This window comes from Neoarius graeffei, chromosome 17 (assembly GCF_027579695.1).
Source record: "Neoarius graeffei isolate fNeoGra1 chromosome 17, fNeoGra1.pri, whole genome shotgun sequence".
In the NCBI taxonomy this organism is placed as follows: Eukaryota; Metazoa; Chordata; class Actinopteri; order Siluriformes; family Ariidae; genus Neoarius; species Neoarius graeffei.
Genome location: NC_083585.1, coordinates 12,093,893 through 12,165,981, shown reverse-complemented (window position 1 = coordinate 12,165,981; position 72,089 = coordinate 12,093,893). Strand labels below are relative to the sequence as shown.

The following is a 72,089-nucleotide window of genomic DNA, read 5'->3' as shown; positions in this document are numbered from 1 at the left end:
CTGTATGTTGCATTCATGGTCCAAGAATGTTCAAACTGCAAAGATTTGGATGTGTTTTGTGAGAAATTCATGGGCACATTTTACTGATTACTCGTATGAAACCTCTGATCTGTTGAGCATTGGCTATAAGCCCATATTGAAAGAGGGTGCAGTACCAACAATTAAAGGTCCCATGGCATGAAATTTTCACTTTCTGAGGTTTTTTAACATTAAAATGAGTTCCTCTGACCTTCTTAAGTCACCCCAGTGGCTAGAAATTTCATAATGTGTAAACCAAACTATGCCCAACATTTGAGAATGGCGCGTCAAAACGGCGCGTTGATAAGCTCTTCCCTTTACTACGTCAGCAAGGGAGATGATCCCCACGCCCCCCCCCTCTGGATTCCCACCCACTGTATGGATTGCCCTGCCCAGTTGTAGTGAGGAGACCATAGAGGACACAACAACATGGCATCACCTAAGGGAGTGAAACATGGAAATTGCGCTGTACATGGATGTGACAACACAGAAAACAGTCTGTTTTTACTGCTGACGGGAGAGCCCCTGAAGACGCAGTGGCTTAATTTTATTTACTTCAATAATACGCCGTCGAGTCTACCTAAGACGGTGTATGTTTGTCAGAAGCATTTTCCTGAGGAATGTTTCCACAACTTGGGACAGTACAGGGCAGGTTTTGCACATCAACTGTCACTGAAGCCTGGGTCCGTACCAAGCATCCCTGCCGCATAGCAACAAACACCGAACAAGTAAGTGTATAACTGGTCGTTTTGCCGTGTTTTAAAATCGGTGCATTAGCCTAGCAATGGCTACATTAGCTGTGCAGCTAACCGCTTCCTGCAGTTAGCCAGGTAATCTGCACTACAAAACTAAAGAGCATGCAGCATGCTCTGTTAAACTGAGTTTAGTCTGGAAATTGACTGTAACTTATGAGCTTATGTTTGACTATTGCTCCGCAATGCATGTCTTCTGTTGGATAAGCGATATGTTGCTGTAGTTGCTGCTTCTATCCTCTTTGGTTATGGAGTGCGTGTTCAAGCCTAGGGTATTATATGTTCATAAACTACCACTCCGAACACTCTCACTCTCTGTTCTCTGTGTCACTTTGAGTTTACGAAAGGAGTCCGAGGGAGAACGGGGTTTTGTCTTAGCAGCGTGGCTACAGGCGCTGATAGCAGCAAGTATGTGTGTGCGCAGCTTGGTCAAGCCCCTCCCCCTCCCCCCATGGCCCGCCCCCACCCTCTACCCTTCCCCACCTCCTGCTTCTCATTAGCAAAACGACGCACTGGGAAAAGCGCTGAAATGGGGCTTTCTCCCAGGAGGCTATATTTACGTGCCGAGGGTTCATTTCGAGAAAGGCTGTGGATATAACATCCAGAAGCCTTCACGAGCCCATTTAAAGCATCAACAAACCACCATGCCATGGGACCTTTAAAGCAAAAGAAAACTACAAGAAAAGGAAAGGAAGTTCAGTTGCACCAGTTCTCCTGGAGTGTGAGCCGAGCAGTAATGGCGGAATACTCAGTATGGAGAAAATGGAGAATGAGTGGACCAGTCGTCAGATTTCTCTGCTGGATATGCTTGCCTCAGAAGCAATATCTTGCCCTTATGTGGAAGAAGCGAATGAACGAAGAACTGAAAGTCAGATTGTTTCAAAACAATTGGCCACAAGATCGGCCTTCAAGAAGCGAGAACACAGATGGGTAAGATGCGACTCTTGTTTGGTTACATCACAACAACAACAACACTACTCATTGTTTACCTGCATTTAGATTAATACATGTAACTTGTATTGTGTATTTAAGTTACCGGTATAAGATGATTTAATTTGCTTCAGAATGTGATTGTCGCAGTTCATCTGATTTATTTAATTAGCCTTTTACATTTTTATCAGTGAAAATGCATGCATGTCCATGTATGTTGCATAAGTTATAACACCTATTCTGTTTTAATGTGAGTCACATGAGACTGTCAGTTCAATTCCACCCAATTCTCTAGACTGCTTTGTTCTCTGGCTTTATTTCGCAAGGTGGGAGCCTCCATGACCGACGTGTTACTATCGGATTCACTTTCCAATGGTTCAAACTGATACGGTGCTATGTGTATAGCAGTAGCATGTACACACACTCCAATTTCAAGACGATCACAGTCAGATGTATTACTATCTGAAGAATCCGAAGAATCTCAAATAAATCCGAATGAAGAGCCCATTGCAACCACTTTCGCCTGCCGAGTCTGGCCTTTGGTCTATAGCTGTCAAAGGCCTCGGCCTTAAAACCGGTTACCGCTGAGACGTCACTCACTCAGGGGTGGCTGGCTCAGTGGGGCAGCTTGAATGCCAACTTTGCAGCCCCTTTTAACTCTCAAAAAATATATATTTTTAATTCCCATTTATGCAGCATACAAAAGTCAAGGATGGAGATACTATCCACTCAGAAATGTACTTAAAAATAAAGGTTCTGCATATCTCCTTTAAGGCTCCATAGAAAGTACAGATGTTGTTGTGCCTTTTTTAACAGAATGGAGGAGTTGAGGGACCAGGTGAGCTCATCGGAGATGTGGACACCAAGGAACATGAAGCTTGACACACACTATGAAAGTTCTATTCATGAAGATGGGAGTGTGTGCATGATGTCTTACCTGCCTGAAGTCCATGATCATCTCTTTGGTCTTTTGTGGGTTAAACACCAGGTTGTTATTGTCACCCCATGAGACCAGATGCTAGACTTCATCCCTAGAGGCTGATGCATCATTACCTCGTGTCCACTGCGAACTTGGTTATGCTGTTACAGCCATGGACAGGAACGCAGTCATGGGTGAATAAAGAGAACAGAAGAGAGCTCAGCACGCAGCCTTGTGGCATGCTGGTGTTCAGGGTTATAGTGGTGGAGGAGAGATTGTCTAACTTAACAGACTGGGGTCTGTTAGTCAGAAAGTCCAGAGTACAGTTGTAAAGGGAAGTGGTAATACCAAGCTGACTAAGATTGGAGGTCAGCTTGGACAGGAACGCAGTCATGGGTTTAACAGTGTTAAATGCTGCACTGAAATCAATGAACAGCATTCTGATGTATGAGTTGAGGCAGTCCAGGTTGGTCAGAGCAGAGTGGAGTGCTATGGAGATGGCATCCTCTGTTGACTTGTTGCGGCAGTAAGCAAACTGATGTGGGTCCATTGTGGCAGGTAAATAGGATTTCAAATGTGACAGAACCAGTCTCTCGAAGCACCTGGAAATGATGGGGGTGAGTGCAACAGTACAGAAGTCATTGAGGGCTGTGGCAGTGGAGTGTTTTTGGCACTGGCACAATGGAGGCAGTCTTGAAGGTGGTGGGGACAACTGCATGGGACAGGTTGAAAAATGTCCATAAAGACTCTGGCCAACTGCTTTGGATAAGCTCTAAGCACACATCAAGGTATTCCATAAGGACCGACTGCCTTCCATACAATCACCCTGCTCAGAGTACAGCAAACCACTGAGGTGGAGAAAATGAGAGGCTGCTCATCAGATGGTGGTTCTGCCTTGATGGTGACCTCTTTATTTCTCCAATCAAAGCAAGCACAGAAATATTTGAGCTCATCAGGGAGGGAGGCCGAGCTGGTTGGTGGTACAGTACTGGGTGGTTTGATGTCGGTGATGGTCCATAACCCTTGCCATATGTGCCAGGGATCAGAGGAATTTAAGTGTTCCTCAACTCTCTGTAGTTATATTTAGCCTGGGAGATTCCTCTTCTACTTGTCCAGAATGTACGCCGCCTTTCAGCCATAGTCAGCTGGGATAGGCTCTAGCTTGCCCGCAACCCTGCACAGGATAAGCAGTTATGGATGATGGATGGATTCCCTTTCTCAGGTTGGCCTTGACTGAGCAATAAGCTTCTTGGTCTCCAGACCTGAAGGCTGCATCTCTTGCTTTAAGCAGGAGGCAAACTTCTCTGTTCATTCATGGCATCTGATTAGGAAAGGTTTTTATTTCTTTGTATGTTACTCTGTCCACACACCTGTTAATCTGGTCTAGAACAGAGTTGGTGTAGGTGTCAGTGTTGATCAGAAAGTTTGTGGTGGCTTGGGCAGCAAACACATTCCAGTCTGTGTGCTGGAATTGATGCTGGAGAGTGGAATTAGCACCCTCAAATCAGACTTTGATAGTCCTTGTTGTGGGTTTCACATGTTTGATGGCTGGGGTGTACTTGGGGAACAGGAACAAAGAGAGATGATCAAACTGTCCGAGGTGTTGAAAGGCTGTGACTTTTTAAGCATCAGCCACATTGGTATAAACCTGATCCAAAGTTTTTTGTCTCCTTGTGGTGTAGGAGACATGCGAGTGAAACTTTTAAAGTACAGATCTCAAAGTGCAATGATTAAAATCCCCAGGAACAATAAAGGCACCATCCGGGTGCATTGTTTGCAACTTGCTAATAGCAGCACAAAGTTCTTTCATGGCCACTTTAGCATTAACATCTGGAGGGACAGAAACGCAGGCAGCAAAAATGCATGTAAACCCACATGGTAGGTAGAACGGTCTGCACTTAACAATCAAGGACTCCAGATCAGCAGAGTAATGTGTATCAGCAATGATGGAGTACGTACACCATGCTTTGTTTACATAAATGCATACACTGCCACCTTTGCCACCTCTGTCAGCCCTGAAAATGGTGCACCCCTCCAAATCCACCATGCTGTTTGGAATATTGTTGCTTAGCTATGTTTCTGTGAAAAACATCAGACTACAGTCCATGAGCCTTCACTGTGTTGGGTTGAGATTTTTAGTTTGTCCAGCTTGTTTGCCAGTTAGCGAGGAAGATGCTAGGTAGCGCTGGCCAGTATGGGTTTAGCCTTGGCACGCAAACCTCTGCGCTTACCCCAACTTTGTTTCCGGTCTCGACGCTGATACTTCTGGTCAGTATGAATGGCTCATTTGGTTTCAGTGTCCTCCTCAGCTCCAGTGGTAGCTGATTGAAGTAAAAAAGATGATCCAAAATGATGTCTGTAGAGCGATGATCATCAAGTAGTGTTTGTTGTATATGAAACTCACACAAATGAATGGAGTGAAAATGTAGGAAATGCACAGGAAAATAAAAAGTTGAAGATGCATGCAAAGTTCTTGCAATTTTTTCAGATTGACTGACCTTCACATCTAAAAGTAATGATGGACTATCACTTTTCTTCACTTAGTTGAGCAGTTGTATGTGTGTGTATATATATATATATATATATATATATATATATATATATATATATATATATATATATATTGTGTGTGTGTGTGTATATATACACACACACACACACATACACACACACACTATATATATATATTAAAAAAAAATCTCCTTCTCACCTCCGGCGGGGGGGTAGTATCCATGTCATCCTCAAGCTCGGGTCCTCTACCAGAGGCCTGGGAGTTTGAGGGTTCTGTGCAGTATCTTCGATGTTCCTAGGACTGCGCTCTTCTGGACTGAGGCTTCAGATGTTGTTCCTGGGATTTGCTGGAGCCACTCTCCCAGTTTGGGGGTTACTGCCCCAAGTGCCCCCACTACCACGGGGACCACGCAACCCTTGACCTTCCACATCCGTTCCAGCTGCTCTTTCAACCTTTGATACTTCTCAAGTTTCTCATGTTCCTTCTTCCTGATGTTGGCGTCAGCTGGGATCGCCACATCTATCACCACCACCCTCTTCTGCTCTTTGTCCACCACCACTATGTCCGGTTGGTTAGCCAGGATCTGTTTGTCAGTCTGGAAGCTGAAGTCCCACAGAACCTTGGCCCTGTTGTTCTCAGCCACCTTCTGTGGTATGGCCCATTGGGACTTGGGTACTTCTATTCCATACTGATTGCAGATGTTCCTGTATACTATCCCAGCCACTTGGTTGTGCCTCTCCATGTACGCTGATCCAGCTAGCATCTTACACCCTGCTACTATGTGCTGGACTGTTTCAGGGGCTTCTTTGCACAGTCTGCATCTTGGGTCTGATCTACTCTGGTAGATCCGGGCCTCTATGGCTCTTGTGCTTATGGCCTGTTCTTGTGCTGCCATGATTAGTGCCTCTGTGCTGTCTGTCAGTCCTGCATTATCCAGCCACTGGTAGAATTTCTTGATATCAGCCACTTCCTCTATCTGACGGTGGTACATGCCATGTAGGGGTTTGTCCCTCCAGGTTGTCTGTTCCTCCTCCTCCTCTGCACTCTCATCAGGGTTCTGCTGCCTGAGACATTCACTTAGCAGTTCATCCTTTGGGGCCATCTTTCTGATGTATTCTCGGATTTTCGATGTTTCATCCTGGACCGTGGTCTTGATGCTCACTAGCCCTCGGCCTCCCTCTTTCCACTTAGTGTATAGTCTCAGGGTGCTGGACTTGGGGTGGAACCCTCCATGCATGGTGAGGAGCTTTCTAGTCTTGATATCTGTGGCTTCTATCTCCTCCTTTGGCCAGTTTATGATACCAGCGGGGTATCTGATGACTGGTAGTGCGTACTTGTTGATGGCTCGGACCTTGTTCTTACCATTCAGCTGACTTTTCAGGACCTGCCTTACTCTCTGGAGGTATTTGGCTGTGGTTGACTTCCTTGTGGCCTCTTCATGGTTTCCATTAGCCTGTGGGATGCCAAGGTACTTGTAGCTGTCTTGGATATCCCCTCAGTCCGGATCATCTTGCCTCTCTTTGAGACCATCCGGCCACACTTGTCCAATCCGAATGTTGACTTGGGCAATGGGTTTTGAGTTGGCCTCTAGGGTTGTCTTCCACATTTCCATTGAGTTCTGGATGAAGGTCCTTTGAGTCGTAGGCTTTCTTGTAGTCAATCCAGGCAGTGCACAGGTTGGTCTGTCTCTTCTTACAGTCTCGGGCGACTGTTCTATCTTGGCTCCTCTGGTGTTACTGCCAATTCCTTTCTGTGCCTCGCTCATGTATTGAGCCACATTCTGGGTGAGTCCCATCCCTCAGCAGCTGGTTCATCTGTGCTGCTAGGCGTTCATGGAGTGCAGTTAGCGTCTTCAGCCAGTACGTATGGATCATATCGGGGCCTGGTGCTGTCCAGCTCTTCATCTTTGACACTCTTTGGCACTGTTTGGCAGTTTCGAGTGCCTCTGGTATGGAGAGTGACTTCCTGGGTGCCCCTTTATTGTTCCCATGTTCCCTTTCTGTAGTTCAGCTAGCTGGCTAACTTCTCTCCTTGCATGATGATGGTATTTCATCTGGGATTGCTTGTATAGTAGCATTCCAGCAAATCTGTATTTTCTGTCCTCGTCCATCGATGTCTTGTTCCAGTAGCCCATTTCTCATCAGTTTGCCCAGTTTGCAGACCTTGTTGACCCTTGTTGGCCCAGGCGACATCTGAGCCTCTATCAGTTATGTCTTCACTCATTCCTGAGGTAGGCTGATATATCATGAGGGGTCTTGCCTAAGGACCCTTACTGGATGATGTTTTGCCCCAACCGGGATTCGAACCCTGATCTCCCGCATCGTAGTCAGTGAGCATAACCACTGTACTATCCAGCTGTATATATACATACTGTACATATACACACACTACCGTTCAAAAGTTTGGGGTCACCCAGACAATTTTGTGTTTTCCATGAAAAGTCACACTTTTATTTACCACCATAAGTTGTAAAATGAAAATAGAAAATATAGTCAAGATATTTTTCTGGCCATTTTGAGCATTTAATCAACCCCACAAATGTGATGCTCCAGAAACTCAATCTGCTCAAAGGAAGGTCAGTTTTATAGCTTCTCTAAAGAGCTAAACTGTTTTCAGCTGTGCTAACATGATTGTACAAGGGTTTTCTAATCATCCATTAGCCTTCTGAGGCAATGAGCAAACACATTGTACCATTAGAACACTGGAGTGATAGTTGCTGGAAATGGGCCTCTATACACCTATGTAGATATTGCACCAAAAACCAGACATTTGCAGCTAGAATAGTCATTTACCACATTATAGAGTGGTAAATGTATAGAGTGTATTTCTGATTAGTTTAAAGTGATCTTCATTGAAAAGAACAGTGCTTTTCTTTCAAAAATAAGGAAATTTCAAAGTGACCCCAAACTTTTGAACGGTAGTGTGTGTGTGATATATACACACACACACACACACACAAATATATATATATATATATATATATATATATATATATATATATATATATATATATATATATGTGTGTGTGTGTGTGCTGAAGAAAAGCATCCCCATACCATGATGCTGCCACCACCATGTTTCACAGTGGGGATGGTGTGTGCAGGGTGATGAGCAGTGTTAGTTTCCCGCCACACATAGTGCTTTGCATTTAGGCCAAAAAGTTCAACTTTGGTCTAATCTGACCAAAGCACATTCTTCCACATGTTTGCTGTGTCCCTTACATGGCTTCTGGCAAACTGTAAACGGGACTTCTTATGCCTGTCTTTCAATAATGGCTTTCTTCTTGCCACTCTTCCAAAAAGGCCAGATTTGTGGAGTGTACGACTTATAGTTGTCCTGTGCACAGATTCTCCCACCTGAGCTGTGGATTTCTGCAGCTCCTCCAGAGTGATCATGGGCCTCTTGGCTGCTTCTCTGACCAGTGCTCTCCTTGCTCGCTCTGTCAGTTTAGGTGGACGGCCATGTCTTGGTAGGTTTACAGTTGTGCCATACTTTTTCCATTTTTGAATGATAGATTGAACAGTGCTTCTTGAGATGTTCAGAGCTTGGGATATTTTTTTTTATAACCTAACCCTGCTTTAAACTTCTCCAGAACTTTATCCTTGACCTGTCTGGTGAGTTCTTTGGTCTTCATGATGCTGTTTGTTCTTCAGTGTTCTCTAACAAACCACTGAGGCCTTCACAGAACAAGTGCATTTATGCTGAGAGTAAATTACACACAGTAGGACTCTATTAACTGTTAAATGTAAATGCACTCTAAATGTAACTCTATTAAATGTATAGATGTGTGTGTGTGTGTGTGTGTATACAGGTCCGTCTCAGAAACTGGTCTCTCATTTGGGACATTATGGTCAAAAAATAAATTTTCTAATTTTACTTTTTTTGCATTTACTTAACACTCAATGTTTCTTTTGTCATGTTTAATAAGAATAAAGATAACCTCTTGCTTTATCTGGCCTCCACTGTGGAAAATTTTAACCATGTTCTGAAGTTCACTTGCATAACATGGAAACATGTATGCATTTAAAAACCCTCTTTAATAAACAAGGAATATCTTTTTCTGTACATATGTTTGTTTCTTTAAATGCAATTATTGGACAGAAAAACAAAAATGTGTTTTTGTTTTTCTGTCCAAACACCCCTTATTTTGTTATCATTATTTTTTAAATTTTACTCCTTAGTTTCGAATGTTTCAGTTTTCATTCATTTTATTAAACTTTACTTTATTGTGCCTGCAGAATGTCATGTAGATACACCCCTTATTTTGTACTAAATTATCAATTAGCATAATAGTAATACACAGACAAAAGTTTGAAACTGTCACACAATATCCCATTGATTGATTCAATTGTTTGCTTTTTTCATCACTAACGTAACATGGAAACATTTTTTTTCTTTACTAGTTTCTTTTTACAGTGAAGATATCATGACTTATATCACATCTGAACAAGTTGCAGATTTACACACTGCATTAAAATGTAATCATTCTCACAACTTAAAGTTAAATTATATTTTGATTACAATTCAAATATTTTTGTAAAATTGATTTACATATAAAGTACATCATGAAGAATTAAAGCCCCTCCTTCACAGATGAGTGAAAATGTTGATTAAATTTCCTCTTTTTGATTGCTTGAGTTAAAAATGCCAAGTTATGATGACTGAATTGATTATTCACTTAAATATGAATAATATGATACATTTTGGGTATTTGATATGGCGAAATAGGACTGTTTGCAAAATGACAGTGAAAATGACCCTTTCAATATTGCATACTGTCAAAATGATCCATTTTCTCATCCTGATCAATTACATACAAAGAACTACTGAGATATAGAATAAAGATGTGATTTTTCCTTGATATGAAATTTCAATCAATTTCGCCTATACTCTGTGAAAGAGGGAATTTAAATACAAGAAAGCACAGACAGCCGACCACTTCCATGTTACGAACATAAGATAAAATCATTAATTCCACAGTTGCTCACAATTAATATCAATTCTTCTCAGGTAACTGTGTGATTATCATTTCTGTGAGGAACTGAAACAGTTAGCGACATATTTCCAAAAAATTATTCTCATTCACTCTTTATGGTTACAAGTTCACTCTCGTAATAAGGAAGCACGATCTCAGACAGCTGACCACTTCGTTACGAACGTGAGAGAAAATCATTAATTCCGTTATTTCTCACAAATCACATCAACTTCTCAGCTCTGTCCGTTATTATTGCTTCTGAAAGGAAATGAAACGGTCAGCCACCTTAATAAAATAATTCTTGTTCCCCTTTTATGGTTTAAAAGCTCACTATTGTAATAATTGTAACGATTATGTGTGGCCGTTTCTGTATTATGAAAGTGTGAAAAATTTTTAATTCTCTAATTCCTCATAAATAATATCAGTTCTTCACAGCTAGGCCTGACGGTCATCAAATATTAATGTCAAATAAAATTATTCAATATGAAATGCCTAGAACTAAGCTGATAATGTGGCCCATTATGACAAAATGTTCAAATCCATCATTGTGGCAAAGTGACTGGCTGCAGATTCTATCAAAAGTTCAATCTAAATGGACCATGGTTGCAAAATATTGGCCAAAAATACACAAACACTATAAAATATGAAAGTAAGATGAAAAAGAAACATTCTATTGCCTTATACTGCAAGACTAAAACCGTCAAAACTCACCTTTTCAGTGATAATGTCCGAACAGATCACTTGAAAGACTGCAAATGGAAGCACGATCAACTTCTAACTGCTGGAGTGGAAAATTCCATTCTATACATGCAAATTGTTAATGTGTGTCCTTCCCCGCACACAAAACACGCTCCAGTAAAAAATAGACCACAACTCATTTTATAGCTCAGAAATTTATACAAGACCAGCTACCATTGTAACATATTCTGTAAGAAACATATTCTTTCAGCTACTTTCAGCTTTCATTTTAAAAAACAAAATCGCAGATTTATAACTAAATTTTTATATGGCGTAGTGGTTTAAGTTACTACTTTTGGTGAGGTAGTAACCTTCACCCTAAGGCTTTCCGTTTAGATCAAAACACACTATCATATTGGTTTTGGGTATGCAGAAAATGGAGTTGCAGTGGTGATCAAATATTTTGCATGATGTTTTATTATGGTTATGATTATTCTGTGAGCGCACCAATCCTTAGGTGTATAAAGTTACAACTTAAAAATACAATTAGTGATAACTGTAGACTTTTCAGTGGAATACAACCTTTTTAAGGGAACGTGATGCAGTCAACCATTTATCATGTCCCAGATCAAGCTGCCATTTTCCACAAATTTGCAGAATTTTTGCCAAATTCTGAATAAAGTATTCATATCAAAGATTTAGTTTTATCTGTATTATTTCTTTCATCATTTTATTTCCAATTAAAACCAACATCACCATTCAAAACCATATAGTTTATTGACTGTGAGGTATATTTAGTGGGGTACCCCTACAGTACCCAGTTTCTGAGACAGACCCTGTGGCAGTGGGGGCGTGGTCAAGCGGCGGTCTTTGACAGGAGGGCGGAGTCAGGGAAGGTAAGTGGCAGAATCACTATACCTGATGTTAGTTAACCTGTGTTTGTGTCTTTCCCAGTGACCACGCCCTATATAAGGAGAGAGAGAGAGAGCAGAGGAAGAGAGCTCTCTCCCGAACCAGACGACTGGTGTGTGTGTGTGTGTGTGTGTGCGTGCACGCGTAGATAGGAGGAGAGTGTGTCTAAAGTCTGAAAAGACCATAAATAAAGAGTTTGTTTGTGGAACTTAATTCTGGCCTGCCGTCTTTCTGTGCTCCACCCCTACGAACTGCTACAGACCCATATATATATATATATATATATATATATATATATATATATATATATATATATTGTATGCATGTATGTATGTATGTGTGTGTGTGTATATATGTGTGTGTCTATATATATAATCTATAGATAATAGGATAGATAGATATATGTGTGTGTGTGTATAATTTATATTTATGTATGTGTATGTGTGAGAGAGAGGATATTACAAAGTTGCGCGAAGTCATGAAGTTTATCTTCGAGTGGTCAATATGCTCATGAGTGAGTGAAGCAAACAAGTGAAAATATTTTCAGCACAAGAAGATAAACTTCTTATCTCCTTGTAAAGATTAGAAAAAATCCACCTTTTGTTGAAGTAGCTTCATCTCACACTGGGGAAAAATTTGAATAATCCAACCTTTAATTAAAGTAAATTTATTCAAAGAAAAACAAATCCCTCATCAAGCAATAGTTATTTTCAGCAAAAACACATGTCCCACTATTATTGGTACCCCTGAATTCAACACTTTATACAACCTCCCATTGCCAGTAAAACAGTACAAATGCCTTGTTCTGTATTCTCTCAACACATAATGTTGGAGAATACAGAGCAAGGCATTCCATTCCTCTTAACAGAATCTCTCCAGATCATCCAGTCTTAGGTGCCCTTTCTTGTACACTGTCCTCTTCAGCTCACCCCACAGGTTTTCAATGGGGTTCAGGCACTTGTGTTGATTTGGACATTATGCTTCAGATCATTTTCCTGCTGGAAGATCCAATGACACAGATTTTGTTTGCTTTCAGAGGCAGCCAGAGTTTGATTTAGAATGTCCTGGTGTTTCATGGAGTCCATGATGCCATTCACCCTAACAAGATTTCCAGGACCTTTGGAAGAAAAACAGCCCCCCCCCCCAAAAAAAAAAAAAAAAAATCACAAAGTACACCATATTTTACAATTGGGATAGGGTTATTTTCATACCAAATCCACCTTGAGTTTTTATTGCCAAAAAGCACATTTGTTTCATATTTGTACCCCAGTTAATCTGGAAGTAATAGATTACAGCTTGAAAGTTCCTCCTCACTCCAATCAACTCAAAAATCCATCCATCCATTATCTGTAACCGCTTATCCTGTTCTACAGGGTTGCAGGCAAGCTGGAGCCTATTCCAGCTGACTATGGGCGAGAGGTGGGGTACACCCTGGACAGGTCATCGCAGTCAATTCAGAATGTACAATTCAAATGGGAAGCATCAGTTACTCTAATTTCGAGGGGTGTCAATTATAGTGGCACATGCGTTTTGTTCAACCGTTTCTTGATGAGAGATTTGTTTTTCTCCAGATATATTTATTAAAGTTTGGGGTTTTCCTCATTTTTTCAGCGCATCATCAAAAGGTGGATTTCTTTCTAACCCTTTTTACTAATCTTAACAAGGGGTGTCAATAATTGTTTCTTGGGAACTGTATAATGTAGTTTTGGGATTTTGGCAGTCTTATGCCATCTTCAGGTCTCTCCACAGAAGTTCTATGGAGTTTAAGTTGGGGCTTTCATTTTCTTCAAGGACTTTTCCATATTTGGTTCCTTTCCTTCAGTTCTGACCAGTCCCTGCAAAATCTTGTCCAGATCTATGTCTCAACACAATTTGATCACAGAGGACTATGGAGTTCATACAAAGATTTTGGTTGATTGTGGGAACTTGTATATACAGATGTGTGCCTCTCTAAATCATGTCCAATCAAATGAATTTACTCTTGACTCCAGGCAATTTCTCGCGATATCGTGAGATCTTTACAGTAAGTAAGATGCACCTGAGCTGAATTTGGGGAGTGCCTTAGCCAAGGGTCTGAATACTTGTTAAGAAATTAATTATACTAATTAATAAATTAGATTTTTAATACAGTTTCCAAAAAAAGTCAAATTTTATTAATGGGATAACAATCAGGTGTGAGTGGGCACCCTGTTTTATTTAAAGAACAGGGTTCTATCAAAGTCTGATCTTCACAACATGTTTGTGGAAGTGTATCATGGCATGAACAAAGGAGATTTCTGAGGACCTCAGAAAAAGAGTTGTTGATGCTCATCAGGCTGGAAAAGGTTACAAAACCATCTCTAAAGAGTTTGGACTCCACCAATCCACAGTCAGACAGATTATGTACAAATTGAGGAAATTCAAGACCCTTGTTATCCTCCCCAGGAGTGGTCGACCAACAAAGATCACTCCAAGAGCAAGGAGTCTAATAGTCAGCGAGGTCACAAAGGACCCCAGCGTATAATATTTTTGTCTCATTTGTTTAACTGGGTTCTCTTTATCTACTTTTAGGACTTGTGTGAAAATCTGATTGTTTTAAGTCATATTTATGCAGAAATATAGAAAATTCTAAAGGGTTCACAAACTTTCAAGCACCACTGTATGTCTTGATTAATGGCCAAAAGGTACATTTAGTCCATTTTCTATTAAAATAGAATATTTTCTGAACCCATTGTAATATAGTAATATTACCAATATATAGTAATAATATTCCCCATCTTATCTGTCCCTCTGAGTTACATGTTGATCCTGGGATTGAGATGCTGGCCTCTTCTGCCCCTCGGACCTGCTTGATCCATCCTGGTGCCCTGTGTCTGGTCGGAGTTTTATCGCCCCACTCCTGTGAAGGACGGCCCCATGAGGACAGTTGAGGGTTATACCTGTTAAAACTGTTAATATTATAGTCAGGCTGTCTGTTGTTGCCCAAATGAGGATGGGTTCCCTTTTGAGTCTGGTTCCTCTCGAGGTTTCTTCCTCATGTCGTCTGAGGGAGTTTTTCCTTGCCACCGTCGCCACAGGCTTGCTCATTGGGGATAGATTAGGGATAAAATTAGCTCATGTTTTAAGTCGTTCAAATTCTGTAAAGCTGCTTTGCGACAATGTTTATTGTTAAAAGCGCTGTACAAATAAACTTGATTTGATTTGATTTAATTCCACTTAACTGTGTGACCGATGTTTATTTTTCATTATCTCTCACACCCATTGTTATACCAGATTTATTCATGTAGGCCTTTATTAATTATGGATGAAAATGGACCATATAACATTTTACAGGTCTGTTACAATGAACACCTATTTAGTTCAAAGTTACTTGCTGATTACATGTAGTGAAACAGTAAAATTTATATTACTAATTTTGCATATTAAGCTTCATTGTTGAAACATTTTGCAGAGCCTGAGACTGCACCTTTTCAGACAGAATGCACCTGAGACCAACTCACTGGGTAACTGGGCAAAGAATGAGATACAGTGATTTGGGTCTGTGCAGGTTCCCACCTGGTTGACCAGATCAGCTATAATCACTGTGTATAACTGAAAACCCATGGTTAGCCCAATGAGCTGGCATAAAAGGCAGGCAACAAATTATCTCCCAACTGGGACAAAAGTTTTAATATGAATGCAAATGGATGTATGTCATATATTTACTGAAAACATTCTACACATTTACCATTTGTTTTACACCCTGAAATTAATGGCTTCATATTTATAATGAATAAGTCCCGCTGGAAACCCAACATTTATGATAAAAGTCTCCCTGTGTTAACCTGGTAAACTGTAGATGTATTAAATACGTTAGTTCTGTCTCTGTTTTCTTATCTAATCTACATAATGCGTGTGCATGTTGCTTAAATGGCACTACTGTGTGTATTTGGCCAAAATGTGTGTGCTCTTTGAGAGACCAGGTTCTCATAACCTGTTTCTGTTTGTTCAGTGAGGTTGGAATCCTTTTGCTATCTCCTCCATGACACTCATGAACTTCTCATCTTCCAGTTGGGAACTGTGTGTCCAAGCCAGTGGCAGATGGGTTGATACCATTCTCCGATCTACAATGTGACAAAAAAAATTTTGTTAATGAAAAATGAGAGGGGTGAACTTTATTACGCTAAAAGAAAAAGTGAGATATTTGTTTTAAAAAATTACCCCAATCTTCATTTTTTTCATACTTCTCCCCTTTCTGTCCACATTCAGCCTTAAGAAACACATTTTCTTTTATAAAATAGGAACGAGTTGTATTTTACTGTGAAATACATCTTCATAAGGAATCAGTACTGGCTAAAGTGGTTAATGACCTAGCTTGCCTTGGATTGTGAATGTTTGTTTTGGCACTGTTGGATTTAAATGCTGTATTCAAGGCAATGTAACTGCAGTCTGCATCCATACAATACAACACAAATTTGCCAGAGAAATAGGACATTTCTGACAAAAGTTTTTCGATGTGTGACAGACTAACTCAGGAATTAGACGCATTTGTTCCTCAATAAAATTGTATTTAACTGACCATTAACAGTTACTTTTGTGTTAACGTAGATTCTTCAGGTTATTGAACAATGAACTACAGCATATTTTTATCCCCTTACAGCCTCTTTGCTACCTTAATCATGCATTTTAATTGTATGCTGATAACTGACTGTACCTTAGTTTTTTAGCCAGATTCAGTAGCATAGCTGCACAAAAGGGATAAATTACAAACTTAAGTTTTGCACTCAATTCTCCATCAATAAACAGTTGACAATTTCACCAAAATAGACTATGATGAATTTACTGGTTAGACAATTGCACTTTTTGACCATAAAGGATACAGTCATAGAAGCAAGTTATTTATGATCATGTTGTCACCCAAATGAGGATGGGTTCCCTTTTGAGTCTGGTTCCCCTCAAGGTTTCTTCCTCATGTTGTCTCAGGGAGTTTTTCCTTGCCACCATCACCTCAGGCTTGCTCGATAGGGATAAGTTTATAAATTCATATGTTTAAAATTTATATCCAGAATTTATATAGATGAACAACAACAACAACTTTATTCATCACACATACACTTGTGAAATTCCTCTCTGCATTTAACCCATCTGAAGCAGTGAACACACATGCATGTGCACACACGTTAGCAATGAGCACACACATACCCAGAGCAGTGGGCAGCCATGCTAACAGCACCCGGGGAGCAGTTGGGGGTTAGGTACCTCAGCCTAAGGTTACCCCATGTTAACCTAACCGCATGTCTTTGAACTCTGGGAGAAACCGGAGCACCAAGAGAAAACTCACACAGACACAGGGAGAACATGCAAACTCCACACAGAAAGGCCCCTGTCAGCCACTGAGCTTGAACCTAGAACCTTCTTGCTGTGAGGCAACAGTGCTAACTTCTACATCACCGTGCCGCCAGTAAAGCTACTTTGCGACAATGTCTATTGTTAAAAGCCCTATACAAATAAAATTGACTTGACATAAAAGCTTGGAAGAAAGTTATATGAAGGTTCATGGTAGTCTTGGTAGTCTTGATTTCATCTCTTGCAGAGATACAATAAACAATTGTTGCAGGATTATCCTGTTCCACATTCTAAGAGCTGCTTCTGGAGGACACTGGAGTGTCCTCTAGAAATGACAAAAGTAAACTTGAGCAAAAGATTCAAGCAGCTTCAACACACAGGCTCAGCAAGATGCTGTCTTTCTCACTGGCACTCCAGTTGCAGCTCCCTGCGAAATATACAGTGTATAAATCACCCAACATTCATTCATTAGCACTTTGCAACTCCACCATCCATTCACAGTAGCCTGTGATCACACCCCTGCTTCCAGCTGTTGAAGGCGATTTCTGCCTGTCAGACTCCAGTGGTATCAATCATTTTTAATAAAAGCCTGACAGTTTTTGGTGTAACAGCATATAGTGTACCCAGCCTGTAGATATTTAATATGCTGTAATTTAAGCTTCCCATGTCATACAAGTTGATTAGTAGGTATAAAGCAGTATCTATAAATACTAGTATTTGTGAGTCCTTCATCATGGGTATGTTTTCATGACAATGCTGCCTACATTGCTCAGTGACACTAAAATCTCAATATTGTTTGAACCAAGCATTAAAAAAAATTGACCAATTCTGTTACCTAGACCTACATTTATCTTTTTTCTTATAACATGTTTCTCATTATGAGGGGGTCTTTTTCATTATAATGAGATCTTTCTGCATGGAGGTTATCATTATTAAAAGGGCTTCTCATTAAAATGACATGTTCTCATTATAAAAAGATGCTATCGGGATTTTTTTTCTTGATTGGCAGCACAGTATTTTAATTAAAATTTCATTGATTCAGACATGCTCTTCTACCCACCACTGGTATTAACAGGTGGTAATTTGAGTTACTAGCATGGTGCTTCTCCTCTGACCTCTTTTGTTAAAGTTTAGTCCATCAACGTGCAGCTCACTAGATGTTTTGTGTTTTTGTACCATTATCTGTAAAATCTAGAGATTATTTTGTGCGCCATGAGGCAAATTGAAGTGTACCATGGAATTTTGAGGAATTGTGTGTTTTTCATACAGGATCATGAAATATTTTTAAAAACACCAATGACATTGTTTCTTAATTAAAAATGTTTGTAGGTAGTCACTTATTTACAAGTTAAATTTTTTTTTTAATCTAACACAATTTATAATCGCACTATCCGCTATCACTCAAATGAGGATGTAAGTCTTGTTCCTCTCAAGGTTGAGCCTCGTATCAGCTCAGGGAGATTTTCCTTGTCACCATCATCTCTGGCTTACTCATTAGGGATAAATTTATAAATTCATCCACCCACCCATCATCTGTAACCGCTGTGCAAGATCGTGGGCAAGCTGGAGCCTATCCCAGCTGACTATGGGCGAGAGGCAGGGTACGCCCTGGGCAAGTCACCAGATCATCACAGGGCTGACATATAGAGAGACACAACAATTCACATTCACACTTACAGTTAATTTAGAGCCACCAAGTAACCTAATCTGCATGTCTTTGGACTGTGCAGACACGGGGGGGCAGGCATGCAAACTCCACACAGAAAGGTCCCTGTCAGCCACTGGGCTTGAACCCAGAATCTTCTTGCTGTGAGGCAACAATACTAACCACTACAGCATCATGCCACCTAAATTCATACATGTGAAATTAAACTCCACAATTGATATAGTTATGTAAACCTGCTTTGTGACAATGCCCATTGTTAAAAATGCTATACAAATAAAATTTAATTGAAGTTAATTGACTCTTTCAAAGCTTCAACAATTCGTATCTTCAGTTTCCAAACAATTACTGAGAGTTGTTAAAAGAAAAGGTGATGTAACACAGTGGTAAACATGCTCCTGTCGCAACTTTTTTGGAATGTGTTGCAGGCATCAAATTCAGAATGTGTGTATATTTACAAAAACCTATTGTAAAAAAAATGTGCAAAATATACATTACCATCAAAATGTTTGATACTACAATGTAGTCAAGTCAGTTTATTTGTATAGTGCTTTTAACAGACATTGTCAGCAGTTTAACAGAAAAATAAAGACTTTAAACATGTGAACTAATTTTATCCTGAATATATGTTTTTTCCCTAATGAGCAAGCTGAGGCAATGGTGGCAAGGAAAATTTCCCTCAGACGGCATGAGGAAGAAACCTTGAGAGGAACCAGACTCAAAAGGGAACCCACCCTCATTTGGGTGATAGCAGATAGTGTGATTATAAATAACAATTATTGCTTCTATAACTGTGTCCTATATAGTCCCAAAGTACAACTGTGTAAGCAGAAAATTCACTATAGTCCCGGCATGAAGTCTATTTTGTTAAAGCCACCATCTGTCCATTGATGGAGACCTGAGCGCAAAACCATTCATGACAACCATAGTCCCAAATTCACCATGATAATTGCAATCCAAAACCATTGTAGCAAAACTGTAAGTGCCCAGAGCGACCTCCTAAGTGTATCTTTCAACTGTCCATATGGGGCCATCCTCCACAGGAGTGATGTGATGAGACATCAGCCAGAAATAGGGCAAACTCTGAGTCCAAAAAAGCTGGGACACTGTTTTATGTCCAAACAAAAACAGAATGCAATAATTTGCAAATTCTTTAGTGTCTATGAAGATTCTCAGTCATCCAGGTCATGGTAAACTGTGGGTGGTAAAAGAGAGCAACTGGACTTGCTTGAAGATTCTTGACATTTCACCTCTCATCCGAAAGGCTTCTTCAGTTCTGTCTGACTGGTAGGGAGCATCAGGTATTTATCCTCTCATGGATGAAAAGCTCATCTAAGGTGTCATTGAGTCATCCTGTTGGTGTGGGTCAACTGGGGGCTGGTTATGAATGGCCTCAATTCTTTAGTTTATTTGCACATACTTTATATAAAAGAAAAATCGCCTCAATGAGGCTGTAGCTCATACTGGACACTGTTGTGTGCGAGTTTGAAATCTGATCAGTCCTGGGGGAGGAGTAGCGATTTTTGTGAAATTGCATCTAACCCCTGTATAGCCGCATCCATGGCAGGTGGCACCACCTGATGAACAATTCTTGTTGGAAAATGTCTTTAGTGTCTTCTGGGTGAGTTTCAGTGAAAACATCCTAGCAGTTTACGAACAGTAGTGTTTGGTGTGATGAGTCACTCAAAGTTTTCAAATGCCCATAAAATGTTAAATAATATGACAGATGGCACCACTGTCTTAACAACATTTATACATACCAACCTGGAGAATATTCCATATACAAGTTTGATCAAAATCTGATCACTCCTGTAGGAGCAGTAGTGATTTTCATGAAATTGCCTCATCCATGGTAGGTGGCACTACCTGGTGAATAAGTCTTGTTGGAAGATGTCTTTAGAGTCTTCTGAGTGAATTTCAGTGAAAACGTCCCAGCAGTTTACGAAGAGTAGCATTTAATGTGACAAGTCACCCAAAAAATTTCAGACACCCATAAAATCGTAAATATGACAGGTGGTGCCACCATCTTGACAACTTTTATGCATGCCCACCTGGGGAACATTGCATGGGAGTTTGATCGAAATCTGATCAATCCTGTAGGAGGAGTAGCGATTTTTGTAAATTGTGGATGAACGATTCACAAAAAACATTTGCATGAACTCATCTGGCCTGGTCTGTGGCCAGATTAGCTAAAAATCAATACAGGTTGATAAGAGATAGAACATTGTGCAGGGGAGGTTAAAAGCCAAAAAAGGCTTATGAAAATTTCACCCCTCTAAATAATAATGGTTACACTAGGCAGCAATGAAAATTACATTTCAAAAATGAACAAATTAAATAACAATATATTGACAACACATTTAATTCAAATAAGATCCAAGAGGTTTTTAAAAATCTTTGTTAAAGACCTTTTCAAATGTTTTTTGAACAATGATAATGTGGATATTGATTGTAATGTAGGAATTCTACTCAAAATACCAATTACAGTATCTTCATAGTCTTTTTACAGACAAATTCAATATGGTGCTTCCAAGTTAATCCAATATAACACCTAGAAATTTAATGTAATGAACTTGAGTTATTTCAGTATTATCTATGAATATTTTGGCTTGTTTTTTGTATTTTTTTTTATTACAATATAAGTTAGATTTATTGATATAGAGAGTTTGTTCATCTGAAACCACTCAGAAATGGATGATAGTGCTTCATCTGCTTCTCAAATCAGTGTGTAAAGATTTTCATGTGAGGCAACAAGACGGCAAGCTGGAGCCTATCCCAGCTGACTACGGGCGAAAGGCGGGGTACACCCTGGACAAGTCGCCAGGTCATCACAGGGCTGACACATAGACACAGACAACCATTCACACTCACATTCACACCTATGGTCAATTTAGAGTCACCAGTTAACCTAACCTTTGGACTGTGGGGGAAACCGGAGCACCCGGAGGAAACCCACGCGGACACGGGGAGAACATGCAAACTCCACACAGAAAGGCCCTCGCCGGCCACGGGGCTCGAACCCGGACCTTCTTGCTGTGAGGCGACAGTGGTAACCACTACACCACCGTGCCGCCGCAACAAGACGGTGTCATCAACAAATAAGATAGGCAATATGTTATTACAGACCTTATGTACATCAGTAATATAAGTCAAAAATAGAAGAGGTCCAAGGATGGAACATTGAGGTACCCCGCACAATAGCTTGGCTTTACTTGAGTTATACCAATTTATAGATACATACTGTTCTCTGTCCTTTAAAAAATTTTCCAACCGTCATAAACATTTTTGTCATTTTTAATAAGGATGTTATGATCCATAGTGTCAAAGGCTTTTGACAAATCGAAAAACATGGCAAGAGAAAATTTTGTTATCTAAATCTGGAGAGATGTTAAAGCATATATGCAGAGCCATGGCCTCACTTTTGTTTATAAATGCCTTGAGACCTCAAGAATGGCACAGGAATAGTTTTCAGCATTAACAATAAATCTAATATAGTAAATTTTACGATTAAAGTGATTTATATAGGTAGCGGTCCGAGTGAATGACCTTGATGTCCGTAACGTCACAACAGGAAGTCTATCGGTCTCATTGCCATTTCCGCTATACTAAAACACAGAGCTAACTGCAACTCCGATCCTTCATTTTGAGCTAATTTATCACCATGCCATGTAGATGTGTTGCTGGCCGGTACAGCAACATGACAGAAGCTGGATTTATGTTGAATTCATAATCCAAGAATGTTCAAACTACAAAGATTTGGACGCGTTTTGCGAGAAGTTCATGGGCACATTGGGTGGCTACAAAGTGGTCTCTCCTCTGCTCTGCACATTTTACTGAAGACTCGTACAAAACCTCTGATCTGTTGAGGAGCATTGGCTATAAGCCCGTATTGAAAGAGGGTGCAGTACCAACACAAAGAAAAATAAAACTACAAGAAAAGGAAAGTTTTTTTTTTAAAAAAGGAAAATGAGTCCAGTTGCACTAGTCCTCCAGGAGTGAGCCGAGGGTTGTTACTGTACTAAGCCCCGGGATGGAATGGGACGGGCCATATCACTTGGGCAGTGACCTCCCCGCAGTTGTTGCTAAACCCGGTGACATCCTGTTCCATCCTAGGTTTTAGTAATTGTCCAAGCCGAGCAGTAATGGTGGAATACACAATATGAAGAAAAGTGAATGAGTGGAGCAGCCGTCTTATTTCTAAACTGGATATTGCTGCCATCTCTCCCTTACATGGAAGAAGTGAATGAACGGAGAACTGAATGAACAACTGAAAGTCAGATTGTTTCAAAAACAATCAGCTACAAGATCGTCCTTCAAGAAGCGAGAACACAAACGGGTAAGCTCCAACTTTCATGTGGATAAAAAAAAACAAAGAACACATTGTTTACCTGCATTTAGATTAATATATGTAACTTGTATTGTGTGTTTAAGTTACTGGTATAAGATTATTTAATTTGCTTCAGAATGTGATTGTCTCAGTTCATCTGATTATTTAATTAGCCTTTTATGTTTTATCAGTGAAAATGCATGCATGTACATGTATGTTGCACAAGTTATAATACCTATCCTGTTTTAATGAGCCAACCCACAATCAATGAAGTCAAATCAGTCTTAGTTGAGCAAGTTGGTAACGATATTTCTTACTTTCACCGTAAATTTTTATTTATATGACTTTGGTCTATAGCTGTCAAAGGCCTCTGCTTTAAAATCGGTTACCGCTGTGATGTCACACGCTCAGGGCTGGCTGGCTCAGCTCAAATGCCAACTTTGCGGTCGATTTTAACTCTCAAAAATATTTTTTTAATTCCCATTTATGCAGCATACAAGAGTCAAGGATGGAGATACTATCCACTCAGAAATATATTTAAATATAAAGGCTCTGCGCATCTCCTTTAAGAACAAGTTGCAAAAGTGCCATTTCTGTTGACTTTTTTTTGTAAAAACCGCACAGTATTTTGCCCTCCTTTAAATGTTTTTTTTTAATTCTTGAATAAACTAGTTTTTCAAGAACTTTAGATAAACAAGGCAAAACTATTCCTATCGGACATAGGAATATTTGGTAAAGTTGCTGGAGTCACCCGATTTGAACAGAGTCACTTAGTATAACACCTTTTCAACCTACAGTTGCAACCAGAAGTTTACATACGGTTTAGAAAAAGACAAACTTTTTTTCTCCATGTCTGACAGTAAAATTAAGGAAACTTTTCCTGTTTTAGGTCAGTTAGGATTCCCAATTTTTTTTTTATTTGTGAAATGTCAGAATAATCAGAGAGAATTTTTCAGAGGTGCTCAGACTTGGGACTCCATTGTGTTACTGGGGGACTTCAATGCTCACGTGGGCGACAACAGTGACACCTGGAGGGGCGTGGTTGGGAGGAACGGCCTCCCCGATCTGAACCCGAGTGGTGTTTTGTTATTGGACTTCTGTGCTAGTCACGGTTTGTCCATAACGAACACCATGTTCGAGCATAGGGGTGTCCATAAGTGCATGTGGTACCAGGACACCTTAGGTCGGAGGTCGATGATAGACTTTGTTGTCGTTTCATTTGATCTCCGGCCCTATGTCTTGGACACTTGGGTGAAGAGAGGGGCTGAGCTGTCAACTGATCACCACCTGGTGGTGAGTTGGATCCGCTGGCGGAGGAGGAAGCTGGACAGACCTGGCAGGCCCAAACGTATGGTAAGGGTCTGCTGGGAACGTCTGGCCGAGCACTCTGTTGGGGAGGTCTTTAACTCCCACCTCCGGGAGAGCTTTTCCCGGCTTCCGAGGGAGGCGGGGGACATTGAGTCTGAGTGGACCATGTTCTCTACCTCCATTGTGGATGCAGCTGTTCGGAGCTGTGGCCGCAAGGTCTCCGGTGCCTGTCGTGGCGTCAATCCCCGAACCCGGTGGTGGACACCGGAAGTAAGGGATGCCGTCAAGCTGAAGAAGGAGTCCTATCGGGCCATGTTGACCTCCGGGACCCCTGAGGCAGCTGACGGGTATCGGCAGGCCAGGCGTGCTGCAGCTCGGGCAGTTGCGGAGGCAAAAACTCGGAACTGGGAGGAGTTCGGGGAGGCCATGGAGAAGGACCATCGGTCGGCCTCGAAGAAATTCTGGCAAACCGTCCGGCGCCTCAGGAGGGGGAAGCAGTACTCTGCCAACACTGTTTACAGTGCGGGTGGGGAGCTGTTGACCTCAACTGGGGACATTGTTGGGTGGTGGAAGGAATACTTTGAGGATCCCCTCAATCCCACCATCATGTCTTCCACTGAGGAGACTGAGGCTGATGACTCAGAGGTGGACTCATCCATTACCCAAGCCGAAGTCACTGAGGTGGTTTGTAAGCTCCTCGGTGGCAGGGCACTGGGGGTGGATGAGATCCGCCCTGAGTATCTCAAGTCTCTGGATGTTGTGGGGCTGTCTTGGTTGACACGCCTCTGCAACATCGCGTGGTGGTCGGGGACAGTGCCTCTGGAGTGGCAGACTGGGGTGGTGGTCCCTCTTTTCAAGAAAGGGGACCGGAGAGTGTGCTCCAATTATAGGGGAATCACACTTCTCAGCCTCCCAGGGAAAGTTTACTCTAGGGTACTGGAGAGGAGAATTTGGTCGAATTCTCCTCTCCAGTACCCTAGAGTAAACTTTCCCCGGGAGGCTGAGAAGTGTGATTCCCCTATAATAGTCGAACCTCGGATCCAGGAGGAACAATGCGGTTTTCGTCCTGATTGCGGAACACTGGACCAGCTCTATACCCTTCATAGGGTGCTCGAGGGTTCATGGGAGTTTGCCCAACCAGTCCACATGTGCTTTGTGGATTTGGAGAAGGCATTCGACCACGTCCCCCATGGTATTCTGTGGGGGGTGCTTCGGGAGTATGGGGTTCGGGGCTCTTTGCTAAGGGCTGTCCGGTCCCTGTACGAACGGAGCAGTAGTCTGGTTCGCATTGCCGGCAGTAAGTCAGACCTGTTCCCAGTGCATGTTGGACTCCGGCAGGGCTGCCCTTTGTCACCGGTTCTGTTCATAATTTTTATGGACAGAATTTCTAGGCGCAGCCAGGGGCTGGAAGGAATCCTGTTTGGGAACCACAGGATTTCATCTCTGCTTTTTGCGGATGATGTTGTCCTGTTGGCTTCTTCAAACCAGAACCTCCAGCATGCACTGGGGCAGTTTGCAGTCGAGTGTGAAGCGGCTGGGATGAGAATCAGCACCTCCAAGTCCAAGGCCATGGTTCTCGACCGGGAAAGGGTGGCTTGCCCTCTCCAGGTTGGTGGAGAAGTCCTGCCTCAAGTGGAAGAGTTTAAGTATTTTCGGGATCTTGTTCACGAGTGAGGGAAGGATGGAGCATGAGATCGACAGGCGGATCGGTGCAGCCTCCGCAGTGATGCGGTCGCTTTACCGGTCCGTCGTGGTGAAGGAGCTGAGCCAAAAGGCGAAGCTCTCAATTTACCGGTCGATCTATGTTCCGACTCTCACCTATGGCCATGAGCTTTGGGTAGTGACCGAAAGAATAAGATCGCGGATACAAGCGGCCGAAATGAGTTTCCTTCGCAGGGTGGCTGGGCGCTCCCTTAGAGATAGGGTGAGAAGCACAGTCACTCAGGAGGAGCTCGGAGTAGAGCCGCTGCTCCTCCACATCGAGAGGAATCAGCTGAGGTGGCTCGGGCATCTTTTTCGGATGCCTCCTGGACGCCTCCCTGGGGAGGTGTTCCAGGCATGTCCCCCCGGGAGGAGGCCCCGGGGAAGACCCAGGACACGCTGGAGGGACTATGTCTCTCGGCTGGCCTGGGAACGCCTCGGTGTTCTTCCTGAGGAGCTGACCGAGGTGTCTGGGGAGAGGGAAGTTTGGGCTTCCATGCTTAGACTGCTGCCTCCGCGACCCGGTCCCGGATAAAGCGGAAGAAGACGAGACGAGAATTTTTCAGAGAATTTTTAATTATTTTAATCAAAGTTAGAAGTTTACATACACTAAATTGACTGACTTTAAACAGCTTGGAGCATTCCATATGATGATGTTTTGGCATTAGAAGCTTCTGATAGGCTAATTGACATCATTTGAGTTAAAGGTCATAGGCAACGGTTTTCAATTTATACACATTTGAAACTTTATATATTAAAAAAACCCTCTAATTTTCTTCTGGTCCCAAGGAGTATTGTTAATAAGTAATAATTAAAATAAGTTAGCGCGGATCGTGATGAATTTCTGTTCGGTGATTTTCGTGACCACTCAGCGCGTGACGCCATTCAAGACAAACAAACTGCTTGAGTTGAGTCCACTTCTGTTTACTTGCATTGCTGTTCGGCTTGAGTGCAGATGTGCGTTCGGGAATTTCCAAAGAAAAAACATGCCTTATTGTTGTGCAGTGAACTGTAACAACGGGACCGGTTCAGGAAGACGTTTTTACCTTTTTCCGAGAGAGAAGAAGAGGCGGAGAGAGTGGATTGGCTTTTTCTGGAAGAGGAGAAGAGGCGGAGCGAGAGGATTGGCTTTTTCCAAAATAGGAAAAGAGGCGGAGTGAGTGGGTTGGCTTTTTCCAAAAGAGGAGAAGAGGTGGAGCGAGAGGGTTGGCTTTTTCCAAAAGAGGAGAAGAGGCGGAGCGAGAGGGTTGGCTTTTTCCAAAAGAGGAGAAGAGGCGGAGCGAGAGGGTTGGCTTTTTCCAGAAGAGGAGACGAGGAGGAGAGAGTGGATTGTGCGCGTGAAACAAAATCAAGCAGTCAAAGAAGAAACGGACCAGCAACGCTCAAGCAAAAAGGAGAAGATTGAAGGTAAACATTTTTACTTTCGCTTGCAATTGACAAGTCAAGAATCCTGAGGGATCCTGTACAATTATTGTGGAAATGAGACAAAGGGATATTTCCTCACTTAGAGTAGGCTACAAATAGTGCCATGGATGGCAGGCTAATGTGGCCTACCAGTGCACTGGCAAGTAATCGTTACCTATATCCACTAGGGAGGGTGGTTTAATTATTCTTCAAAAGGGCTCTTATTTAGTATTACGATGAAAGTAGGAATTTATCCTAACTACCAGGATAAATCGTTTGGGTGCAAGTCTTGTCGAGGTCCGGGGTCACCACGATCAGAGTTGCTGTCCAATTCCGAGGCTGCATGGTCAAACCAGTGAGCCACATTCACCGATTGCTTCATAATGGCCATAGGCTTATACATATATGGTTTCATCTCTCGATGTTCAATTTGGAGAGTTCCTATTTCAAAATTGCTATCGCTTTCAGACATTTTACACAGCCTCTCACAACCAAAGTCCATACACGTGTGCTCGGTTCGCAAGTAAAACACAGAACTGCTCCCAGTCTGTTTGCCTTGAATGACGTCATGACGGCTGTCCCCTGGCAGTGAAAGTGTACATAAGTGAGATGTAAACAAACCTTTGGAAATTGGGCAAAACAGTATATTTTAACCGTTTTATTCAATTTTAGGGTGCAAATTAGACACTAGGGAGGTTGAATTTGCTTTTTGGGTCATTCTTCTAGACATAGTTGAAATTCTACATTTCACCTCTGACCATTGCCTATGAACTTTTTAATTAGAGGCACACCTGTGGATGCATTTTAAGGCACACCTTCAAACACAAGGGCCTCTTTGCATGACATCATGGGAAAATCAAAAGAAAAATCAACCAAGACATCAGGAAAAGAACTGTGGATCTTCACAAGTCTGGTTCATTCTTGGGTACAATTTCCAGATGCCTGAAGGTCCCACGTCAAGTCCATCTGTTCAAACAATAATACGCAAGTATAAAACACCATGGGAGCACACAGCCATTATACCGCTCAGGAAGGAGATGGCTTCTGTGTCCCAGAGATGAATGTGCTTTGGTGCGAAATGCGCAAATGAACCCCAGAACAACAATGAAAGACCTTGTAAAGATGCTGGTTGAAACTGGTAAGAGAGTATCATTATCTACAGTAAAACAAGTTCTGTACTGCCATGACCTGAAAGGCCACTCGGCAAGGAGAAAACCACTGCTCCAAAACCACCATAAAAAAGCCAGACTACAGCTTGCAGCTGCACATGGGGACAAAGATCTTAATTTTTGGAGACATGTCCTGTGGTCTGATGAAACAAAAATTTAACTGTTTGGCCATAATGATCATCATTATGTTTGGAGGAGAAAGGGGAAAGCTTGCAAGCCTCAGAACACCATCCCAACCATGAAGTCTGGGGGTGGCAGTGTCATGTTGTGGGGCTGCTTTGCTACAGGAGGGACTGGTGCACTTCATAAAATAGACGGTGTCAAGAGGAAAGAAAAATTATGTGGATATATTGAAGCAACATCTCAAGACATCAGCCAAAAAGTTAAAGCTTAAGCATGGATGGGTCTTTCAAATGGACAATGACCCCAAGCATACCTCTAAATTATTCACAAAGTGGCTTAAAGTGATAGCCTTTGACATCACCCCTGGAAATTATACCTTATAAAACTAGACATGTTAAATAGTTTACTGTCTAATTTGTATTTTAATATGAGACTGGGAACATGTTCTATTTAGCTGGTAAAGTTTGGCTCTTTGAATCTGCCATTACGCGAATGTGTTCCAAGTAAGTTACTGTTAATTCAAAGGAAGTGATGTCATATGTGCAATGCTTGAAAGTTTGCGGCATTTCTGGCTTTGTCTGCTTTGCAAAGTGTAGCACGTTTTTAACGAGTTTTCTTTTTATTCCACAGCAAAACTAAAACCAAAGCATGCCTCCTAAGAGGTTTGTCGTTCAAGACTGTTCAAGAGTAGCCGATAAAAAAAGTGAAATTTTGATCCATTATAGGCCAAAGTCAGCAGGATACCTATAGAATGAATGGGTTCGATTTGTATGGACAGGACAGTTTGGTGTCTGTTCCATACATTTTCTCATCTCATTATCTCTAGCCGCTTTATCCTGTTCTACAGAGTTGCAGGCAAGCTGGAGCCTATCCCAGCTGACTACGGGTGAAAGTCAGGGTACACCCTGGACAAGTCACCAGGTCATCACAGGGCTGACACACAGACAACCATTCACACTCACATTCACACCTACGGTCAACTTAGAGTCACCAGTTAACCTAGCCTGCATGTCTTTGGACTGTGGGGGAAATCGGAGCACCTGGAGGAAACCCACATGGACATGGGGAGAACATGCAAACTCCGCACAGAAAGGCCCTCGCCGGCAACGGGGCTCGAACGCGGACCTTCTTGCTGTGATGTGACGGCGCTAACCACTACATCACCGTGCCGCCCTCCATACATTTTGAAAACGATAAATTTGTGAGGCAGATTCACATAGAAGGATTTGAGTGACATCTGGTATGCAGAGCAGTTCCTACGATCTGGAAACAGAAGTCAGAAGCGCCATCCCAAAGAGCTCACCACACAGTAAGTGTCAAGCTTGTGTTTAGCCTGTTGCTTGAATTTATTAATTGTCCTTAGCTTTTTATCCTTTTCACTGATAGCAGTTCTGAAGTTTTATACAAGGCTAAATAATGGCAGTAATTAGGCACTTTCGGTGCTGGAGCCGGCAAGAGCAGGTGGCGCATTGTGCAATATGCATTCTGCGCAGCGAGTGCGCAACAGCCAGGAATTTTTGGGCGACCAAAATGGCGGTGCATATGAACACAAAGGCTTAGTGCTCTCTGAAGTTTATGTATTTTGTATTGTTATTGTGGCTTGTTTTGGACTGTGGTGTTAAGGCACACCTTGCTTACAGCCGCCACAATCTTATAAGAATAGGCAGTTCACTCAGTTACACCGCTGTTAATCAAGCCTGATTACCGACAGAGATTGCCAGATCACCGGGCTCGGCTTGGGCTACTATCCCAGGAGAGAGATGCCGGCGGCAGTGGAGAGAGCAGAAGCAGAGGTGAGGGAAGTGAGCTGTACTACAGACTAGGCTAAGAGCCTTGCCATATAAATTACTGCTCCTGGCAAATGTGCGATCTCTTTCAAATAAGATGGATGAATTAAGACTGAGGATTACCTCACAGCGAAGCATGAAAGACTGCTGTATTTTACTTCTAACTGAGACATGGCTCAACAACAACATCCCCGATGATGCCGTGGAGCTAGCGGGCCGCACACTGCACCGCGCAGATAGAACAGCTGATTCCAGCAAGAAGGGAGGTGGGCTTGTATATACATAAACAATGCTTGGTGTACAGACTCCACAGTGGTGAACAAATTCTACACACCCGATGTGGAATACATCATGGTGTATTTTTGCTCTTTTGCTCACCAAGGGATTTTTCCTGTGTTTTTGTGATGGCGGTTTACATTCCACCACAAGCTAACACTAGCACAGAACTGGAGCAGCTACATTCAGCTATCAGCAAACAACAAAACTCACACCAAGAAGAAGCCTTCATTTTGGCAGGGGATTTTAATTAGACTAATCTCAGGTCAGTTTTACCCAGTTTTCATCAAAACGTTAAATGCTCAACCTGGGGTGAAAACACATTAGATCATGTCTACACAGACATGGGGTGTCATATCCCCATCTAGGACAGTCAGATCATATTTCTCTGTTAATGTTGCCTGCTTATAAGCCACTCATTAGTAGAGCTAAGCCAGCTAGCAGGGAAGTTAGAGTTTGGCTGAAGAAAGCAACAGCACAATTGCAAGATTGTTTCGAGATAAGTGACTGGACTCTTTTTGTTGATATGAACCTTGATCAGTACACTTCATCAGTATTATCATACATCAAGTTTTCCACTGATAATGTCACCACTGTTAAGAAAATCCGTGACTTTCCCAACCAGAAACCCTGGCTAAACAACAAAGTCAGGAACTTGCTGAGGCTTAGGGATGATGCTTACAGACCTAATAACACCATTGCCTATAGCCTAGCAAGGAGAAATCTTAAACATGGAATTAAAGAAGTGAAAAACAACTACAGACTCCAGATTGAGGAAAACTTAATCACTAACAATCCCCAGCATATGTGGCAAGGCATATGAGCCATCACAGACTACAAGCAAAAGGACAATCATGACACTATAAGCAGCAACCCCTTACTAGCAGAGAACCTTAACAGGTTGTTTGCCCGCTTCGATGCAGACAATTATTCCAGGGCAATGGACAAATTGTCACCAGATCATCAGGATCTGATTCTGGACACGGATAAGGTCAGAAGGGCATTGTATAACATCAACACGAGGAAGGTAGCTGGACCAGATGGCATCCCAGGGTGGGTACTTCAGGCTTGTGCAGAAAAACTGGCAGATGTCTTCACTAACATCTTCAACCTGTTCCTGAATTACGCTATTGTTCCAACATGCCTCAAAACAACAACCATTGTGCCTATTCTCAAGCAGAAAAGTGCAAGTTGCCTAAATGACTATCACCCAATTGCACTACCCCAGTAATAGCCAAATGCTTTGAAAGATTAATCCTGGCCCAGATAAAACAATCCATCCCTGTCACACTAGATCAGCATCAGTTTGCATACAGAGAAAACAGATCAACAGAGGATGCAATCTGTATTGCCCTCCACACTGCATTAGAGCATCTGAAATGTCCTGACATGTGTCAGGATGCTCTTTCTGGATTTTAGTTCAGCCTTTAATACTGTTATTCCCAACCATCTAGTGCACAAACTGCATGTACTGGGCCTCAACAGAACCATCTGTAACTGGATCTTGGACTTTCTGACCAACTGCCCCCAGTCTGTCAGAATTGACATCCTCCACTCTCATCCTGAACACTGGTGTCCCCCAGAGTTGTGTTTTGAGTCCCATTATGTATACTCTCTTCGCACATGATTGTCAGCCTGTTCATACAACAAATACCATTCTGAAATTTGCAGATGACATCCTACCCTGGGATGCCATCTGGTGATCAGACATTGGTCTGATCACACACAATGACGAGTCAGCATAAAGGGACAAGGTGAAAAACCTGACATAGTGGTGTTCCACCAACAATCTCATCATAAATAATAAAAAGACAAAGGAGATCATAATGGATTTCAGGAAGAGGAAACTCTCTCATCAACCAGTGTTCATCAGATTCGAAGTAGTGGAGAGGGTCTTCAGTTTTAAATTCCTCAGAGTGAATATCACTGAGGACCTCTCCTGGGACTTACATACATTCATCGTCATTGGGAGGGCACAACAGCATCTCTTCTTCCTGAGGAAGCTGAGAAGAGCCGGTCTGCCAAAGAACCTTCTGGTCAACTTCGACAGGTGCACTGTAGAGAGTATCATCACATACTGCATTACAGTGTGGTTTATCAGCTGCACTAGGAAGGACCGGAGGTCTCTACAAAAGCTTATCAAGGCAGCATAGAACACCATGACAGCATAGAACTTGATGACATTTACCATGTCACAGTAGGGCCTTAAATATTATCTGCAACCCAACACACCCGGGCCACCATCACTTTCAATTACTCTCGTCCAGCAGGCAATACAGGGCTATCTTTTCACAATCTTGTGGTGACAAGACTGAAAAACAGCTTCTTCCCTCAAGCTGTGAAACTGATGAATATGCTCCTGGTTCCGTACCATCTTCCTTGATCCACTCACTTATACACATCAGCACATGCACTTAACTGTTGAAGTTTTTATTTACTGTTTGTTTACATACTCTTGCTGCCTGGCTCATTGCACTTTATCTATTTATTTTATTCTAATTACACATAGCTCCTTACTACTCTCTGGTTTTAATGTTTATGTTCTGAATTGTTTGTTTTATAACTGTTTTGTTGAGGAATTGTTTTTAAACTGTTCTGTTTGTACCTCAGGGAGTGCTATCTGAATCTCATTATATTGTTGCTGTCCGACTCCAATATAATGACAATAAAGCTATCTGTTAGGGTTCACCTCCAAAACTACATTGCTCATAAAACTACAATGTTTTTTGGTTCTAAGAGTACCAGTTAGGACCATGCAGACCCTTTCTATTTTGTGCTATAACATTAAGTAGAGTTTTGTGTGTGTGGTGGTGGGGGTTGTCAGCGGGCAATTACCATTATTTATTTTTTTCTAAAATCATCGTATCTCTGCAACCAGAAAAGATTTTTTTTTCAAAATTCCAAAACCTATTATCTTCTTCCTGTCACACCTGCACACTGTGGAGCGTGCATCAGTCAGACTCTTGGACGTGCTCCAGACTGCACGTGCACCGAGCGGACTTTTGCACACGCACCGTTAACTATGCACACCTACACAAGATGAAGGCGCAATCAGTGTGCCTATATAAAAGACTCTGAAAACACACTGTGGCAGCGGGGGCGTGGCCTAGTGTCAGTTTGCGAATGGAGGGCGGGGCCAGGGAAGGTGTTGTGTGTGCACGGGAATGTTCACAATTATCCTCCAGTGTCTGTCCATATTCTATTTCGGCACCACTGTAACAAGTCCCCGATGTAGGTGGAGCACAGAAGCACAGCAGGCGGGAGTTGATGTTCACACACACTATTTCCCTTATTTTCTTTGCTTTTCAGCTTTACTCACTTGCTGCTCACACACAGTCACACACAGTCACACACACACACACACACACACACACACACACACACACACACACACACACACACACACACACACACACACACGTACGTTCTGGTCGGGAGCTCTCTCCCTCCTTTTCTATCCTCCATCACTGCAACAACACAGACACACAACATTAATTAACCACAGGTGCATTGACTTTGCCACTCACCTTCCCTGGCCCTGCCCTCCATTCACAAACCAATGCTAGGCCACGCCCCCGCTGCCACACGCTCACTGTGAAGTATTGCACTACGTTACATACACATTACCGAGCCTTATCTCCTGTTTTCCAGATTCTTTTTTTGGGTGTGCTTCCATCTTTGCCTGTGCTAATCTGTTTGTGCCTCACCCGACCTTTTGCTCGTTTACCATTTTTTATCTCTGCCCGCCCATTTGGATCATTTGCTTATTGTCACCTTTATAAATAAAACCATTATAGGTTTTGGAATTTTGAAAAAAAAATCTTATGGTTGCAGAGATACAGTGATTTTAGCAAAAATAAATAATGGTAATTGCCTGCTGACAACCACCATTACCGCGCACACGCGCGCGCACACACACACACACCACTCTACTTAACGTAGTAGCACAAAATACATGGTCCTGATTGGTACTGTTAGAACCAGAAAAGGTTGTAGTTTTATGAGCAACTTAGTTTTGGAAGTGAACCCGAACAGATTCCTGGCTGTTGCACGCTCGCTGCATAAAAATTTTTTTATGGACAGAATTTCTAGGCGCAGCCAGGGGCCGGAAGGAATCCTGTTTGGGAACCACAAGATTTCATCTCTGCTTTTTGCGGATGATGTCCTATTGGCTTCTTCAAACCAGGACCTTCAGCATGCACTGGGGCGGTTTGCAGTCGAGTGTGAAGTGGCTGGGATGAGAATCAGCACCTCCAAGTCCGAGGCCATGGTTCTCGACTGGAAAAGGGTGGGTTGCCCTCTCCAGGTTGGTGGAGAAGTCCTGCTTCAAGTGGAGGAGTTTAAGTATCTCGGGATCTTGTTCAGGAGTGAGGGAAGGATGGCGCATGAGATCAACAGGCGGATCGGTGCAGCCTCCACAGTGATGCGGTCGCTTTACCGGTCCGTCGTGGTGAAGGAGCTGAGCCAAAAGGCGAAGCTCTCAATTTACCGGTCGATCTACATTCCGACTCTCACCTATGGTCATCAGCTTTGGGTAATGACCGAAAGAACAAGATCGCGGATACAAGCGGCCGAAATGAGTTTCCTTCGCAGGGTGGCTGGGCGCTCCCTTAGAGATAGGGTGAGAAGCACAGTCACTCGGGAGGAGCTTGGAGTAGAGCCGCTGCTCCTCCACATCGAGAGGAATCAGCTGAGGTGGCTCGGGCATCTTTTTCGGATGCCTCCTGGACGCCTCCCTGGGGAGGTGTTCCAGGCATGTCCCCCCAGGAAGAGGCCCCGGGGAAGACCCAGGACATGCTGGAGGGACTATTGTCTCTCGGCTGGCCTGGGAACGCCTCGGTGTTCTTCCCGAGGTGTCTGGGGAAAGGGAAGTTTGGGCTTCCATGCTTAGACTGCTGCCTCCGCGACCCAGTCCCGGATAAAGCGGAAGGAGACAAGACGAGACAATCCATGCTATCATCAAAAGATTTACAGAATCCAGAGAAATTTCTGCAAGATTTCCTGGCAAAAGGGGCAAGGCCGAAAACCAACATTGAATGCTCATGACCTTCAATCCCTCAGGCAGCACTGCATTAAAAACAGACATGATTGTCTAAAGGATCTTACTATATGGGCTCAGGAACACTTCAGAAAACCACTGCCGATAAACACAGTTCATTGCTGCTTCTACCATGTAAAGCAAAAGCCATAACCTACAGAAATACCACCAAATTCTCTGGGCCTGAGCTCATCTGAGATGGACTATCACAAAGTGAAAAACACGCGCTTGTGGTCTGACAAGTTCTCATTTCAAATTGTTTTTGGAAATCATGGATGTTGTATCCTCTGGGATAAAGAGGAAAAGGACCATCCAGATTGTTACCAGCACAAAGTTCAAAAGCCAGCATCTGTGATGGTATGGGGGTGTGTTCATGTCCATGGCATGGGTAACTTGCACATCTGTGAAAGCACCATTAATGCTCAAAAGGTACATACAGGTTATGGGCCAACATATGCTGCCATCCAGGTGACATCTTTTTCAGGGATGTCCTTGCTTATTCCAGCAAGACAATGTCAAGCCACATTCTACATGTTACAACAGCATAGCTTCATAGTAAAAGAGTATAGGTGCTAAACTGGCCTACCAGTGTGAGAGGTTATGAAGTGCAAAACATGACAGACCCCAGACTGTTAATCAAATTAAGTCATACATCAAACAAGAATGGGAAAGAATTTCACATTCAAAACTTCAACAATTAGTGTCCTCAGTTCCCAAAAGCTTATGGAGTGTTGTTAAAAGAAAAGGTGATGTAACACAATGGTAAATATACCCCTGTCCCAACTTTTTTTGGAACATGGTGCAGGCATCAAATACAGAATGAGTGTACATTTACAAAATAAAAGTTGCTCAGGCTGAACATTAAATACCTTGTCTTTGTATTGTATTCAGTTGAATATACTAGTGCATCTCAAACAATTAGAATAATTGTTTCTAATTAGAGTAATTAACATGGCACCCTTAATCATCACAAACTGTGGAAACTTCACACTGGACTTCAAACACCTTGGATTCTGTGCCTGTCCACTCTTCCTCCAGACTTCAGGACCTTGATTTTCAAATAAAATGCAAAATTTACTTTCATCTGAAAAGAGGGCTTTGGACCACTGAGCAACAGTCTGGTTCTTTCTCTCCTTAGCCCAGGTAAGATGCTTCTGATGTTGTCTCTGGTTCAGGAGTGACTTGATGTGCAGAAGGCAACACAGTTGTAGCCCCTTTCATGAAGACGTCTGTGCATGGTGGCAATTGATACTTCAGTCCACTCCTTGTGAAGCTCTCCCAAGTTCTTGAATCAACTCTTTTTGACAATCCTCTCAAGGCTGGGGTCATCCCTGTTGCTTGTGCACCTTTTCCAGCCAGCCTTTTCAGTAATGACCCTTCTGTGGCTTCCCCTCTTTGTGGAGGGTGTCGATGATTGTTTTCTGGATAACTGTCAAGTCAGCAGTCTTCTCCATAATTGTGGTTGTGTGTACTCAACTAAACCAAGAGATGTACAGTATTTATACGATTTTACTCGAAAAGAAATACTCTAATATTTTGAGATATGGGAGTTTTTTGCACTGTAGGCCATAATTATCAAAATTAAAAATAAAAAATAAAAATGCCTGAAACATTTTAGTTGAGATGCACTAGTACATGGGTTGAAAAGAATTTGCAAATAATGACAGCTTTGCAAGCTGTTTTCATTGATATTTTACACAGCATCTCAAATTTTTTGCACTTGGAGTTGTAGATTTTGACTTGATAGAATGGAGATATTTTTAACCTGCAAAAGAATTGGTAGATGGTCCACTGACAGTCTGCTGTAGTATGGGTCAGGTCTTGCTAATGACATTATACAGTCATGTGAAAAAATATGTATGTCCCATGGAAATTGTAAACTTCTCAACATATTTAAACAAGTGAACATTTCACTCTCTTTTATACAATGCTGATAGGTAAATAAAGGTAATATACTCCAACAAATGACACCTAAAACTGATGTCATATAGTCATTTTTATAATTTAAATAAAAAAAAGTAAAAAAAAAAAAAAAGACACACTGGAAAAAGTAAGTAAACCTTTACATTTCTCCCTGTTGGATTGCAACCTTGTTGTGGTCAGGTAGTTTTAAAACCATTGTAAAGCTCAAAACAACATGACAGTTCTGTGGAAGTGAGTAGAGGGTTCCTACAAACAAAACAAAGTGTCCCTGGCTCTGCAAGTGCACGGATAGAGTGTGTAGAAGAGTAAATACAAAGCCATTGACCTTACCTGAATTTGGTCTTCTCCAAATGACATCTTCATGGGACAGTCCGTAAAACTCGAGTGCTGCAATGGTTTTAAAACTAGCGTTTTGTATCGGCAAAAAGACATGCCCCGCGCACTGCCGTGTTAGCGTTTTCCGGTTGAAATCACAAAAAACTAATTTTCTCAAAACACATACGATTGACGTGATTGTGGTAGCAACTCAATGTATGCACTCCCAATAATGTGAAAATAGACCTAGAAAGCATTTCACTCCGGAGTATTCTTTTAAAACCGGTTACCGCTGTGACGTCACACACTCAGGGATGGCTAGCTCAGTGGGGCAGCTCAAATGCCAACTTTGCAGTCAATTTTAACTGTCAAAAATATATATATTTTAATTCCCATTTATGCAGCATACAAGAGTCAAGGATGGAGATACTATCCACTCAGAAATTTATTTAAAAATAAAGGTTCTGCATATATCCTTTAAGTCCTTCTATGTAGAGTGGGAAACAGTAGCCTCACATTCCAGGTGAAGACAGGAGTCAGACAAGGATGTGTGATGTCTGCACTGCTCTTCAACTGACTGGGTGATGCGCTGGATTACTGAAGACCAAACAAGAAGCATATGATAGACCCTCTTCTCATCATTAGAAGACCTGTATTTTGTGGATGATTTGGCGCTGATTTCCCAGACTCACAAGCACATGCAAGAGAAAACATCCTGCCTGAGCTACTTTGCACAACAGATTGGTCTCACAATAAACCAGAGGAAAACAGAAGTTATGACACTTAACATCCCAAATCCCTGACCAATCCAAGTGAATGGAACTGATCTTACAACAAACAAAGGAATTCACTTATCTTGGGAGCACAGTTAGGCATGATGGTGGTGCACATAATGACATCAAGAACCGAATCAACAAAGCTAGGAACGCTTTCAAAATGCTCAACAATGTATGGAGGTCTCAATAGTAGAGCACCAAGACCAAAATTAAGCTGTATCAGAGCTGTGTCCTGTCCACTCTTCTATATGGAACAGAACGCTGGAGGATGACTGTTACTGACATCAACCAACTGTCAGTCTTCCACACAAAAAATCTGAGGAAAATATGCAGGATTTTTTTGGCCTAAAACCATATCTAATCAAGAGCTACTCAATAGATGCCAGATAGAGAGCAAGGAGAATATTATAATGAGATGGCACTGAAACCGGATAGGGCATGTCATAAGAAGAAAGCCAAACAGCATCCCTAGAGTAGCCCTGCATTGGAAACCAGAAGTGAGAAGATAAAAAGGAATAATAATAATAATAATAATAATCTCATTATCTCTAGCCGCTTTATCCTGTTCTACAGGGTCGCAGGCAAGCTGGAGCCTATCCCAGCTGACTACGGGCGAAAGGCGGGGTACACCCTGGACAAGTCGCCAGGTCATCGCAGGGCTGACACATAGACACAGACAACCATTCACACTCACATTCACACCTATGGTCAATTTAGAGTCACCAGTTAACCTAACCTGCATGTCTTTGGACTGTGGGGGAAACCAGAGCACCTGGAGGAAACCCACGCGGACACGGGGAGAACATGCAAACTCTGCACAGAAAGGCCCTCACTGGCCACGGAGCTCAAACTTGGACCCTCTTGCTGTGAGGCGACAGCGATAACCACTACACCACCATGCCGCCCGAATAATAATAATAATAATAATAATATATTATATTATTATAATTAATTAATATTATTATATTATATAATATATTAAATTATAATATTATATATAATATCTCATCTCATTATCTCTAGCTACTTTATCCTTCTACAGGGTCGCAGGCAAGCTGGAGCCTATCCCAGCTGACTACGGGCGAAAGGCGGGGTACACCCTGGACAAGTCGCCAGGTCATCGCAGGGCTGACACATAGACACAGACAACCATTCACACTCACATTCACACCTACAGTCAATTTAGAGTCACCAGTTAACCTAACCTGCATGTCTTTGGACTGTGGGGGAAACCGGAGCACCCGGAGGAAACCCACGCGGACACGGGGAGAACATGCAAACTCCGCACAGAAAGGCCCTCGCCGGCCCCGGGGCTCGAACCCAGGACCTTCTTGCTGTGAGGCGACAGCGCTAACCACTACACCACCGTGCCGCCCCTATATATGATATATTAAATAATAATAATAATAATAATAATAATAATTACTATTATTATTATTAAGTTAAATTTATATAGCACCTTTCTCAATACCTTTACAATTATAAGGAAAGGGAGGGAAAAAAAGTCCACCAAATAAAGTTCAGGATGTCATTCCAATGGTGGAGCAGCCACAGTCCCACCAAAAGGTGCATGAAAACAAGTCCTACAACGCCTGCACAGCTGCCGTGATGCCGCTGGGCAACACTGCCTGGAACACTGCACTATGGATCCACAAAGCAAGTGCAGAAGCACCGCCACGCAGAGTGCTGGTATGTCCCAAACTGCCTGCACAGTCGTCGCGATGCCACTGAGCAACATCGCTCGGAACACCACGCCAAGCACTAAAGCACCACCGTACAGAGCACTGGACAACCCTCATGTTAAAATGAGCAACGAGCTCACTGCAGTCCATAGCAAGGAGCACAGGCATCACCCATGGCAAACCAAGGCCTGGAGGGAACCGAGGCCCAAAACTGGGTCTGGAGCCACACCACAACCGGAGGACAAAACACTCAAAAACAAAAAACAAACATCAAACTACACAAGCTCAAAAAAGAAAAACAAAACAGAAAATAAAATAAAATGAAAAGCTCCAGCAGCAGCCAGAACGCGCACGGCATACTCTCAACTGGAAACAGAAAACTGTAGCTAAAGACCCCAAACCACCTGGCATCGGACTGTGGAGGAGGAGATGCGAACCATGAATCTGACCTGGGGAAGTGTCCAAAAGATGGCCCAGAATCGCCAGGAGTGGAGATCCTTTGTTGCTGCCCTAAATGTCAGGGGGCATAATGGGCAGTAAGTAAGTATGTACCTTTACATTTATCACACTTTCAAGTCCATAAATTAGACTCAGGTGTTCCAGATCAGGTGTCATTGATTTAGAACTTTCTGCAGGTGGAGGTGCAGGTGGAACCTGACATCTAGGGTCTGGTGTTCTCTTTACCATTTAAGTGTGTCATGTCATCATGCCAAGCTTTAAAGAGCTCTCTAAGGACTTTAGAAAATGGTTGTGGATATCTATGAATCTGGGAAGAGATTTAAAAGATCTCTAAATTATTAGAAATAAATCACTCCACTGTAATTTTCCTTACAGTGGAGTGATTTATTTCTAATAATTTAGAGATCTTTTCAGGTACACGTGGCATAGATTTCAAACAACTGCCAATTTGTCCAGGACTGGCCGCTCCAGCAAATTCAGCCCAAGGGCAGACCATCTGATGCTAAAAGAAGTCTCCAAGAACTCCAAAATTTCATCACTAGATCTGCAGGTAACTCTTGCAACTGTTGGTGTGAAAAAGTGCATACATCTACAGTCAGAAAGAGATTAGACAAATTTGACCTGCATGGAATGCGTGCCAGGAAAAAGTCTTTGCTGTCCAAAAGGAATGTTCAAGCAAGACTACAGTTGGCCAACATATAGGCAAAGACCAGACTTTTTGGAATAATATGCTCTGGACAGATTAATCAAAGTTAGAGTTGTTTGGCCACAGTAAGAGTACATGTGTGGCGCAGACCAAAGACGCCTTTTTAGGAGAAGAACCTCATACCAACTGTGAAGTGTGGTGGTGGAAATGCCTCAGGGACTGGGAAACTTGCATTCATTGATTCAACTATGAATTCTGAACCATATCAAAGAGTGCTTGGAGATAATGTGAGGACATCTGTTCAAAAGTTGAAGTTGAACTGGAGGTGAGCCTTTCAACAAGCTAATGATCTTAAGCACACTAGCAAATCCCCCAAGGCATGGCTCAAAAAGAAGAAATGGAGGGTTATGGAATGGCCTCATCAAAGCCTAGATTTGAACCCCATTGAAATGGTGTGAGGAGATTTGAAAAGGGCAGTACATGCAAGAAAACCCTCAAACATCTTGCAACTGAAGGAATTTTGTATGGAAGAGTGGGCAAAAATTTCAGCAAGTCGATGTCAGAGACCGGTGGACAATTATGCAGAACACCTATAACTCAACTCAACTCAACTTTATTGTCAAATATGCTATACATGCTTGACATACAGCGCAGATTAAATTTCAGTCCTCTCTGACCCACGGTGCAAACAGGCAATGCAATAAATAAAAATAGAGTAACTGAAATAAACTATATAAACAGTATAAACACTCTAGATAAGAAATAGACATAGACTAAACACTCACAGGTGTGTGTGTATGTATATATATATCAGCTGGATAGTACAGTGGTAATGCTCACTGACTACGACGCAGGAGATCGGAATCCCGGTCGGGGCAAAACATCATCCAGTAAGGGTCCTTAGGCAAAACCCCTCATGATATATCAGCCTACCTCAGGAATGAGTGAAAACATAACTGATCGAGTCATACCGGCTCAGACGTCGCCCGGGTCAACAAGGTCTGCGTCAGTTGCTAGGGAACCAGGGCAAACTGATGAGAAATGGGCTACTGGAACAAGACATCGATGGACGAGGACAGAATGCTACTATACAAGCAATCCCAGAGAGAGGGGATACATGCAGAGAATGTGGGACCATTGGATACTTCGAAACCCACAATCTAAGCTAACAAAGAAACAGCTATTAGCCCAGTGTTCCAACATCCATAATCGAAATCTGCTATCACAACTAGAGATTAATGAAATACAACAACGATGCTACGGCAAGGGGGAGCCAGGAAGACAGGTCAGCGGGGAGATGTCATCATCCCCACAACCAGAGATTGGGTACCAAGCCCCAACAGCTAACAGCCTCAACACAAGAGCTGCTGACCTGAGAAGGAAGATCGTGACCCAACTGGAAACCTGGAGCCCCCGACGAATACCGAAGCTGAGTTGCCAAGTACCTTCAGAAGATCTACTAGTAGATGTGAATGCTGCTCTGAAGACAATCTCCACAAGAACCATCACTGAGACCAACAAGCTGATACACAGTACAGCAACAGTAATCATGGAGATGCTTGGACACAAGGTGGGCTCGGGACATAACAAACAGTATCCACCATGGAAGAGACGATTAGAGGCCAAGATAAAGGCAGCAAGGAGAGAAGTTAGCCAGCTAGCTGAACTACAGAAAGGGAACATGGTGAATAAAGGGGCGCCCAGGAAGTACAACTCACTCTCCATACCAGAGGCACTCGAAACTGCCAAACAGCGACTAACAGCTCTGGCCACCCGGTTGAGGAGATACACCAAGGAAGGAGAGGCCAGGAGAATAAACAAGCTGTTCTCCACTGAACCAGCCAAGGTGTACTCTCAATGGCAGGGGAACAACAACCGGTCAGACCCACCAAGAGCTGAGGTGGAAAAATACCATACGTACTGGCTGAAGAAGCTAACTGCACTCCATGAACGCCTAGCAGCACAGATGAACCAGCTGCTGAGGGATGGAACCCACCCAGAATGGCTAACCCAAGGCAGGACAGTCCTAATCATGAAGGACCCCCAGAAGGGACCCATCCCATCCAACTACCGGCCAATTACCTGTCTCTGCACAACATGGAAGGCCCTGTCAGGCATCATTGCGGCAAAAATGAGTAAGCATGTGGCTCAATACATGAGCGAGGCACAGAAAGGAATTGGCAGTAACACCAGAGGAGCCAAGCACCAGCTACTGGCCGATAGAACAGTCGCCCGAGACTGTAAGAAGAGACAGACCAACCTGTGCACTGCCTGGATTGACTACAAGAAAGCCTACGACTCAATGCCACACACATGGATACTGGAATGTCTGGAACTGTATAAGATCAACAGGAACCTAAGGACCTTCATACAGAACTCAATTGAAATGTGGAAGACAACCCTAGAGGCCAACTCAAAACCCATTGCCCAAGTCAACATCAAGTGCAGCATATACCAAGGAGATGCGCTATCACCACTGCTGTTCTGCATAGGCCTGAACCCCCTCAGTCAGATCATCACGAAGAGCGGCTACGGGTACCGATTCCGTAGTGGGGCAACAATCAGCCACCTGCTCTACATGGATGACATCAAGCTGTATGCCAGGAATGAGCAAGAAATAGACTCGCTGATCCACACCACCCGGATCTACAGCGATGACATAGGGATGTCATTCGGATTGGACAAGTGTGGCTGGATGGTCTCAAAGAGAGGCAAGATGATCCGGACTGAAGGGATTGACCTACCAGAGGGCAACATAGGTGATATCCAAGACAGCTACAAGTACCTTGGCATCCCACAGGCTAATGGAAACCATGAAGAGGCCACAAGGAAGTCAACCACAGCCAAATACCTCCAGAGAGTAAGGCAGGTCCTGAAAAGTCAGCTGAATGGTAAGAACAAGGTCCGAGCCATCAACATGTACGCACTACCAGTCATCAGATACCCCGCTGGTATCATAAACTGGCCAAAGGAGGAGATAGAAGCCACAGATATCAAGACTAGAAAGCTCCTCACCATGCATGGAGGGTTCCACCCCAAGTCCAGCACCCTGAGACTATACACTAAGCGGAAAGAGGGAGGCCGAGGGCTAGTGAGCGTCAAGACCACGGTCCAGGATGAAACATCGAAAATCCGAGAATACATCAGAAAGATGGCCCCAAAGGATGAACTGCTAAGTGAATGTCTCAGGCAGCAGAACCCTGATGAGAGTGCAGAGGAGGAGGAGGAACAGACAACCTGGAGAGACAAACCCCTACATGGCATGTACCACCGTCAGATAGAGGAAGTGGCTGATATCAAGAAATCCTACCAGTGGCTGGATAATGCAGGACTGACAGACAGCACAGAGGCACTAATCATGGCAGCACAAGAACAGGCCATAAGCACAAGAGCCATAGAGGCCAGGATCTACCAGAGTAGATCAGACCCAAGATGCAGACTGTGCAAAGAAGCCCCTGAAACAGTCCAGCACATAGTAGCAGGGTGTAAGATGCTAGCTGGATCAGCGTACATGGAGAGGCACAACCAAGTGGCTGGGATAGTATACAGGAACATCTGCAACCAGTATGGAATAGAAATACCCAAGTCCCAATGGGCCATACCACAGAAGGTGGCTGAGAACAACAGGGCCAAGATTCTGTGGGACTTCAGCTTCCAGACTGACAAACAGATCCTGGCTAACCAACCGGACATAGTGGTGGTGGACAAAGAGCAGAAGAGGGTGGTGGTGATAGATGTGGCGATCCCAGCTGATGCCAACATCAGGAAGAAGGAACATGAGAAACTTGAGAAGTATCAAGGGTTGAAAGAGCAGCTGGAATGGATGTGGAAGGTCATGGGTTGCGTGGTCCCCGTGGTAGTGGGGGCACTTGGGACAGTAACCCCCAAACTGGGAGAGTGGCTCCAGCAAATCCCAGGAACAACATCTGAAGCCTCAGTCCAGAAGAGCGCAGTCCTAGGAACATCGAAGATACTGCGCAGAACCCTCAAACTCCCAGGCCTCTGGTAGAGGACCCGAGCTTTAGGATGACATGGATACCACCCCCCCCCGCCGGGGGTGAGAAGGAGATTTTTTTTAATATATATATATATATATATATATATATATATATATATATATAGTGGCAGCGGGGGTGTGGTCAAACGTCGGTCTGTGACCGGAGGGTGGAGTCAGGAAAGGTAAGTGGCAGAATCACTGCACCTGATGTCAATTAACCTGTGTTTGTGTGTCTTCCCCAGTGACTGCGCCCTATATAAGGAGGGAGAGAGTGGAGGAAGGGAGCTCTCTCCCCAACCAGACGACCAATGTGTGTGTGCACGTCTGAGTGTCTGGGAGAGTGTGTATGCTGAAAAGTGATACAATACAGAGTTTTGGAAACTCAGTTCTGGCCTGCCGTACTTCTGTGCTCCACCCACCCGCGCAAAGTGTTACAGTGGTGCCAAAACCCAGAATCCTGAGCACAGAGAAGAACAGCCCCATAGAGTCCTTCCCCTTCGCAGACCTGATCCATGCCCTCGCCATGGCCCAACAGAGCCAGCACCAGGCACTGGTCGCCCTCCGAAAAGAGCAACGGTTCGAGGCCCTGGTGCTGGCGCAACAGGAAGTTCGTCAAGCGTTCTGGCACCTCCTCATGTCGGCGGGTTCCACCGCCTCCACTGCAGCGGGCCCTCCCCACCTCATCCTAACGAAGATGGGCCCACACGACGACCCTGAGGCCTTCCTCGCGCTATTCGAACAAGCAGCAGAGGCCTGGGGCTGCATGCCTGGTGGAACAGCGTGCAGCGCACCTCCTCCCCCTGCTAACAGGCAAGGCGCAGCTGGCCGCGCTACAGCTCCCCGCCAACAGCCGGCTTGTCTATACAGACCTGCGCTGGGCCATCCTCCAGCATGTGGGGTGCATCCCCGAACAACAACACCAGCACTTCCGCGCTCTATGCCTAGAGGAGGTCGGCCGGCCGTTCACATTTGGCCAGCAACTCTGGGACGCCTGCCGGTGGTGGCTGAGGGCTGACAACCGCGATGCCGAGGGAATCGTCGATCTGGTGGCACTGGAGCAGTTCATCGTCCGACTTCCCGAAGGGACCATGGAGTGGGTCCAGTGCCATCGCCCGGCGTCGCTGGATCAGGCCATCGAGTTGGCGGAGGATCATTTGGCAGCTGTTCCCACGGCAGGACCACAGATCTCCTCTCTCTCTCTCTCTCTCTCTCTCCCTCCCTCCCCTTCTGTGTCTCATCCTTGCCCCATTCCCCTACTGTGGAGGCGGGGGCTGGCTCCGCCCCAGCCAGCCCGCCACACCCGCGGTGCCCTCCCATTTCCCGCTTCTGTGTCTGTCTCTCTCCCCCCTCAGGTGAGTGAGCCCTAGAGTGCCGGTGCAGAGAGAAAGCCCGGGCCGGTTTGCTGGGGCTGCAGGGAGCTGGGGCACCTCCAGAAGCAGCGCTCGGCAATGGAGGTGGGCGCGGTGGTCCGGATCCCCGACACGCCAGGAACCGCCTTCGATCAGGCCGGAGCATATCGCATACTGGTGAGTGTCCAAGAGGATACGTATCAGGCTTTGGTGGACTCTGGCTGTAATCAGACCTCCATCCACCAAAACCTGGTGCAAGATGAGGCATTGGGGGGAGCACAATTGGTGAAGGTGTTGCGTGTGCACAGGGATGTTCACAACTACCCTTTAGTGTCGGTCCACATTCTTTTTCGAGGGGAAAAATTTAGTGTAAAGGCGGCGGTTAATCCTCGCCTTACCCACTCAATAATTTTGGGGACTGATTGGCCGGGATTTCGGGAATTAATGACTCATTTAGTGAAGAGTGGGTCCTGCCATAGTTCAGCAGGGGGAGGTCCCGGTGTGGCATTGGTGGGGGCAGCTGTCACAGAGCTGTCTACGTCATCACCACGTCAGAGTGAGGAGCCGCAGTCTCCTCCTCCTTCTCTTGGGGAATCCCTCGTGAATTTCCCGTTAGAACAGTCACGAGATGAGACTCTCCAGCATGCGTTTGACCAAGTGAGAGTATTCGATGGTCAAACGCTCCAGCCAAATGCCACCCCGTCCTTCCCCTATTTCTCCATTATAAGGGATAGATTATACTGAGTGACGCAGGACACTCAGACTAAGGAAACGATCTCACAATTTTTGATTCCACAGAGCCACCGGGAATTGGTATTCCAGGTAGCTCACTTTAATCCCATGGCTGGACACTTGGGGCAGGATAAGACACTAGCCCAAATAATGGCCCAGTTCTATTGGCCAGGGATTCGCGGCGATGTCCGTAGGTGGTGTACAGCATGCCGCGAATGCCAGTTCGTAAATCCAGTGGCCATTCCAAAAGCGCCTTTGCGCCCTCTACCATTAATCGAGACCCCGTTCGAAAGAATTGGGATGGATCTCGTCGGGCCATTAGATCGGTCAACATGAGGGTTTCACTTTATTTTAGTTCTGGTGGACTATGCAATGCGATACCCGGAAGCAGTGCCCCTTCGCAATCTCTCAGCACATAGTATTGTGGAAGCACTCTTCCACGTCATCTCCCGAGTCGAAATCGCCAAAGAGATTCTGACTGATCAAGGCACTTTGTTTATGTCATGCACACTGCGCGAACTGTATGGGTTACTGGGAATTAAGCTGATCCGCACCAGCGTTTATCACCCACAAACGGACAGTTTAGTCAAACAGTTCAATCGCACACTCAAAAATATAATTAAAAATTTTGTTCGCGAGGACGCACGCAATTGGGATAAATGGCTCGAACCCCTGTTATTCACAGTGCAAGAGGTCCCACAAGCCTCCATGGGGTTCTCCCCATTCAAATTATTATATGGGCATAAGCCACACGGCGGCGGCACGGTGGTGTAGTGGTTAGCGCTGTCGCCTCACAGCAAGAAGGTCCTGGGTTCGAGCCCCGGGGCCGGCGAGGGCCTTTCTGTGTGGAGTTTGCATGTTCTCCCCGTGTCCGCGTGGGTTTCCTCCGGGTGCTCCGGTTTCCCCCACAGTCCAAAGACATGCAGGTTAGGTTAACTGGTGACTCTAAATTGACCGTAGGTGTGAATGTGAGTGTGAATGGTTGTCTGTGTCTATGTGTCAGCCCTGTGATGACCTGGCGACTTGTCCAGGGTGTACCCCGCCTTTCGCCCGTAGTCAGCTGGGATAGGCTCCAGCTTGCCTGCGACCCTGTAGAACAGGATAAAGCGGCTAGAGATAATGAGATGAGATGAGCCACACGGCATCCTAGATGTACTGCGGGAAAATTGGGAGGAGGGACCTTCCCCGAGCAAAAATGAAATTCAATACGTTATTGACCTGTGCACAAAACTCCACACACTCACACACCTAACCCAGGAGAATTTGTGGCAGGCCCAAGAACAGCAAACCCGCCTGTATGACAGGGGTCCACACCTTAGGCAGTTCGCACCAGGAGATATAGTACTTGTGCTGTTGCCCACATCGAGCTCCAAATTGGTCGCCAAGTGGCAAGGACCCTTTGAGGTCACATGGCGAGTTGGGGATGTTGACTATGAGGTGAGGCGAATGGACAGGGGTGGGGCGCTACAGATTTACCACCTCAATCTGCTCAAACTCTGGAACGAGGAGGTCCCTGTGGCGTTGGTGTCATTGGTTCTGGAGAAGGCGGAGCTGGGGCCGGAGGTTCAAAAAGGAACATTGACATCGCTTACCTCTCCGGTCCCCTGTGGAGACCACCTCTCCCTGACCCAACTCACGGAGGTTGCCCAGTTGCAGACCGAATTTTCGGATGTGTTCTCGCCCCTGCCTGGCTGCACCCGCCTCATAGAACACCACATTGAGACTCCCCCGGGGGTGGTTGTGTGCAGCCGCCCTTACAGGCTACCTGAACACAAGAAAAAGGTGGTTCGGGAAGAACTCGAGGCCATGCTCGAAATGGGCATCGTCGAGGAGTCCCACAGTGACTGGAGCAGCCCGGTGGTCTTGGTTCCGAAGGCGGACGGGTTGGTCCGGTTCTGTGTGGACTATAGAAAAGTCAATGTGGTGTCTAAATTCGATGCGTACCCAATGCCTCGTATTGACAAGTTGCTGGATCGACTAGGCACGGCTCGCTTTTATTCGACACTGGATTTAACAAAGGGTTATTGGCAGATCCCCTTGACTCCACTATCCCGAGAAAAAACAGCCTTTTCCACACCGTTTGGCTTACACCAATTTGTCACACTTCCTTTTAGGCTGTTTGGGGCACCCACTACATTCCAGCGGCTTATGGACAGGGTCCTCCGCCCCCACGCCACCTATGTGGCCGCATACTTAGACAATATTATAATCTATAGTAACGACTGGCCGCGGCATCTACAACACCTGAGGGCCGTCCTTGGGTTGCTGAGGTGAGCAGGTCTCACAGCCAAACCCGAAGAAGTGTGCGATTGGGCGGGTGGAAGTACGGTATCTGGGCTTCCACTTGGGCAATGGGCAGGTGCATCCCCAAATTAATAAGACAGCAGTGATTGCGGCCTGCCCAAGGCCCAAGACCAAAAAGGGGGTGAGACAGTTCCTGGGGCTGGCTTGCTACTACCGTAGGTTTATACCTAATTATTCGGACGTCACCAGCCTGCTGACTGATCTCACTAAAAAGGGGGCAACAGATCTGGTCCAGTGGACGGAGCAATGCCAGCAGGCTTTCTCTGAGGTGAAAGCTACACTGTGTGGGGGGCCACTGTTACACTCCCCTGACTTTTCTCTCCCCTTTATGTTGCAGATGGACACGTCGGACAGGGGTCTGGGGTCTGTTCTGTCCCAGGAGGTGGAGAGGGAGGATCACCCCATGCTGTACATCAGCAGGAAGCTGTCGATGCGTGAGGGGCACTACAGCACGATAGAGAAGGAGTGCCTGGCCATCAAGTGGATGGTCCTCGCCCTTCGCTACTACCTGCTGGGATGCCCTTTCACCCTCTGTTCGGACCCCGTGCCCCTCCAGTGGCTCCACTGCATGAAGGATGCCAACGCACGGCTCACCTGTTGGTATCTGGCACTCCAGCCCTTTAATTTCAAGGTGATCCACAGACCGGTGGCGCAGATGGTCATGGCAGACTTCCTCTCCCCGTCAAGGGGGGGGGGAGTCAGCTGCAGGCCGGACAGCTGCCCGGCCTGAGTCAGGCGGTGGGGGTATGTGGCAGTGGGGGCATGGTCAAGCGTTGGTCTGTGACCGGAGGGTGGAGTCAGGGAATGTAAGTGGCAGAATCACTGCACCTGATGTCAATTAACCGGTGTTTGTGTGTCTTCCCCAATGACCGCGCCCTATATAAGGAGGGAGGGAATGGAGGAAGGGAGCTCTCTCCCCAACCAGACGACTAATGTGTGTGTGCGTATCAGTGTCTGGGAGAGTGTGTACACTGAAAAGTGATACAATAAAGAGTTTTGGAAACTCAGTTCTAGCCTGCCGTACTTCTGTGCTCCACCCACCCGCGCAAAGTGTTACATTTTATTTATATATATATTATATATATATATACACTATAGATTTATACATACATACATACACACATATCCGTACATACATATATATATATATATATATATATATATATATATATATATACACGTTTCTACACACAGGGCGGCACAGTGGTGTAGTGGTTAGCGCTGTCGCCTCACAGCAAGAAGGTCCGGGTTCGAGCCCCGGGGCCGGCGAGGGCCTTTCTGTGTGGAGTTTGCATGTTCTCCCCGTGTCCACGTGGGTTTCCTCCGGGTGCTCCGGTTTCCCCCACAGTCCAAAGACATGCAGGTTAGGTTAACTGGTGACTCTAAATTGACCGTAGGTGTGAGTGTGAATGGTTGTCTGTGTCTATATGTCAGCCCTGTGATGACCTGGCAACTTGTCCAGGGTATACCCCGCCTTTCGTCCGTAGTCAGCTGGGATAGGCTCCAGCTTGCCTGCAACCCTGTAGAACAGGATAAAGCGGCTAGAGATAATGAGATGAGATGAGATAAACACACACACACATACATAAATTGGAGCAAAAGGACATAAAATAAACAGTCAAGGGCACTTGAGGTATAGCAGGTAAACATGAAATAAGCAGTATAAACAATAAACTAATAGCTGTTAATGTGAGGTAGTGTGGAATAGTGCAAATGAGCGAGGTAAAGTGAAATGTGCAGTTCCTGAGTTCAGTGTGCGAATGAATGTTGAGAGAGTGTGTGTGTGTGTGTGTGTGTGTGTGTGTGTGTGTGTGTGTGTGTGTGTGTGTGTTGGGGGGGCTGTGAGGGTGACATGATGTCAGATGCTGAAGGGGGAGCAGGGGGGTGTATGGGCAGAATCTGTGGCAGAGGGCAGAGGGCAGAGGGGGGAGGAGGGGCAGAACAGGGAGGGAGTTGAGCCTCCTGACCGCCTGGTGAAAGAAACTGTCCTTGAGCCTGCTGGTTTTGGCCCAGAGACTCTGCAGTGTCCTCCCCGACAGCAGCAGGCTATATGAAGTTATTTCTTCAAAAGGGGGCAAGACTAGCTTCTGAGGCCCAGGGTGTACTTACTTTCTTCACAGAAGAATATTACATCTATTGATATTTTTGTTGAATGAATGAAGGAAAGAGCTAATTTTCCTTGTTTTATTCAAATATATCACCTTTATCTGTCGGTGCTTATCACTACACCTTTATCTGTAGGTGAAGATTGAGTGGTGGAAACTACAAGAGGTTGAACATCAGAAGGAGTTTAGGGAAGAAATGAGACAAGCATTGAGTGGTCATGGAAGTCTGCCAGAAGATTGGAATACTACTGCTATACTAGTAAGAGAGGCAGCAAGGAAGGTGCTAGGGTGGTCATCAAGAAGGAGGAAGGAAGACAAGGAGACATGGTGGTGGAACAAAGAAGTGCAGGAAATTATAAAAGACAAGAGGCTAGCAAAGAAGAATTGGGACGATCAGAGAGACGAGGAAAGCAGGCGGTTATACAGAGAGACGAGACAGAAGGCAAAAAGAGTGGTAGTGAAGGTGAAAGCAGATGCATACCAGGAGTTGTACGAAAGACTGGAGACCAAAGAAGGAGAGAAAGACCTGTACAGACTAGCTAGGCAGAGAAACAGGGAAGTGAGGGATGTACAGCAGGTAAGAGTGATGAAAGATGTAAATGGAAATGTGCTGACAAACAAAGAGAGTGTATTAAGAAGGTGGAAAGAGTACTTTGAGGATTTATTAAATGAGGAGAATCCAAGAGAGAAAAGGTCAGATTCCTTGGAGACAGTGGATCAGGAAGCAAAGTTGGTTAGTAAGGATGAGGTGAGGGCAGCCATGAAAAGAATGACGACTGGGAAAGCAGTCAGATCGGATGGTATCCCTTTTGAGGCTTGGAGATGTTTGGGTGAGATGGCTGTGGAGTTCCTCACGAGATTGTTTAATAGTAAGATCCTAGAGAATGAGAAGATGCCAAATGAATGGAGAAAGTGTGTGCTAGTCCCAATATACAAGAATAAGGGAGACGTACAGAGCTGCAGTAATTACAGAGGAATAAAATTGATGAGCCATACCATGAAGCTATGGGCAGGGGTGGAGCTAAAGGGGCCATTGCCCCTGGGCCTTGGGCCCGCCCCCTTGCCGTACAGGGCCCCACCCTTTGACATTCAGGCCCTCCCAATAAATGTGCCTTATGCGATTTCATTGGAAATTCCTTGAATCCTACAAGTTTTCACATGATTACAGACTAGTTGACCTATGTCTCTCATTTTTGCTACACATTCTTCTCATGGTTAAAAAAAACCCCTGTGAAATCCCTAAACAAACTTAAAATATAATAAATTGTAATGTTTTCAAGCTAAACTAAGCTGTTCCTTTTGTATTTAATTGTTTTTCATTTGAGGAATTTGCAAAAAAAAACTGCAATGCATGATGGGTAGGATCTAAAGGCTGCCTAACATCCTCATCCGTCTGACGACATACAACAAGACTAGGAAGGTGCATGCCTGGTTGTGGTTGTTGGTTGTCTACCAGAAACGAATTCAGCATGTTTAAAAGTAAAAGTGGGGCACAAAAAAGAGGAAGGAAAAGAAAAATAAAGAGAAGGCAAACTCTAAACTTCCAAAGTTGGATTCATTTTTTACTTTGCCTTCTCCTATCCCTGAATTTGCTAGTAGTGAACATGCATTGCCCTGTGTTAGCACTAGCAGCAGTAGCATGGACCACGCCTTCTTGCTTTTTCTCACTCTCCCCGTCTCAGTTGCGACAGCAGAGCGCTCTTTCTCCAAATTAAAATTGATAAAAAATTATCTCAAGAGCGCAATGGGTCAAGAGAGACTCTGTGGATTGGCCATTTTATCAACTGAGAAGAGTGCTCTTGCTCACTCAAACATCCCTCAAATAGTCAACGATTTTGCGGAGCGCAAGGCGCGTCGAATGCCTTTTTAATGATGAACGCAGGTTTCCGTGTCGGCTTTGTAGTTGAAGACGTGCTTACACAATGAGGGTGTATCATTCATGATTGCTGGATTTTTTTGTTGCTGTTGTTTAGTGTTTATTTGGAACATAATAAAAAATGAATGAAAAATACAGGCTATGTAGGCCTATAAAAAATAAAACAATAATAATTAAAAAAAAAAAAACTTTGAGCAAGTTCTGTTCTAATATAGCCTGATTATATGCCGCAGGCCTTCTGTTTGGTTGCAATTTTGCCATGGCTAGGTCCAAAGGCTACGTTCTTAAAAACTGCTTTTTGTTATATATAGCCTGAGTAGGCCTACAGTATATGCCACAAGCTTTCTAATTTGTTTGTTTGCAATTTCGCCATGGGGGGCTGATTGGTGTTTTGCCCTGGGGCCTTGTGTGCAGTTGTTCCGCCACTGGCTATGGAAAAGGGTATTGGAGGCGAGATTGAGAAGAGAGGTAGCGATCTGTGAACAGCAGTACGGGTTTATGCCAAGGAAGAGCATCTCATCTCATCTCATTATCTCTAGCCGCTTTATCCTTCTACAGGGTCGCAGGCAAGCTGGAGCCTATCCCAGCTGACTACGGGCGAAAGGCGGGGTACACCCTGGACAAGTCGCCAGGTCATCACAGGGCTGACACATAGACACAGACAACCATTCACACTCACATTCACACCTACGGTCAATTTAGAGTCACCAGTTAACCTAACCTGCATGTCTTTGGACTGTGGGGGAAACCGGAGCACCCGGAGGAAACCCACGCGGACACGGGGAGAACATGCAAACTCCACACAGAAAGGCCCTCGCCGACCCCGGGGCTCGAACCCAGGACCTTCTTGCTGTGAGGCGACAGCACTAACCACTACACCACCGTGCCGCCCAAGGAAGAGCATGTTGGATGCAATTTTTGCTTTAGGAATGTTAATGGAGAAGTACAGAGAAGGCCAGAGAAAGCTACATTGTGTGTTTGTAGACCTGGAGAAGGCATATAATAGAATGCTGAGAGATGAGTTATGGTGTTGTATGAGAGAGAGTGGAGTGAATGAGAAGTATATTAGAGTGGTGCAAGACATGTATGAGAACAGTGAAACAGCAGTGAGGTGTGCAGTTGGAACAACTGAATGGTTCAAGGTGAAGGTGGGACTCCATCAAGGATCTGCTTTGAGTCCTTTTTTGTTTGCCATAGTGATGGATAGCTTGATGGACGAAGTGAGGCAAGAGTCACCATGGAACATGATGTTTGCGGATGATATGTGGTGAAAGTAGAAAGGAGGTTGAGTTGGGTTTGGAGAGATGGAGGTATGCATTGGAACGAAGAGGAATGAAGGTGAGCCATAGTAAAACAGAATACATGTGCATCAATGAGAATGGGGATGAGAGTGTAGTGAAGATGCAAGGAGTAGACATACAGAAAGTTGGTGAATTCAAGTACCTGGGGTCAACTGTGCAGGAAAATGGGGGCTGCAATAGTGAGGTGAGAAAGAGAGTGCAGGCAGGGTGGAGCAGTTGGAGGAGGATTTCGGGAGTCATTTGTGATAGGAAAGCCCCAGCAAAAGTGAAAGGTAAGATGTATAAGACAGTAGTGAGACCAGCTGTGATGTATGGATTGGAGACCGTACCCTTAACGAAAAGACAGGAGGCAAAGTTGGAGGTGGCGGAGTTGAGGATGTTAAGGTTTGCGATGGGAGTGACAAGGATGGACAGAATAAGGAACGAGCACATCAGAGGGACAGCACATGTGGAGAGTTTGGGAATTAAGCTAAGAGAGATGAGACTGAGATGGTATGGGCACATCCTGAGAAGAGATGCAGAGCATGTGGGAAGGAGAATGTTGAGGATGGAGCTGCCAGGCAAATGAAAACGAGGAAGGCCAAAGAGGAGGTACATGGATGTGGTGAGAGAGGACATGAAAGTGGCGAGAGAGGACATGAAAGTGACAGGTGTGGTAGAGAAGGATGCGGAAGACAGGGAGCAATGGAGACGAAAGATCCGCTGTGGCGACCCCTAATTGGGAGCAGCCAAAAGAAGAAGATCTGTAGGTGCTGTATCAAAATGGTGAAATGTTTGCTTGTTTAAATATGTTGAGAAAAATGTACAATCTCCATGGGATGTACTTATTTTTTCACATGAAAGTCTATAATCACAATATGTGTTACATTTTTCATTATTGATAACCAACTTTCATTTGGTGTGCCTTGACATCCTGGTTTGACCTTTGATGTGCCTTAGTCTAAAAAAAAAAAGGTTGAAAATCTTTGCTCCAGCCAACAATATCTCTACAGTCCTTTACATTATACTGTATGGCTTGAAAAACAAATGAATTTATGTCTGTATGCTTTTATGCACTATGATGTTGCCCATGTGCATTTATGCATTGTATGTGTATTGTTCGTACCTTGGAAGAATCTTCCCGTGGGATTTGTGACAGCAGCCTCAGACACTGCGAGCCACACCACAGTGTCAGCCCCCTGTTCTGGTGTTCTCAAACGTTCTTTCATTGAGTGGTAGAAGTCAGGCATGGCATTTGCAATCACTAGTAAAACATAGAGATAGAAAAGAGCTGTCATTTCTATATCTAGTACAGACTATTTTAACTATTTGTATGAGAGTGTAATTACTTGGTGTGTCCACCCAACCAGGGTGCATTACTGAGAAGTGGATGCTGATGTGAGCTTTAGCAAACTGTTCTGTCATCACCACTTGCTGCCTCTGAAACAGCCAATGCTAAATTACCCATCATTAAACCACAACATACCAAATCAAACATATATGCAATGCATTACCTTGGTATATATATATATATATATATATATATATATATATATATATATATATATATATATACACACACACACACAGTTAGGTCCATAAATATTTGGACAGAGGCAACATTTTTCTAATTTTGGTACATTACCACAATGAATTGTGAACAAAACAATTCAGATGCAGTTGAAGTTCAGACTTTCAGCTTTAATTCAGTGGGTTGAACAAAATGATTGCATAAAAATGTGAGGAACTAAAGCATTTTTTAAACACAATCCCTTCATTTCAGAGGCTCAAAAGTAATTGGGCAAATTAAATAATTGTAAATAAAATGTTCATTTCTGGCGGCACGGTGGTGTAGTGGTTAGCGCTGTCACCTCACAGCAAGAAGGTCCTGGGTTCAAGCCCCGGGGCCGGCGAGGGCCTTTCTGTGTGGAGTTTGCATGTTCTCCCCGTGTCCGCGTGGGTTTCCTCCGGGTGCTCCGGTTTCCCCCACAGTCCAAAGACATGCAGGTTAGGTTAACTGGTGACTCTAAATTGACCGTAGGTGTGAATGTGAGTGTGAATGGTTGTCTGTCTATGTGTCAGCCCTGCGATGACCTGGTGACTTGTCCAGGGTGTACCCCGCCCGTAGTCAGCTGGGATAGGCTCCAGCTTGCCTGCGACCCTGTAGAAGGATAAAGCGGCTAGAGATAATGAGATGAGATGTTCATTTCTAATACTTGGTTGAAAACCCTGCCTGAAGTCTTGAACTCATGGACATCACCAGACGCTGTGTTTCCTCCTTTTTAATGCTCTGCCAGGCCTGAAAACAGTGGTTTTCAGTTGCTGTTTGTTTGTGGGCCTTTCTGTCTGAAGTTTAGTCTTTAACAAGTGAAATTCATGCTCAATTGGGTTGAGATCGGGTAACTGACTTGGCCATTCAAGAATATTTCACTTCTTTGCTTTAATAAACTCCTGGGTTGCTTTGGCTTTATGTTTTGGGTCATTGTCCATCTGTATTATGAAACGCCGACCAATCAGTTTGGCTGCATTTGGCTGGATTTGAGCACACAGTATGTCTCTGAATACCTCAGAATTCATCCAGCTGCTTCTGTCCTGTGTCACATCATCAATAAACACTAGTGATCCAGTGCCACTGGCAGCCATGCATGCCCAAGCCATCACACTGCCTCCACCGTGTTTTACAGATGATGTGGTATGCTTTGGATCATGAGCTGTACCACGCCTTCGCCATACTTTTTTCTTTCCATCATTCTGGTCGAGGTTGGTCTTGGTTTCATCTGTCTAAAGAATGTTCTTCCAGAACTGTGCTGGCTTTTTTAGACGTTTTTTTAGCAAAGTCCAATCTAGCCTTTTTATTCTTGAGGCTTATGAGTGCCTTGCACCGTGCAGTGAACCCTCTGTATTTACTTTCATGCAGTCTTCTCTTTATGGTAGATTTGGATATTGATACGTCTACTTCCTGGAGAGTGTTGTTCACTTGGTTGGCTGTTGTGAAGGGGTTTCTCTTCAACATGGAAATTATTCTGCGATCATCCACTACTGTTGTCTTCTGTGAGTGTCCAGGTCTTTTTGCACTGATGAGTTCACCAGTGCTTTCTTTCTTTCTCAGGATGTACCAAACTGTAGATTTTGCCACTCCTATTGTAGCAATTTCTCGGATGGGTTTTTTTCTGTTTTCGCAGCTTAAGAATGGCTTGTTTCACCTGCATGGAGAGCTCCTTTGACCGCATGTTTTCTTCACAGCAAAATCTTCCAAATGCAAGCACCACACCTCAAATCAACTCCAGGCCTTTTATCTGCTTAATTGAGAATGACATAACGAAGGAATTTCCCACACCTGCCCATGAAATAGCCTTTGAGTCAATTGTCCAATTACTTTTGGTCCCTTTAAAAACAGGGTGGCACATGTTAAGGAGCTGAAACTCCTAAACCCTTCATCCAATTTTATTGTGGATACCCTCAAATGAAAGCTGAAAGTCTGGACTTTATGTCCTTTATATAACTATAACTTGAATATATTTCAGTAAACAGGTAAAAAAAAACAAAATTTGTGTCAGTGTCCAAATATATATGGACCTAACTGTGTGTGTGTGTGTATATATATATATATATATATATATATATATATATATATATATAAAATTGAGTGCTAAAATTGATTTGCATTGTGTGTGTGTGTGTGTGTGTGTGTGTGTGTGTGTGTGTGTGTGTAATATATTTGCATATATTCCACAATGATATTGATTTTGTATACCTTGTTTTGGGCGTACACCATGGTGCCATCATATCTGCCTCTCTGGGACTGTAAATTTCCTGTGCGCAGTTTCTGTACCAACATCCCTCCAGAGGTCACTGTGATCTGAGAGAAAGACATTCACTGCAATCAGAATGACAGCTATTATTCAAGTGTCATATGTCTGTGTTCTAAGGGATATCAGACACACGTACCACTCTGGGGTCAGGGCTCTTTTCCAACAGGGGAATTAGGCTCTTGATGAGAATGTACATGGCTGGGAGAGACAGATCATGTCAGAGGGCAGGAGAGTAATACAAGGAAAGACATTAAAATTAAAATGACTGTTTACTCATAGCATCCTATACTCCCAATCATATTTCAGTGTTGAGGACTCATCCAAATTAGTACAAGGTTACAGTTAGACTGATAGGTTAGATTAGATTACAGTGAAAACTGTATTATTGAAATAACAAATTTTCAAATTCTTTTAATGAAGTCACTGTGTTACATTTGTATTTGTATGCCCATTTAGAAAATCATATGCCACAGTAAAAGATGCCGTTTACACCAACCATGTGTGTCATACTTCACTCACCAAGTGAGTTACTGGCAAAACTCTTCTCAATGCCCTCTGCATTCACTTCTCTCTTAATCATCACAGAACCAGCATTATTGATCTGCAGTATCAGGGTAAAGTATAATTCATAAAATGTCAGTTCATTAATGCACCAATTGCATTCCTTATGCCTGTATGGGGTGAAGGAAAGCAGATCACTCACCAATACATTAAGTGTTTTGTATTTTTTTTTGAATGCCTCTGCAAACTCCCATACCTTCCTGGTCTCAGATAGGTCCAGGATGTGCACATAGACCTCCTAAAGTAACACACTAAGAATCAGTAGTGTTATATTATCACAACATCCACTCTCTTACATGGAGCAAAACAGTATAGCTAAAACTCAAGTGTGAATATAACATATAGGTCCAATCAGTGATTTGAATAGGTGATTTGAGTTAAAAGAGCAATAAACAAACACTATGGTTTGCAGCTGCAATTGTTAAAAAAAAAAGAGTGACTGGAGATGTTTACTTAGTAAAGAAACAATTTTATAAATATTAATCCATCCATTATCTGTGGCCGCTTATCCTGTTCTATAGGGTTGCGGGCAAGCTGGAGCCTATTCCGGCTGACTATGGGCGAGAGGAGGGGTACACCCTGGACAAGTTGCCAGGTTATCGCAGGGTATAAGTATTAAGTAACTAATTAAATAAGACAAGTATTTAGGCCATGTTCTCTGACATTACAAACTGAGCTCTGTCGCATCCTAGAGATGTTTCAAAAACTTGATTACATTCATTCATTCTTTTTTTTTTTTTTGCTGTGAGCTTCACAGCTCACAATGCATGTTGTAGAGCAAACAACAATCCAGGAAGCAAAAAATATTTAGGAAAATCAAAAATCTACAGAATGCTCAAAAGAGATAAAAATACAATTGTAAAAATATTTCAAGAGAAAAAGTAATAATATACATCATACTACTATGACAAAATGGTATGTAACATTTGTGTGTTGACATTAGGGACTTTGAGGAGTTGGTGAAATTGTTTCTTTTGTTCAAGGAGAAATCACAGACAATTGCCATCAAGGTTATTGACAGTTATATCTGCATGCCATTCAAAGAGGGTGTGTAAAAGAATGATAATCAAAATCATCAATCCCAAAGAAGTGGAACTCCAAGTGGCACCCAATGTCAAGCCCCCAATGTCATGTGGACTTGTATAATAAACTGAAGCCAACATGACATAATGAGTCCACATGCCAACACACTGTGTGTTACTGCACTAGACTATCTGTTCTGCCACAAATGTATCTATCGATAGCCTTGAAGACAACCACCGCTTGTGATTTCCTCTTCAAAATAAGACACAATTTCCTTCAAGTTCATATGGTTCTTTCTTTTAAATAAATACATTTCTTTTTACAGTTTTCACCAATACTAATAATAATCTTGTACTGATAGACCAGAATATTAGGTATTTAAAGTACTGTACTTCTTTACTTTCATTGCACCGATATGCACCATTCTGTCATAGTACGATGACTTCTTGAAATATTGTGATTTTTTTCAAATCAATATTATGACTTTTCTCCTTGAAATATTACAACTTTATTCTTCAAATATTCTGATATTTTATTGTAAATTATGATGTATTTCTCAAAATATTATGATTTTTAGGACTTTTTTCCTTGCAATATCATATATCATGACTTTATTTAACCTTCCAGAAGGACAACCATTTCTGTAGCACTTCACTAATCAGTGATTTATAATTTCTAGATATTTTAAAAGAATGGTGCTCATTCCTCCAGTACAGTTCCAGACTTGTAGAACCTATGCCAAAGTACACTGAAGCTTTTCTGGCAGCTGGTCGTGGTCCAACTCCTTGTGGCAGCAGGAACATGGTTGCTGTGAGGGAAATTTAATGGACGAACATTATTATTCTCTGTGTTTCTGTATGTTGAGTTAAAGTAGCTTAGTGTACTGAGAAAGATGTTTTTCCCATGTTGTAATCGCCTTTCTGTGGCCTTGGCTGGTGATAAGCAGGGTGCCTGAGTTCTCCATAATTATGCATCTGCCTGCACATACCAGAGCACGCCAGGTGCATGCTTTAACAAAGCTTCATAGAAAATCTTGAGCCAATCACATGAAGGTGCAAGCAGTAAGCGAATGCCTTTAGAGTATAATAGATAACAGCCACTAAAACACAACTCAGAGTGCGCATACTCTCGGCATCATCAGAAGTGGTGTCTTCTTCTATTCTTCTCTTTCCTTTCCTATTTTATATGATTTACCATAATAAATGACTGAAAAGACAACTGCTAAGCATTCTGAAGTGTTTATTAGAAGTTTCCATTACATTGCGCATCAGCTGTGGATGGAGAGGAGGTGATTTGGACCAGCGGGTAACACGTGATGATTCTCATCTGGATCTTATTACCACCAGCCTACTTATTTGTGTCTCTTTGTGCTTTCACCGACTCCCATAACCGCAAGAGAAAGAAGAAAGAAAGAAAGAAAGAAAGAAAGAAACTGGTGGGGCTTGCTAGACACATATAAATGCACACTGGGTTCTACAAATTTTAATAAGACACTTCATTTTGGTTTGTCCCTTAATTTGTTGTCTGTGTGTGAATGTCCAACAGTAGATAACTGAACATACCTAGACAGACCCGAAAATAGAACTGATGTGCTCACAGTGATGCACCCCACACAAATTGTTCCCCCACATTCCCCAAGCTCATACTCAATAAGATTTGGGCTACATCCACACGACAATGGCAACAAGATTTTTTTTTTTAAATATCGCGTCCACATGGGCAACGGATCAGTTACATTTCAGGTCCATATGGCAATGCAACGCTTGCTGAAAATGATGCAATACACATACCACACCTCTAGGTGCGCTGTAAGATGGTCCCATCGGAGACACCAGAACAATAGAAGAAGAAGTAGACGCATGTGCATAAACCCCTTCTTCCGTAGCATTAGCCACATAAAGTTTTGATTATTAATCAGTAGCGTAAAACGAAAGATGCGGAAAGAGGAATGAATGGGGGTAGATGGAGAGAGAGAGGAATGAATGGGGGTAGATGGAAGCCGGTACGCCAACATTCTGATATCCTCCAGAATTCTTTAATGGTCCGGAATAATAAAATTACTTTCTTCTACGCCCTTTTTGAGGAATGTATTGTCGGACTTAAACCAACATCTGAAGAGGTGAGATCGCTCCTTTTTTTTCCTATTTTTGCTGGCGGGATTGGTTTTGTTTTTGGAACGCGCACGGGCGGTGCGCGGTTTTGGTTACTGCTTCCGCAGTGTTTGGACTAGTTATAGGATTTGTTGACAACTCGCATCGAGTTCGTTACACTTCTACCCGGCGTGAAGCACTGACAGTCATGTGGTTGTGACGTCATCGTAAACAAATCCGTTCTACTCATCCAGATGACTTCGCAACGGTGCCGTTGCCAGATTTTTCTACTCTGGGACTTGTTCTCAAAAGATTTCATTTTGGGGCACCCAAAACGCCGGTGCCGTGTGGACACCAGGCCGAAACGATAAACAATCAGATTCGCCTGAATCCGTTGCCGTGTGGACAGGGTCTTGAATTCTTAAACTCAAAAGCTTAGCAAGTCTGGACACTTGTTTGTGTCATTTTAACACATTTCTTAAACCATAGTTGTTGATTTTGTAAAATAAAAAAAATTGCTTTTTACAAATTAATGAGAAAAATAATGATTTAAGAAGAATCCAGGAAGTAACTGTGAATATGAACACTGACACCTTTAATTCTGACTCTGATGGAGTCTTTGACCCTGGCTGTTCTGTACTAGCATTTTTTTTTTTTTGAAGTCATAATAGTGCATTTTCTTTTTATTCTAAGCTAATAATCATTTTAGTTTGATTTGTGTCAATAGTATTTTCTTTGGCCTGTACATTAGCTTTATTGTGTACAGAGAAAAATCAGCATTGTTGCATATGCACACAGCTGGAAGTTTGTTTTTTAGGGCAAATGTTGGAATCCATAGTCTCACTTTATTTCCAGACTCCTTGATAATCTCAGCTCTGACTTCCTCAGCCTTGTCCTTGTTTCTGCATACCATGTGGATTGTACCACCTGAAATGTTGGAAGTATAACATGTCAGCATATAAATAATAAACTACATACAAATATGGAATCAGCTACTTTTATATAACACACTTCAGTACCTTTTTTAGCAATGGTCATGGCCACTGCTTTGCCAATGCCACTGTTAGCTCCAGTGATCAAGAAAGATCGGCCTGCCACAGATATGTCTACATCTTTTTCTATAAAGCGTTTTGATGCAGACTCAAATGCTCCCCTGGAACAAACCCAGAAAGAATTTTAAAAAATTAAAAAAAAAAATCACCACACTACAAAGGCTGGTGCACAATTGTAAACCAATTGAGATTATTTTCCATAGTTAGATCTGTAGAAAAATAGTATCAAATGTGCAGTTAGCATACTAAAACATTTACCATAAAATATAGTCTACTCCCCCATTTTCTTGATCCTCATACTACAACCCCAAAAGTTGGGAAGGTATGTTGAAATAGAAATTAAAACTGAAAACAATGTTTTGTAAATAATCTTTGACCTGCATTGCACTCAAAGCAATACAACAGCACATTATTTGATGTTGTACCTCATTAATTCTATTGTTTTTTCAAAAGAAACACTAATTTCAATTTTGATTCTTGGAGCACATTTCAAAAAAAAAGTTGTGATGGTAAAGCATTTACCACTTTATAATGTTGTTATTCCTTCTCACAACACTTAAAAGATCTTTAGGGAATGAAGTCAGAATTCCAGGTGTTATTTTGTCCTATTCTGCCGGCAAACAGGTCTTCAGGTGTACACTGGTATAGGGTCATCATTGTCATATTTTTCCATTTCAAAATTCTCCACACATTCTCTATTGGGGACAGAGGGGACAGGCACCCTCTTCTTCCACAACCATGCCTTTCTAATGTGTGCAGAATGTAGTTTTGCATTGTCTAATTGAAATATCCCTGGAAAAGATGAAGGCAGCATATGTTGCTCTAAAATCTTAATGTACTTTTCTGCATAAATGCTGCCATCACAGAAGTACAAGTTGCCTTTGCCAAGGGCATTGGCACAACCCCATTCCTCAGCCTCAGACCCCAGCTTTTGGACTTGTTGCTGGAAAGACTCTGGATGGTCCCTTTCGTCTTTGGTCTGGAACACATGGCATCCATTTCTGACAGAAAAGGCCTGGAATATTGAGTTGTCTGACCACAGTACATGTTTCCACTGTGTAATGGTCCATCCCAAATACCTCTGAGCCCAGAGAAGTTGACGACAGTTGAGGATACAGTTGAGGCTTCCTTTTTGCACAGTAAAGTTTTAACTGGCATTTGTGGGTACACCCACAAATGCCAGTTAAAACTTTACTGTGCAAAAAGGACAACTCCATGCTGTAGTGCTTGACAAGGTTTTGTCAAAGTAATCCCGAGCCCTTGTGGTTATATCAGCTACAGATGAATGATGGCTCTTGATGCAGTGCTGTCTGAGGGATCGGAGATCACGGGTGTTCAACTTAGGCTTGTGCCCTTGCCCTTTGCACACTGAAATTCCTCCATATTCCTTGCATCGCTGAATGATGTTATGCATCATAGTGGGTTAAACATCCAAATCCCTTCCTATCTTTCTTTGAGGAACATTGTTTTTAAACATTTCAATAATTTTCTCACATATTTCTTGACAAACTGGAGATCCTCTGCCCATCTTTGCTCCTCAGAGACTAGGAGTTTCATGATTACTGATTTTATACCAAATCATGATTACAACTACCTATTGACATCACCTGTTTCAAATGACATTATTATTTAATTTTTTCACCTCATTACTAGCCCTAGGCCTGTCTCAACTTTTTTGAAATGTGTTGCAGGCCTGAAATGCAGGAATGGCTGTATTTTAGAAAACTGAAAAAAAGTTGACCAGACAAAATATTAAATATATTGGGTTTGCACTGTCTGCAATTAAATACAAGTCAAAGTAAATTTAGAAAAATCACTTTTTTAAATTTTCATTTCCCTTACCAACCATCTCAACTTTTTCTGATTTGGGGTTGTAAATCCATTGCTCCAGCAAAAAAAAAAAAAAAAAACATTTGGTATTACAATTAAACATACCACAAGTTCACTAAATGACATCTTCATTCAATAACAGAATGCATGCAAGTAAAAACTGAGATGTCGCTTAGCTAACAAGCACAAGTCATGACATCTCTGTGATGCCACTTCTCAGCATGAATAAGTGGCTTTGTCCACTCAAGCCAGTCACCGGGCGAAGGGACAAAAGGCACAAGGCGGCACTGGGAACGCTAGCTCCACTCAGTAAATAAGCACACTGTTAAAGTGTTGTGCAGAGGCTAATGAGGCATATTGGGTCGCTGTGGGCCATGGTGGTAGAGTAAAATGCAAACAAAAGGGATATTTAGATCAGGATAGTAACAACAAAAAAAAGTAAAGCAGCAATTACTGGACATATGGATGGGAAAGAGCAGTATTGACTTATCCATGCAGGCAAAACCCAAAACACATAATCTTTATAAAGGCATTATTCACAACCCATACATTTTAAATTCTGTTTAAATGCTAATTAATTTTTCTGTGACCAATGATTTTTAAGAAATGCTGTATTTTGACAGATATACACCAATCAGCCATAACATTAAAACCACTGACAGGTGAAGTGAATAACATTGATTATCTCATTACAATGGGTCAAGGGGTGGGATATATTAGGCAGCAAAAAAACAGTCAGTTCTTGAAGTTGATGTGTTAGAAACAGGAAAAATGGGCAAGCATAAGGATCTGAGTGACTTTGACAAGGGCCAAATTGTAATGGCCAAATGACTGGATCTGAGCATCTCCAAAATGACACATCTTGTGGGGTGCTCCCAGTATGCAGTGGTCCAAGGAAGGACAACCAGTTGTCTGGGGACAGGGGCATGGGTGTCAAAGGCTCATTGATTTGCATGGGGCACGAAGGCTAACCAATATGTTCCAATCCCATAGAACAGCTACGGTAGCACAAACTGCTAAAAAAGTTAATGCCTTTCTGTTTTAGCCAACCCATCCAGAGACAAAGTTATAGGCTTGCATGGGCTTATAAGCCTTCATTTGAGATTTGTTGGCCCATGAAGTCTGCCAAACCAGATAGAACACGATATCTGGCTACTCGATGGTTGGTAGAAGCATCTTATCCTCAGAAAAATCTGACTTTTTAAAAATATGGGTCAAAAGCACACATATCCATCTTCCTCTTTGTATCGAATCTTCACTCAACCATTCAAATCATGGTAATACTGAAAAAATTCAGCATTGTTTACAGACAAACTTTCAGCAGCTGCCATCCTAGTTGCTTTGTATAGCCACCACCATGGTGGATGCTCATGACGTAGCATATTTTGATCATGTGGTTGCAAGTCATCTATTGTAGGCTTTTTTCTCTTTTTGCCCCTAAAATGTTTGTTTTTATTAATGTTGCTTTCCACTTTAATTTTGTTGGTTGCTATATTACAAAAAAAAAAAAACACGATTTGACATGCTTTATCTTGGTTCCCCTTTTTTACATAACAGCAATTTTAACAGGGATATGTAAACTTACTCCTGTAGTAGCCTATTCTTTATTTTAATAAACTCAAATTCATTAATTTCAATCATACAACTACAGTGTTTCAAAGACAGGCTGCAGCAGACTTGGACCTGATCGCAGTTGCACTGGTGCCACTATTATTGGCACCCTTGACATACATTTGTGGTTAACTGACAGAAAAGGCTTTTTTTGGCATACCTTCCAAATAATCTGTTGGCATGGAGGTGGCGTCTGATGGTGGTGTCCTCACTGTACATGGGGGCCAAATAAACTTGGGTCCTCTTCCAGGTAGGTTTTTTTTTATTATTTTAAATTGCCCTTATGGTAGAAATGGGCATTTTCACAGAAGTAGCCTTTTTTTTTTAATAACCATTCCTTGACTTATGAAGGTCAACACACTTCTCCCTTATTTGGTTTGTGTGTTCTCTTATCTTTTCCATGTTGATGGATGACTAAGGGAATTTGGCTTCTGTGTCACTCCACATTTGTACCCCAGTTAATCAGGAAGTCATGAAGTACAGTTTGTAATTCCTACATATGCCAATCTACTCAAAAACGTACAATTAAATGGGAAACATACTTCATTGTGTTCACTATAATTTCCATGGGATCCAATATGACGTGTTTTTGTTGAAAATATTTCTTGATGAGGGATTTGTTTTTCTCTGAATAAATTTATTTCAAATAAAGGTTGGATTTTTCTCTTTTTTTCAGTGTGAGATGAAACTACTTCACCAAAAGGTGGATTTATTTTCCAGCCCTTTTTACTAATCTTTGCAAGAGGTGCCAATAATTATGGAGGGCACTGTATGTGTGAGAAATATGGATTATACTTTCTAACGCAAGCCCAGAATCAAATCTACCTCTGAGGCAGCAACACTGTGCAACCTTAAACATCAAAATGTGTTTTATTAAACCTTATTTGCCCTCTTTGTGCATGGAATGAAAAAAAAATCTATATATGAACATTCATATGTGGGTTTTCTCAGCATGCATGTCAGCTTATCAGGTTATTTTCCATAACAATTATTTTTGCAACCATAGGCTTTGCACCCCATCATTTCTCAACAATGCTTTGTACATCCAGCCACATCACAGTGTCAGGAGCAGTGAGCCAATCAAGATACAGGAAACCTATCAACGATACTACTTCATGCTGACCTTTGACTCTGCCCACAAAATGGCAATATGGCTGCACCCTTGAGTGGAACTTAAGTGAGCAGGAATACAAAATAATTTTAAAGCACTGCTTTATGCTACACAGTGTGACAATACAGGGTATTGAAAATGCATTTATGCAAAATATATAATATTTCTACCCTCTGTTTAGTTTTGCTGCAGGTACCCTTTAAGACAGACTAAACACTACAGACAAATTATGCATTTTGTAGATATTTTCAGAAAGATATGTTTATATTTGGTCTTTATACATTTTCCATAATAAAGTTACAGTTTCCACTGAATTTGAATCCCTACTGCCATTTAATTTTGTAATGACGGCAGCTTTACCTAATTACCATAAACTCACACTGGGCAACTGCACACTGTGGTTCCTGCCCCCCTCCCCTCTTTTTCTATACCTTTTGTATTTTCTCTTTCCATTTTCTGAGTGTAAGTATTCATTGTGACCTGCCAGTGGACTGTAGATGAAAATTAGCCTTAGGCCAACTCTGCTACAATGCATCAAATAGTAACAGTTGCATTTATTATTATACACGGTCCCTTACAAATAAAATAAATAAAAAATAAATGTTCATATTTTCTTTTTACATCTCTCTCCATTTCTATTTGTTTCTCTACTGCTGTTTCTTTTCTATTTCTTTCCCTTTCACATTGTACCTTCTATGTATTTTGTCTAAACATTTTTCTTTTTGCTTGTAAAAGGAGCTTGTGAGGAATCACATTCTATTTTTCTCCCTCTTATTCTTTGTATCTGAGTTTGTTTGTTTATATTTGCCACACTACTTTTATTCTTCTTCTATTTGCACATGCATAGTTCTTCCTTCCCTCCATCTATTTCCATGTACAGTATTTCTGTCAGTACAAACAAATATATAGCTTAATGCTAAAAACTAATATGCTATATAAACAAGCAGCATAGCCACACTAAATAGGACTAGTATGTGTGGGGGACCCCACTGTTCTGCCTGAATACTTGAATACCATTTGACTATTTCATAAACAACTGCAGCCTATATCTGTCAATAGCTTACATGAAAAAGGAAGAGAAAATGTTTCAGGTATATTATTTCAGTTTGAATTTATGAAGGTGTTTATTAAAATAGTAAAACAGGATATTTCTGGTTTTGACCACAGAATACAAATACAAGGGACGACAAAATGCCTGTGCACGCAGCATCCTCCAGTTTGTATTATTAATTATTATACATACAGGACACTTTTTCGATGGAATAAAAACACGTATTCTTTTGGCTTCTAGCAGTTTTCAATCGTTTGGTTTGATAGCATGCAATATTGTTAGCATATTACTTATTCTACATATATTATGTCACTCTACCCAATGGAGAATGATCATTGAATATGGTTTATGATATTGCATGATTGTCAAGACAACATGACATCACACATCGGAGTTGATGTGAATATTCAGTGAGAATGTTTTTTGCATATCTTTGTTCACCAGCAGCGCACGCAGTAAACTGTCGCAGTGAATTGAAAATGCCATAAGATATGTATTACACGCAAGTAACCCCCGTTCTTAACTTTTTGTAAAATCTATTATTGTTCCACCAAATGTGTAAGTATAATAATAATAATAATAATAATAATAATAATGGCTGATTTTTTTCATGGTATATCAGATATATTCCATTCAGCCAGCATGATACTGAACTCGTCTTTGACTCATTCAATAACATGCTAGCTGAATGAAATATCACAAAAAAAGCCAGCCAATATTATTTAATTATTCTATCCACATTAATTGGATATGAGCAATTGTGTGTTCTGATTGGCTACTCTACTACTAGGCTATCAGGTCATATGTGAGTAGAGAAAAACAAAATGGCGGAGCATGTTGCTGAACCAACTGAGGACGAAATAAAAACTCTACTTGAAAACAACCCCCCCCCCCAAAAAAAAAAAACAAAAAATGCAACAAAATATGGAATAAAAGTATTTGATGGTAAGAATGTATCTTTTTTCAAGAAATATTATAGCATTTTTCACAAATTGCTATGGACATTTCACCAGTTTGTTTACATTCTAAGTGGAAATTATTTTGTCAGACGTTTTGTATAAAGTTTTTATTTATCGAATTTGCCAAAAATAAAAATAAAAAATGCTCTCTGTTGCTCAAAATTCCGGTGAATGTGGATATAATAAAATAATTATTCCACTCAATCTCGTTGTACATGGCTTATAGCTGACTCGGAGCTACGTGCCTTGTCGGCTATCAGCTCATATACGACTCAGTTTTGTGAAATAACTTAATTATTATGGCTCTTTTGAATACTCAGTTCTGATTGGTCAATTACAACATTCAGTTGTCTGTTATGTCTTTATAACGGACCATTGTTCAGCATAACAGACCATTGCTATGGCCCATGCCATAAACAGAAGCAACAAAATCATTTTTAAATAAATAAAATTGTTTTTAAACCCATTCAGGGTGATTCTGTGTACGCTGTTACCCCTTACTTGAGCTGTGACTGACCATCCGTTAAAGGTGGGTCTCTTAGCTGTGCAAGAATGTTATAGTTTTAATTTAAAGCCTATTTGCCCACGTGTAAAAGATGCAACAGTTTTGTTTCTTACTTGGTAAATTCGATGAGTCCTTTGAGGAACCACGCCGAATTACGGTACAAAGACATGGTTATTAACACCGCAATCCGTTGCTGAGTTGTCCGTCTGTCAGTGACCCGCTGTGAAAGCTTGCGCCTGCTGCCCTTTTAAAGGGTCTTCACATGAGCGCGCATGGCAACGCCGCAGGATGAAAACCATTTTTCGTCAGCCGCCGTCTAGTGGCAAGGCAAGGCAAGGCAAGTTTATTTATATAGCACATTTCATACACAATGGCAGTTCAATGTGCTTTACAGAAGTAAAAACAAAAACAGTATACAATGGAGAAATAAAATTACATAAAATAATTTTATTTTTATTCTAAAACAATTAATTAAAAGAATTAAAAGAAAATAATAAGAATTAAACAATAGTAGAAATAAAATAATAAAATAAAGTAGAAATAGAAGGAGAAAAAAAGGAAACCAGCAGAATAGAATAGAATAAAATAGAATAGAGTTAAAATTAAAGTAAATTTAAAACATGCAGAGAAAGTAAAAATTATATAAAAAAGACAATACTAATTATTTAACAGAAAGCATCTGAAAACAGCTTGGTCTTTAACCTAGATTTAAAACTGCCAACAGCAGGAGCATTTTTAATGTCCTCTGGCAGTTGGTTCCATAGCTGTACTGCATAGTAGCTAAAAGCTGCTTCACCATACTTTGTTTTAACAACTGGTTTTAATAGTAAATTTTTCTGTTTTGATCTGGTAGATCAGGGCCCTGTACTACGAAGCGGGTTTTCTGGCTTACCAGGGTAACTTTGAGAGTAACTTGATCACGTGCAGCGTAACTTCCCGATAAACCCATACTACGAAAGTTGGCTATGTTCAAACCGAGGTATGCTGCCATGGCAACTTACGCTGCATCTCAAACCTGCTCGTCTCAGGTTATGTTCTTGGTTAACCCGAGGTTTCCGATTAACCACACCCTTTTTAAACACCACCTCTCCACCGACATTTCCTCTAGAGACAATGCCAGCGTACCTGGATGACCCGTGCGATATCGGAGCGCAGATTAGAGATGGGATTTATGGCTCTTTAAGATGGGATCCGCATCTTTGTGATCCGTTCTTTGAAAAGAGCCATTCAAAAGACTGGCTCAT

The 72,089-nt window shown here is 42.7% G+C and overlaps 1 protein-coding gene across 1 annotated transcript; it reads right to left on the bottom strand.

The window, feature by feature from the left end:
- Positions 1-15,034: 15,034 nt before the first annotated feature.
- Positions 15,035-71,074, bottom strand: dhrs12la (dehydrogenase/reductase 12-like a). The gene is made up of 10 exons (XM_060898024.1): positions 70,959-71,074; positions 63,746-63,879; positions 63,571-63,653; positions 59,756-59,851; positions 59,572-59,653; positions 59,189-59,250; positions 58,995-59,099; positions 56,590-56,680; positions 56,367-56,504; positions 15,035-15,778 (listed from the first exon to the last, which is right to left on the bottom strand). The coding sequence occupies exons 1-10, from the start codon at positions 71,012-71,014 to the stop codon at positions 15,663-15,665; spliced, it is 963 nt and encodes a 320-aa protein (XP_060754007.1). The 5' UTR covers positions 71,015-71,074; the 3' UTR covers positions 15,035-15,662.
- Positions 71,075-72,089: the final 1,015 nt, after the last annotated feature.

Bases quoted from the DNA above. Each gene is read 5' to 3' on its own strand.
- dhrs12la (XM_060898024.1), bottom strand. From the start codon at position 71,014: ATGTCTTTGTACCGTAATTCGGCGTGGTTCCTCAAAGGACTCATCGAA. The intron at 59,251-59,571 runs GTGAGTGAAGTA...TGTCTCTCCCAG, and splicing joins TTTTGCCAGTAACTCACTTG to CCATGTACATTCTCATCAAG. The intron at 15,779-56,366 runs GTACGAACAATA...GTCACATTGTAG, and splicing joins CACGGGAAGATTCTTCCAAG to ATCGGAGAATGGTATCAACC.